At 57.1% G+C, this 60,948-nt stretch overlaps 3 protein-coding genes across 4 annotated transcripts; 1 reads left to right on the top strand and 2 right to left on the bottom strand.

The window, feature by feature from the left end:
- Positions 1–21,750: 21,750 nt before the first annotated feature.
- On the bottom strand, positions 21,751–30,870 carry TSPAN17 (tetraspanin 17). 2 transcript variants are annotated; one of them, XM_045830197.1, is made up of 9 exons: positions 30,514–30,870; positions 27,159–27,209; positions 26,921–27,067; positions 25,927–26,028; positions 23,907–24,032; positions 23,089–23,136; positions 22,396–22,512; positions 22,213–22,274; positions 21,751–21,805 (listed from the first exon to the last, which is right to left on the bottom strand). In XM_045830197.1, exons 1-9 carry the CDS (start codon positions 30,598–30,600, stop codon positions 21,769–21,771), a joined length of 777 nt encoding a protein of 258 aa, XP_045686153.1. In that variant the 5' UTR covers positions 30,601–30,870; the 3' UTR covers positions 21,751–21,768. The 2 variants fall into 2 exon arrangements, with proteins under 2 accessions (XP_045686153.1, XP_045686152.1); XM_045830196.1 differs by having other exon boundaries at positions 25,927–26,097; positions 30,514–30,868.
- Positions 30,871–32,216: 1,346 nt separating this feature from the next.
- Positions 32,217–35,588, bottom strand: EIF4E1B (eukaryotic translation initiation factor 4E family member 1B). The gene is made up of 7 exons (XM_045830052.1): positions 35,571–35,588; positions 35,288–35,490; positions 34,863–34,958; positions 34,094–34,157; positions 33,290–33,403; positions 32,999–33,138; positions 32,217–32,644 (listed from the first exon to the last, which is right to left on the bottom strand). The coding sequence occupies exons 1-7, from the start codon at positions 35,586–35,588 to the stop codon at positions 32,431–32,433; spliced, it is 849 nt and encodes a 282-aa protein (XP_045686008.1). The 3' UTR covers positions 32,217–32,430.
- A 14,715-nt stretch (positions 35,589–50,303) lies between these two features.
- Positions 50,304–60,523, top strand: SNCB (synuclein beta). The gene is made up of 6 exons (XM_045830262.1): positions 50,304–50,646; positions 51,255–51,384; positions 53,838–53,879; positions 54,101–54,219; positions 58,067–58,156; positions 58,505–60,523. Exons 2-6 carry the CDS (start codon positions 51,264–51,266, stop codon positions 58,535–58,537), a joined length of 405 nt encoding a protein of 134 aa, XP_045686218.1. The 5' UTR covers positions 50,304–50,646; positions 51,255–51,263; the 3' UTR covers positions 58,538–60,523.
- The last annotated feature ends 425 nt before the right edge of the window (positions 60,524–60,948 follow it).

Here is a 60,948-nt window from a genome sequence, read left to right on the forward strand (position 1 = left end):
CACCGAGACAGAACGTTTGTCTTGCAGTGAGACAGTCACCAGCGTGGCCCTGGAACCTCCCAGGGGACCCACCCCATGGATGGGAAGGGGTCTGTGGCAGGGGCGGAGCCTGGACCAGGCAGGACAGGGAACCTCAGCAGGAGCGAGTGTGGCGGCCTGGGAGCACACGCAGCCCTGACACAGGCACAGAGCTGGCCCCGACCAGGGCCTGGGCCCTCCATGGGCCCCTCTCCAGCTCAAGGGCAACCCTAGTGACAAGGGGCAGACTTGAAGCGACTTCGGAGACCCAAAACTGACCAAGAACAGTCCAAACTGACCACATTTATACTGAATTCACTATAATGGGGCTCAGACAGAATTGAGTTTTCGAAAACTTGAGAACCACGTTTGCACACCCGGGTTTGTAGCCAGGGAGACCCTGCCCAGTGCATGGCACTGAGGTTTCAAGAGGCATTTGGTGTCCCATCAGGGACCCTACTGAGGGTCTGCTCTGTGCTGGGCTCTGTCCCGGGACAGGGATGCAGCAGTGAGCCAGGCAGCCGATGTACCCGCCCGTGGGCCCAGAAAGCTATCCATGAGCTCATTTCAGACGGTAGTGAGCACTGACAAGAACGTGGCGCAGGACCTGGGGACCACACCGCAGGGCTGCTCTGGAGGGGACCCAGGAGGGCCTCACTGAGGCCGGACGCTGGACTGGGGAGAAAGCGCTGAAGGTGAAGGTCGGTGGAGGGGACAGCGGCAGGTGCACGGGGCTGCAGCCTGGACGAGGCTTACAGGAGAACAGTAAGACAGGCCCGGGCGGGGGCAGTGGGTGGAGCCAGCCTGGCGCACAGGGCCAGTCAGCTGGAAAGGCACAGGCGGGCTGCTCTTCACTTTTAGCGTGATGGGACAGCAGGGGCAGGAGGACGGGGAGCAGCGAAGAGACCTGATCTGATTTACTTCTTTTAAAGGATGGCTCCTGTGAGAGGGGACCACCTCCAGTGACGCACAGAGCAAGCTGACAGCGTGTGAGCTGGACTCGTGGCTGCGCCGGCCCGGGCGCCACCGGTGCCCACGCTGGGCTTCACTCCGCACTCTTCCTCCTCCACTCCGCACAGCAGACAGACAGAGGCTCGGTGCAGCGGGGATCCACAGTCCCCACAAGTCATGGCCTCGTCCCTCTCTCCTCACCCTCTCCCTCCAGACCCACCTCCTCCGCGTCGCACTCCCTGTTGTCTCCTTCCGTTAGAGCCCTTCCTTCCCCCTCCTGACATGCCTGTCTTTGTCTTCTCGCGTTCTCTCCCGCGCCATGCTCCCTGGCACCCGAATCACACACCTGTGCTTTCTCTCGAAGAATGGACACTTCCCCACACGCTGTGTCCTAAGCATGTAATATCCATTTATATACATACATGCATGCGTAATGTCTATGGCAGTTGTCACAGGACTCTGTCATTGCAGAAACACAAGCCACATCGGCCTGGAGTGATACATAAAGTTGACTGACAAGTCAGTGGGTAGATCTGGGCTTCAGGCAGAGCTGGACCCAGGGTGCAAACTGGGTGTCCAAGACTCTGTTAGGGACTGAACATGTCCCCCCAAATTCACATGTTCAAGCCTCAGCCCTCACCGTATTTGAAGGCAGGGCCTTTAAGGAGGTAATGAAGGTCAGCAAGGTGGGTCCTGACCTGATAAGGTTGATGGGGACACACTCTCTCTCTCCCACCCGCCCCCCAATGTGAGGACACACTGAGGAGGCAGCCATCTACAAGGCAAGAAAACAGGCCTCAGAATGAACCCGACCTCACCAGCAGCTAGATCTTGACCTTCCCAGCCCCCAGAACTGTGAGACAGAAGTGCCTACGGTTTCTCTCTGGGTTCCGACCCCATCTGCGGCGACATGGGTAAACACACCGAGAAGGTCAGAACTGTTGGGAACCATGGGACCTGGTCCAGCGCCCCCCTCAGGAATATGGTGAAGAACATTGACACCAACCAGCGGGCCGAGTACACTTGCCCCTTCCGTGGCAAAACTGAGGTGAAGAGCCCAGCCGGGGGGACGTGGCCCTGAGGTTGCTGCGCGGAAGCTGTGGCCAGCCGTGCCAGACCGGCAGCCCCACCTCGGCCACCACAGGGAGGCCCGCCACCAGGACACTGGGACTGAAAGCCCGTAGAAGCTCCATGATCTGAAACATTGACAGCCTGTAACAAATGGGTTAATTTATGTAACCCAAAAGTTAATTAAATAAATGTCTGTGGTTTAAGCCACCCAGTGGTGGCTACAGTATTTGGGTGTTATTTATTTTTAGAGGGGGAAGGGAGGGAGAAGAGAGGGAGAGAGACATCAATGTGGACGAGACCCATCAATTGGCTGCCTCTTGCTTGTGCCCTGACAGGGACTGAACCCATAACCCAGGCAAGTGCCCTGACTGGGAACTGAATCTACGACTTTTCGCTCTGTGGGCCGATGCCCAACCCACTGAGCCATCCCAGCCAGGGAGTCTGCAGCATTTTGTTACAGCAGCCGGAGCTGAGGGAGACAGACTGCACTTCTTTTACCCCTCAGTGCTTCCTTCCTCTGAGGTGGAGTCATTCTCAGACAAACCCACTTCTTCTCAGAGGCCCAGCGGCTCCATACTGCACGCTCACCACTCAGCCCCTGAGGAGAGCCGGCTCCCCCTGGCCAACCGTTCCAGCAAAGGTGCCAGAATATAGTCTTGTGATCCAGGCCTGGACCACCTACCCAGGCCTGAAGCCAGAGGCGGGACAGCACAAAGGGTTGGGGGCGGAAGCAGCAGGGCCCTCCCCATGCAGGCGAGGCCCAAAGCTCAGGAGCTGAGCATTCCGGGGCTGCCCGGTCTGCACGGCTGTGCCCTGTGTCTACAGGAGGACGCCTCCCTCAGTCCCCGCAGCCTCCTCCAGGCCCCTCCCATGACTGTCAGGTCACCCAGCTACCCGCTGCCTCCTGCCTCCTTCCTTGTGGTTGGCCACTGACCAAACAGGGACTCCCAGGGACCAGGGAGACAACGGCTCGGCTCACCTCTCACTCTGCCGCTTTGCTCCCCCAGCAGAACCCGAGTGCAGTGAATGGGTGGGTCCTGACGAGGGAGGGTGGGGACACCTGTCCGGGTCCAGCTGGCGTCCCTACCATGCTGTCTGCGAGACCCTATGGGAGCCCCTGGTCACTGTCCTGAATTAAGCCGTGGGCTGTGGGCATGCATATTCAGACACCACCCGAGGGCGCCCAGACCGCCACGCCAGGAGTCTCCCTGCCGTCAGTGCCCTCTCTGCTTCCAGTCCCACCTTCGGCCGCAGCAGGAAAGCAGCCTGGGGTAGTCCAGCAGCCAGGATTAAACTCCGTTGATTCAGGGTCCCATTTCCCCCGCCTCCTTGTCCCCCATCCCAGCGAACATTGGTGGTGCCAGAAAACAGTGGGGGGCAGTGGCAAATGGGTCATAGGTCTGTGTCGATGCTGCTGGCACCCCCAAGACCTACATGAGGACAGCTGGCTCTTGGCTGCCGTTGCCCCTCAGCATTGGCAGTCAACGAGGTGTCTGTGTCCCCATCTGGTCCCTGCTTGGAAGGGCCAAGACAGCTTTGATGGTGGTCTCCCCTCCGGGCCACCACCCTGCCCCAGGAATCTTGGCGGCTCCCCCAGTGCTCTAGCAATTGGAAGCTCACCGGCTGTCCTTGCCTCGAACCACCCCTTACCTCCTGTCTGCAGCCACACGCCTGGTCAGGGCACAGGGTACCTGGGACCTCGCCCAGCCAGGAAACAAGGCTCAGGCACCCCTCATTCAGAGCCCCACTCCCTCAGGGGATAACCCTCCCCAGCCCCCCACCCCCCAACACACAGGAGAGCCCAGTAGGGCCCAACGCACTCCTTTCCCTCCCATGCTCCTCTCTTTCCCAGCCAGCCAGGACCTGTGGCCTCATCTCCCTGTGGTGAGGGCAACACACCATGCGAGGCAGGCTGTGCTCCAGGTTTACTGCTTCCCATGGGCCTCTGGAAGCTCGAAAGCAAAGAGTTAACACCTTTCCCCTCTGTGCTTCTCCTCCAGGACGGCAGGCCAGGTCTGGGGGCAGTGGGTGGTGGGGATGAGATAGGGTAGCCAGGGCCTTGCGGGCAGTACCAGCCAACACGGGGGCAGACTGCAGTGTCACTTCCCCAGGCTGGCTGGGGTGAAGCCACAGTGCTGTGGAGACAAAACCACTTCTGGGGACCTTGTGCTGAGAGCCACACATGGGAGTGGTGACTGCAAAGGCCTGGTGGGGAGCCCCTCACAGCGGGCAGGTGGGCGGCTCGGACTGTCACACAGAGGCCGGGAGGACTTGGAAATGGAGAGCATGGCCAGCCCTTGGGGAGCAAGGCTCAGGAGCTGACACAGGTGGGAGGGCGGGCTGCAGTGGGGGGAGCCAGCCTGCCAGGCCTGCGCTGCCCCAGGTCCTCTCTGTCTATACCTCTGTGAAGTCCCAGCGGTAACAAAGCTGTGCCCAGGGGACCCGAGGAAAGGCCGTTCACACGGGAGCCAGGACAGCATGGGTAGCAGGAACAAGAGGGAAAGGCCACCAGGGAGAGTGTGGAACTTGGGGTGCAGTGGTCCAGAGTTCATTCATGGAAGCAGGAGCTCCTTGTCGGGGCTTCGCACTCAGAGGAAAGACTGCAGACGACAGGCAGGGCTCCTCTGCCTGCTCACACCAGGGTGTGCCTTGCGGCCTCGGGTGGGCTCCTGGACCCCGAGCCCCTCCAAAGCACTGATGGCACCAGTCAAGTATTTTTTGGTTCCAAGTAACCAAAGTGCCACTGTGAGTACCTTAACCACAAGAGGATGTACGCTGACTCACAACCGAGAGTCCAGTGGTGGCGGAGCTGGCCACTGTGGGGGAGCTTTGTCCAGCAGAGCCCCTATCCCCGCCCGCCCTGGCCATCACGAGTGAGAATAAGTCTACCAAGATGTGATCTGCATGGGGAGGAAAGGTGGCTGATCTCTCAATGGAGAGAGGCCTTGAGCCTTTACCTCAATGGGCTTTTATTGGGTTCAATTTGTATAGGAACACAGGGTGTGTATGTAAAGCTCATCAATCATTGTCAGGCAGTAATGATCAAACAATAGATAACATTCAAAGAACTCTGAGGGCTTATTCTGAGTTGGAGTCAGATAGCCAAAGGACCATGAAACTTTGGGAAACAAACTCATTTTATGCTGGGACCCTTATCATTTAAATTGAGGGCATTCTTAGCAAAGCAGGTTTCACAACATATTATGCATTTTTTCTTAGGTCTGATCACCCCAGGGAACCATCCATTCCTGCCCAGGGCTGCAGCACCCTCCAGCCTTTTTTCAGGCTTAAATCAGGCAGGGGAAGTAAGGCAGACAAGAGATTAGGAGACTTCTTACAGACAGAATGAGGACTCAGGCTATGTCAAAGCCAAGGGGTGAGGATCCATCACCCCCTTTTTCTACAGCCCCCCAAGGCCTTCCCTGAGGGCCCCTTCATGAACATGACTGTCTTAGGTCGTCCCTCCTTGAGGAATCTTACCCATTATTGGCTAACCAGTCATCCTCCCGGGTCCAAGCAGAGTGAAGAAAAGGGGGCAGAGGTGGTGCCCCTGACAAGAGGATAAGCTTTGTCTCCTTAGTGGTTTATGGTCTCAAGGTCTTTAAGTCAGCCTTAGCCATGGGGGGTTACAGATTCTGAAACCAGTCAGGGCGGTTCCCAACAGGCCACTAGGAGCCTCTAAGAAGTTTCACTGTATATGTCAACTTGCCTGGGCGGGGGTGCCCAGATATCTGGTCACACATTGTTCCCAGGGCGGGTCTGCTAAGGTGTCTGTGGATGATGTTCACATTTGAATCAGCCAGATGAGCAGAGCGGATTGCCCTCCCTGGTGTGGGCAGACCTCATCCAATCAAGTGGACAGAACCTGAATAGAAGAGAAAGGCTGACCCTCCAGAATGAGAGAGGATCCTTCCTGCCTGGCTGCCTTTGAATGGGGACACTGGCTTTTTCCTGCCTTGAAACTCAAACTGAGACATCAGCTCCTCCCAGGTCTTCAGCCAGCCAGCTTTCAGCTCTCCTGGGTCTGCAGCTTGCCAACACCCTGCAGAACCAGGCTCCTCTCAGCCTCCATAATCGCATGGGCCAAGTCATTATCGTCAGTCAATCCATCTTTCTCCCTCTCTCTCATCCCCTCTCCCCCATCCCTTCTGTTGGTTCTGTTTCTCCAGAGAATCCTGATTAATACAACCCCCTGGATACTCTGAGGGAAGGAGACCCCAAGTGCATATCAAGAAGTGCCTGACACACCCAGGGCCTGACCAAGATGCAGCCCATGCAGCAGAGAGCAGAGCTGGGGGTGCAAGAAAGCCCCCCTCCCTCCTGGATAAGCTCACAAGGGGCCTAGAGCCCACAAGCGCTCCAAGCGTGTGCCACCAGCTCCCAAAGTTGCCTCAAAAAGCAATTCCTCCTGCTAGGGTAGCTAAAGTCAAAAGTCAGACAACAACAAGTGCTGACAAGAAATACGGAGAATTCGGAATCCTCACACACTGTTGGTGGGAACGTAAAGGGTGGCACCGCTCGGAAGAGTCTGGAGGCTCCTAGTACACGGAGTTATCATGTCATCCAGTGGGTTCCTCTCTAGGTATGCACCCAAGAGAAATGAAAACATATGTCCATGCTGAAACGTATACACACGTGTTTACAGCGTTATTCAGAATAGTCAAAAGCATGGAGACAACCCAAGTGTCCATCAGCTGATGAGTGGGCGAGCGAAGTGTGGTCCATCAGTGGCGTGTTTGTGAGTCAGCCGTAGGAGGGATGAGACAGGGACAGGCTGCAGCAGGGGAGCCTTGAAACAGTGGTGCTGAGCGAGCGAAGCCAGACACAAAGGGCACACCCACTCACGCGAGTGACCCGCTCACGTGCAACGTCTGGAGCAGGAGGTGTGCCAGGACAGAAGATCAGTGGTTGCCTGGGGCTGGGGGGACATGGGGATGACAGACAAAGGGTGTCCTTTGGATATGCTGAAAACATTCTGAATTGACTGTGACAATGGGTGTATCTGTGAAGACGAGAAAACCACTAACTTGTACACTTTAAGTGGGTGAAGTATGTGATGCATAAATTATATCTCAATAAAGCTGGGTTGTTGTTGTTGTTGTAGTTTTAAGCAATTCTCCCTTATAATCTGTGCAGTTTGGCTTCCCAGAGAGTTCCGGAACCTGAGTCTTTCTGCCAGGATAGACAGCCTGGTCCCCATCGAGCCAGGGCTCCTGTTTTCCTAACTGCCCCTCTCACAACCCCAAGGGTCGGGGCCCAAATGCTGCCCCACAGACAGGGCCTGAGCTAAGTCTCCTATGCTCAGCCAGGTCCTTGGAAGACCCCTCCATGGCTGGGCTCTCCCCCTGCTCTGGTTTGCCGCTGTCCAGTCCACCGATTCAGCTTTGCCTCACCCTTCCTGGGTGCTGCTGGCCAGCCACCCTGGCAGCCACCAGTGCCCCTGACCCCGACCCTAACCCTGCAGCTCTTGCCTGTGGCCTCCCCATCATACTGAGGGTCATGCCCATTGACCCTTTGCCTGCCTCACCGAATCTTACGTCCACTTTGCGGGGCCATGCCTGGAGCTCTGGGGTCCTTCTAGTGTGTCGGGTCTCCCTTCCACTCTGGTGCCCTGTCCACCCAGCTCTTTGTCGCTCCCCTCTCCAGCACCCACTTGGGCAGGAACCCAAGAGTAAACCTCCATGTTCTTTCCTCTGCGGTCACCCAGGAGGCAGGCAGCAGCGGGGGCTCTAGGGGCCATGGGCAGGAGCCCCACAGCAGCAACCCCTTGGGCAGCGATCAGGCAGGGTCTCCTCTAGCTGAAAATTCGAACCACTCCCCACCAGCAAGTTCCCTGCTCATCTGCCCTCAAGAAAGCAGCCCAGGTGCCGAGGAAGAGGTCAAGGATCCCTGTGGCCTGGCCTGTAATTGTGAAAAGCTGGAAGCCGCCCAGGTGTTCATCGGGGCACTGGGCAGCCAAACCACGGCCTGTCCTGGAAGGGAGGCTGCACAGCAGCTCCCAAAGGGGAGGAGACCCACAAGGGTCTGTGCTGGTGGAGCTGGAAAACACTGAGGGTGGCAGGCAAGGAGCTGGATGACACCACTTACGAGAGAAAAAAATCCACTGATGAGTGCCTCTTTTAAGGTGCCTTTATATACTTGTAAAATCCAGGAGAAAACTGTTTCAGTAACAATCACCTCGGGGGCCGGGGGAAGAGGAGGTGCGGCTGGGGCTGGTGGTCGCAGCAGGCAGCAGCGTCTGGGACGCCCTAATTTTTTCAAAGGCCAGCAGGTCCTTGTGTGACACGTGCAATTTGTCACAACCGAAGAAAGACAAAGAAGTCCAACAGCTGGGCCACCTGCCCTCACGCCCCCCTCCCCCGTGCCCGCCCTGCTCCCCGCTCCCGGCCTGCCCCTCCCCCACCTCGCCCCACCCCCACCCCTGGGGCCTTCATTCAGTCCCATCCTCGGGTGGCCCCAGAGCTGGAGCTGTTAGATCTCCCATTTAAAACTCTTCATCTGCGCCTCGCTGGGGAGTTCCTATTCCCTTTCAGATGTAACTGTCTGTCGCCAATAATAGTCTTTTTCGATTTCATTTCCTTCAGCTCCTGCCAGCCGCTCTGAGCTCCTCCTTCCCAGCCCTGCTGCACCCCAGCCCCAAGTCAGGGGGAAAAAAATACATTTTTGCCTTTACTATGATGTATGTGATCCCATAAAATAGTGAAACAGATATGAAAGGTTGAGAGAAGGTAGATAAATGGCTCCTATTATTCTACCAATCAAATGAAATACCTCTCCACGTCCTCATTTGAATGATAATAAAACTCAGAGAGGCTGCTGGTTCGCCGACTCCGCAGTTGTAATCGCTGGCAACAGCAGCAGCCCCGAGCCACAGGCCAAGGTAACCTTGGGGTGTCCTCCGCAGCAGGCAGGGGCCTGCAGCCCTCATCTCCCCGCCTGCCCCCACCCACCCAGGGCTCTCCCTGCTCCCACCCCCGTCCTCCGTTCCCTGCATGGCCAGCCTATGGGCCCCTCTACCCAGCCCCCAGCTCCCATAAGACCCCCGAGGGAGGGGCAGCACCCCCCCCATGCCCTCCATCTCACCCTTCCAGACCCAGACCTCCTCTGAGAGCCCCGACCCCCTGTCTGGGCTGACCACCCTTCCTGGGCATGCCCATGGCACGGCCACAGGCCTCAGTAACAGGGCTGTAGCCTGTGTCTTGTTCTCTCTCTAGTGCAGGGCATGCCTGTCTCCAGTACTTGACCCTGAACTCTGGAAGGCAGGAGCCACATGGGGCGCACTTGGCAGCAGCCTCAGAGCCTGAGCCATGTGCCAAGTCTCATTCACTCTGCCAGCATCCCTGCATCGACCAAATATACTCGGCACCAAGTCAGCAGAGCAGGTGAGAGCCCTTTCCAAGGGCAACCGTGCCCAAGTGTGGGGCGCAGGTGAGGCCACCCCTTCGGAGTCCCACAATACCAACACCTTCTGTGTTCACAATTCAGTTTCCTGTGGCTTCGCTGGGGCCTCCTGTAAGTCCTTGCCTGGCAACAAGGGGGCACCTGTGGCTTTTCCCTTCCCTGTGTTTCCCCTACCTGTCAGGGCCCAGTGGCTGAGGACTCACCCCTCCCCCACCACAGGCAGTCCTGGCAGGCTGTCAGTCACAAGACTTCCTACTGGTAGGCACTGACCAGGCCCCTGAGGCCAGGCAGACCCTTCTCTGCTGTCTGGGCTCTGGCAGAGTTATCTGTCCCAACAACCACCCCCAAAGAGGCCGCCCTTTAACTTCTCTCCATGCACAGCGCAGCGCCACCCCAGTTCCTGCCCCTTCCTTGGTCTGGCCCAGGGGCTGACCAAGGTCTGCAAGATGCTCCTAGCTGGCCTCCAGGGTAGTGGGACTTGCACTGTCATATTGCTCAACTGAGACATCTCCTTGTCTGTCCCTCCCCAAAGGGCAGGGCCCACCCGCAGTAGCTTCTGTGTCCCTGTCCCCCAGCACCGGGGAGAGCACCTGCCCAGAGGAGCTGTCAGCGACAGAGAATGCGATGGGACTGGGCACCTGTCAGAGACCAGGAAGATGAGTCCCAGAGACCAGCAGCAAGTCAGTGTCCTTGCTCCCGGAGCCCGGGGCCATCGCTTGGCACTGGCTGCTCTGAAGTGCCAGGCTCTCCCGCCCCTGGCGTCCTCGAGCCGAGGAAAGTCTGCAGGATGCTCTCTGAGAGACAGGCCTGGGCTGAGGCCTCCAGTGGGTGAGCGAGGGGAATAGTGAGCACGGTATGCAGGGGGACTGCCAGAGACAGACTGCTCCTGGAGTGCACTGGAAGGCCATGGGGCAGCTCCCTGAACTACTGGCAGGAGGAACATGCAGGCCAGGAAAGGCGGGAGCACTTCCCATCCCTGGGTGGGGCCTCCTTCTGCTCTGCTCCAAGCTCTGAGACCCAAGAGGGGCATGGGAAGGCCCTACCTGCAGTCCCCTTGGGGCTGCACGGGGTGGGGAGGAGGAACCCTAAGAGGGAAAAAAAGGCACAGTTACCTCCAGCAAGGGGAGTGGCCTGTGGCAGTGGAGGCCCCGCAAGCCCGCAGGCCAGGCCCCCAGACTCTGTCACTCCTGGTGCCAGCCCGGCTGAGCCTCCAAGGGCTGCTTTGGGTCTGGCCCCACAGCCCAGACCTCCAGCAGAGTTAGCATCACAGGCTCGGAGAGCCAGGGGCTCCTTGGAGGGGCTGGTAGCTGCACATCATGCAGCTGGGGAACCCAAGGCAGGTGGAGAGACCGTGACAGCGCCAAGGGCCTTCCGGGACCTCCCACCCCGGCCCCCGGCAGGCCTGCCTTGGGACCCTCAGGGCTCCTCCAAGGAAGCGGGGCACACTGGGCAGAAGTGGGGAACCACAAGACCCTCCGCTGGCCCCGGCTACCAGGAGCTCTGTCTCCTCACATAAAATAATGCTGCTTCGCATGGCAATGGTAAGGATTAAACAAATATGAAATGTATTTGCTCGTGTGAAAATACTTGGAATGGAAATGAAAACATATGTCCACATAAAGACGTGTACATGAAAGTTCATGGCAGCTTTATTCACATCGCCAAACACTGGACACTGTCCAAATGCGCCGTCCCCGGGTGAATGAGTGAAGGCTCCAGCAGGCCTGAGCAATGGGCACAGCTCCGTGGGGGAGAGACACACGCAGTACACCCATTGGTGTGGGGAATCTCAACAGCGTTGCGCTGGGTGGCGCAGCCAGACACACGGTCGCCTCTCGCTTTCTGGCGGTCGTGGTACCAAGTCGCTGCCGGCGCTGGACGTGTGAATGCCGGACCCGGCTCCGCGGGGAGTGCAGGGCTGGCTTCCGGTGAGCCTCTGACCACCGCATTTTCACCGACTGATCGGTACCTAACTTTGTCGTGTGCATGTTCTTGTTTAAACACGCGATATTGAGTACCTGTTCTGATTCATTAACACTGAACTCACGGCCAACAGCGCTAGAGTCATGTCTGAAAGAAGCTCATCTGACACACGTAAGAGAAGGCACAGCACGGCCTTCACACCACACTCGGGGGCCAGCTGGAACAGCAAAGAACACAAAAACCAGAAAAACGGGGCACACGTGGACTGCCAACTAGACACTGTCGGGTGTGAGCGCTGACCCGGGAGGGCGAGCGCCGCCTTGTGGTCCCAGCTGGGAGCACATGCGTCTTGGGCACGTTGAGGTCCCACCCAGGCGCACTAGCACGTGGACCACTGCAAAAGCGCCACAGCGTTGACGTGTGGGTCACCAGACGATTTGGTGAGTAAGCGGGTTGACAAATGTGGACTCTGAATACTGGAGAAGGACTGTGTGTGAAACTCTAGAGAAGGGAATCTAACCCGCGGCGAGGGGCAGCACCGCAGTGGTTGTGGGGGGAGCAGAGCAGAGGCTGACCATTAAAGATTTTACGTATTTATTTTTAGAGAGAGGGGAAGGAAAGGAGAAAGAGTGGGAGAGAAACAGCGACATGCAGGAGAAATGCCCATCGTCGCCTCTCAGAGGTGCCCCGACTGGGACTTTCGTTCTGTGGCCTTTCACTCTGCGGAGCGACCCCAGAGCCACTGAGCCACACTGGCCAGGGCGGAATGTTCTCGATCCTGATTGTGGTGGGGTTATATGGGGGAATAAGTCTGTAAAACATATTGAAATATACGCTTAAAATGGGTACATTTTATTGTTTGTAAGTTGTACCTCAATGAACTTGGCTTTACAAACATGACTTAGCAGGCCCTCTGGCCCTCCTGGTGTTCCTCTTGGAATCTGGGGGCAGCCCCCTGGGGAGGGTCATCACAGGATGAGGGAAGAGACAAGAGTGCGGACTTGGGCTGCTTCTGGCAGCCATTTGCCCCCCGCCCCAATGAGACATCAGCTCCCCGCGGCGTCCATCGGGACTCTCCTGGTTGTGGATAGTGGACACCCAGTTTCGTCTAACCCAAGATTGGACGAAAAGTGGGGAAATATTTTTGCTCCCGGCACTGGGAAGAGCAGGGGAGCTCCGCAGCAGACAGGCTAGATCCTGGGCTCAAGGGCCGGCCACACTCTCCTGACCCTGTTTCTCCATGTCACCTTCACTCTGGGGCCCTGGGCAGGCACGTGGCCACCAGCAGCCCCAGGCCTCCACAGAGAGGGTGCTCCTCTGTCTCAGAAAAGGCTCAGAAGCAGCGGTCCTTCGCCCCGTCTCCACTGCCACGCGGGGGAGAATGTGCTGATGGGTCGGTCTGGGCCCTGTTCCCACTCCCCTCGACCAAGGGCTGGTGAGGTTTCTCCCCAAAGGGAGCCCAAGTGCCGTTTCCGGACGCTGGGGAAGAGACGGGGACCAGGCGGAGACGGCTGGCAACTGATGCGGTTTCCCTGGAGCCGAACTGCTTCTCCTGAGGTGCTGTAGACATGTGGGAACCGGAGGCAACAGAGACAGCAGGGAACGGAAGGGCAAAGGAGATTAAACCGGAGCCCTGGAACCCGATGAAAGACAGCAGGATATTCTGACTTCTGGTGTCCCAAGACAGAGAACAGAAAGATTTCCCCGGGCCCTTGTCTCCTCCAGCAGCTCCCGCTGGTTAGAAAACACTGGCTGACCGGATGGGGGGGGCTCCCGCTGCAGAGCCCCGGGGCAGGGCGTCTCCTCTTCTTGCTGCCCAGACGCCCCTGACCTAAACGTCTTGTCCCTGTGTTTAGAACAACACCGACTATTTTGAAAACTAAGACCTTTCCCTGGCATCCCAGCTGTTCTGGCCTTAGGGAAATACTGTGCTTCTCTGCTTTGGCAGGGTGGTGGTCATGGGACCTCTGAGCACAGGTGAACATTCTCAGACTTTTGCTGTGAGAGCGCCAGCCCTGTCCCTGTCCCCTCCAAGAACTTGCGGACACACTGAGTTTTGTTCTTCAGTTGAATAAACATTTATCAAGTATCTGCTTCATTGGAAACCAGGTGAAAGAAATGGTCCCTGCTCCTGTCTCCTCCTCCCTAACTGTGCCTCTCACTCATTGCCTCATGTCACTGCGGTGGCTGGGGCAGGGGTGTAACGCTGAGCGGCAGCGCAGATCGCGCCCTGGTCCCCTCCTGTTTCAACATTAAGTATAGCGTGCGTTCTGTGTCTTGACCAGGTTAAAGAAATTCCCTTTTGTTTCTCGTTGCTAAGAAATTGTGGGGTTTTTTAAATCCATAAATTGATGTTGAAGTTTATCATGCTCTTTCTAGGTCATATTTTACTGGGGTTTGTGATCCAACAGCTCCTATCTACACTGAGCCATAGCACTGGGGTGGGGGGAGGGGGGCAGGAGCCGAGAGGAGGGGCCGCCGAGGACCAGGGAAGCCCTGAGTGAACGGACACTCAGGCACCAGGTTCTTCAAGGACGTAAAAAGCTGACCAGTGCATGTCAATGAGGGGAATGGTATTGTGCATTGGTGCCTAAACCAAGCCAGGGTGTGGGGGTGTGAACACACCCTCAGAGGATGGGGATGAGTCTGATGTGGTCCTTTCACGTGAGACCCCCTCTCCTGGTTCACAGACACCTGCCCGCTGCAGGTCCAGGGCATACCTCGGCCCGGTAGGAGTGGTCACTTGAGCATTTGACAGTAAAGTCAGCACATGGGGCAAAAATCAAGAACAGTTGAGATAAACCCTTGGCAGTTGCTTCAGCTGCCCACGAATACATATGTGGGTTTTATGTTCAAAGCCCCGTAAGCATCACGAGAGCTCCTTGCTCACCAGGCGGGCTCCAACTGCTTCCGCGCTGAGCTTTCTCCTACCACGCTCACCGGCAGATTGTTAGTTGCTGGGAAGATCACCAGAGTTTTATCTCAAGGCAGCCACAAGCAGGCAGCCCAGGGTGCCACTGTGTCGCCCACGTAGCAGGGACCAGACACCTTCTCCCAGCTCTGTGTCTCCTCTAAGTAAGCTGAACCAGACCCCGGGAGACAACCCCTCCCAAGTCTGTGGCCATGGTGACCAGGGAGTGACAGGGGTCTTCCCAGCCTGGCTTTTCCAGGGTCCCCTGGCCCAGCTGGTCCAGGCAGGATCCTCGTCCCTGTTTTTGTACATGGCCACCACCACCTCAGGAAAGGTGTCCCGTTCACCAGGACCCCCTGACCTGGCAAAGTGGGCTTCTGGCCTAGGCCATGGCCCTCCGGCTTTATTGCCACTGAATTGTCAGCTCCACTCCTCCTCGGGGGCCACCATGCAGCCGCCCAGGCCCCTTTTTCTTCAGACGCCCCCAAGCTCATTCCCACCTCAAGCCTGTTCCCTCTGCCTGAAAGTCTTTCCCTTCTCACTGTTCAGGTCTCAGCCCACGTGGGGCCTCCACAGAGAGGCCCCCCAGGGCCCTTCCTAAAGCACCGCCCCATTCCGTCACCCCAGCACAAAACCCTGGGTATTTTGTTCTGAGCAGTTCTCCATCTATTACTATCTTAAGTGTTTATTTTCCCAGTTATGGTTTGTGTCCCTACACCCATGGATGAAGAGCTTCGCTGTCTTGGTCACCTTGCAGCTACCCAGTGCCTGGCACAGGGTGAGCGCTCGACTGTGCGTTGACTGGCTATACAGTAGAATCCTTGCTCTGACCAGCCCCATGACTGCATGATCCAGCTTTGGAGTGTCTCCCTCCCTCCCCGACTAGGATGAACCCAGGACACTGCCTGCCTCACCTACTTTGGGGCCCCAACGCTCATAGCCTTCTGAGCGTTGCCATCCCTGAGAACCCCCTAGACCGGCCCTGCTGCTGTCTCAGTGGGCAGCTGAGGTCCAGAGCCCCTCTGCCCACATGCCTGCCTGTCCTGCCCCAGGGCCCAGGTCAGGGACCGGTGGCAGCCTGGGGGTGTGGAATGAAGTGGGCACCTGCTAGGTGCATCACCATCTCCTGCCCACCTCTCTGCTCGGTGTGGGCCTCTGGGTGCGTGTCCCTTGGTGGCGGCACCTCCTGCCACATTCATCCCCATTAGCTGCTGTCCACACTGGGCCGGAGGGAGATCAATTACCAGTGCTGGCCACTGAACCGTGCTAATGAGGATGTACGCTCACCTGGCTGGTGGCAGGCAGGGGTGGGAGGGGCAGGGGAGGCAGGGGGTGGAGAGGGGCGAGGAGGGTTACCTCTCTAAGGGCTTGCAGGGCAGGCCCTCTCTGAGAACCCTGAGAGGTGCCCCCTGGGTGGGGGAGGAATCCCCAAGAACCCAGGTTTAGCTCAAGCTGTGCTTGGAGAAAACAGCCGGGCTGGGGATCAGGGACCCAGGGAGCAAGGCTGACCCTGGAGAAGAGGAGCATCCCCAGGCCTGGACTCCCGCCCCTCTGAGCCTTTGTGCAGCCCACCCCCACCGGGATGCCCTCCCTGGGTCACCCCCATGCCCCCGGGTTCTACTGTCTTCATCTGCCACCTCCTAGACCACCTCACTCTCACCCAGACAGAAAGCCACCCAGCGCCATGGCACCCTGCCCCCACAAACCTCACGCTCTATGACTCTCGTCACACCAAGCGGTGCCAATCTGCATGAAAAGATACCTGGCCTCCCTCGTAAGAGCGCTGCAAAGGAAACCACGAGGAGAGGCATCTTCTTCTACCAGGTTGGCAAACACAGAAAGGTGGGCAGGGCCATGCCCGCTCTGCCTGCTGGGAGTGGGATGGGCAGGTGCACCGCAGGAAGTGGACCCGACCTCTTCAAGGGGCAACGTGGTCATGGCTACGCATGGTGACAATGCGTGTGCCCTTGAACCCAGCCATGCACTTCCAAGTCTTTATCCTCCGAAGCTAGAAGTACAGGTTATTCGCTGCCTGCAAACATGCAGCATGTCCCCAGGAGCAGCCATGAAGGTGGACCAGGCTGCATCACACAGGGAGGGTGTCCCCAGCCCTCTCACCTGGCAAGAGAGGTAAGCAGAGCACCCCACCAGCTGTCTGAGGGAGTCAATCAGTTAATATAAATCATGTGCCTAGAGGAGCGCCCTGCTCATAGTAAGTACAAGTTCTTGCTATTATTATCGGTTTGCTGTTGTTGAAAAGAATTGGTTGGATCTGTACATACTGATACGTAGTGATCGCCCAGAAATGCTTGTCAGTGAAAAACGCAGACACAAAGGCATGAGGCGGCTGGGCAGTGTGTGGATAGGACTTTGGCTGCTTTGTTTCCTGGGGAGAGCTGCTTCTGAAGGCGCAGAAGGAGCAGGGCAGGAGGGCAGGGCTGGACCGCCTGGGGGAGGGGAGGCGAGAATGGGTTTGGGCAGAGCTGCCGTGCAGTTTGAGTTTGTAAGCACGTGCCTGCACCACCTATTCAAACAAATAAATCACTTGTAGGGCCTGACAACTCACCTGTCAGCATCTCCCAACCGACCGTGAGCCCCTGAGGACAGGAGCCCTGTGGGAGCAGCTGCTGAACTCCCGGTGTCCAGCACGGCCTGGCACGCAGGCATGCGGAGTGCATGATGGCCCCTCTGTTGGGACCTCCTCTCTCCAGGCACCATTCCCAGGAGACTCCCACAGATTGGGGCTGGAGCGTGCTAGGGTGGCCTGGGGAGGGTCAGGCCTTGGTGGGAGGCAGGTCTGGAGAGCTAGTTCCCAGACATGACTGTCCTGGCAAGCGGGACTCAGGTGTCCAGGTATATGCAAGCCTCCAGGCGCCTCAGGCAGACTCCTTCAGTCAAGGACTAGATGCTCAGGCCCCGGTGGAGGCCCCACTGCATGCAGGGTGCTGATGTCCCCATCTGCCTCCGGGGCTGCACAAGGGACCAGGAGGCATCACCATGACAACAGCCTTGGCAGTGCCAAGGAGCTAATCATGAGGATTTCACACCTCTGACGGGCTGAGCTCCAGGCCTCTGGTGGGCACGGGCACCAGGCTGAAGGCTGGGCTGAGGGACAAAATGAGGCCCATGGGCCCAGGAAGAGACCTGCTGGGGCCACGTCTGCCATCAGCCCCAACTTGAGGCCACCCTCCCCTGTAGCCTCATCCTCCTGCCCAGCAAAGCAAGGCTGCTCCAGCCTGAACCCCAGGAGAGAGGGCTGGGTGTGACCTCTAACCAGAGCCTTGAGCGGAAAGAGCCCCAAAGCAGGAGCAACTTGACTGCCCACCACCCATCAGGTGAGGGATGAAGAAGCAGACAGGCCTTGTTCCCACAGGGAGACACCCCCACGGTCACCTGGAATGAGCGGCTTTAATGAGCAGGCATGATTAAGGGAGTGGGAAAGAGCCTCTGTGAGGTGGGACAGCCACCCGCTGCTTCGAGCGCGCACAGATGACGCTCTATGTTTTCTGTGGATGCAGAAGTGGGAGAACACAGAATCCAGAAGCTGGGAGAGAGCGGGGGCGGGTGGGGACAGAATGGGGCCGGAAAGGGACCAGCATTTCTTCCATTTTTAACGTAGGTTGAATTCCTATTTTACTTGTGTTATCAGCATAATTTTCAGTAAAAATAAAAAGTCCTTGCTCTAGTTTGCTTTCTGAGCCCCCATTTGACACTGAGGCCCGCCCCGCCCCCACACCGCCGCCAACACTCCCTCCGCACTCATCCCTGCTCACAGGAGAGCGTTTGGGACAGGATTCACCGGTGTCCCCTCCCTTCCTGGGCAGCTGCCGGCCAAGCTGGACCCAGCAAGGGCTGAGAATGGTTTTGTGTTTTTAATGGTTGAAAATCAAAGGGGGGATAATATTCTGCGACACATGAAAATCATGTGGAATTCCAATTTCAGTGTCCCGAGAGTTTATGGGAACGCTGCCATGCCCACCTGTCCTGGGGAGAACGGCTTCCCGCCATAAAGGCAGAGCTGAGTGGCCTGAAAGCTGGAAATACATACTTTTTTTGTGGACACAGGCTGTTGACCCCAGTCTGGACTGCAAGCACTAGGAGGTGGGTCTTCCTTTATTCTATTATGTACCCCAAATGCCTACAACAGTGTCTGGAGCATAGTAGGTGCTCAGTAAGTCTGGCCGAAGGAGGGAATGGAAGTGTGTGTGGCGGAGCATGTTGGCTTCCAGGTCGGAGAGGCAGGGACCCGCCTGCAGCTCCGTCTGACAGACAGGGCCGCCTGTGGAGGCTATGGGCTTGGGTCACCCTGAGCACTGGGAAAGTGGGGTGGGGTGGGGTGGGGTGGGGTGGGGTGGGGTGGGATGGGGGATGGTGGGGTTGGAGGCAGCGTTGTCTGTCCCCAGAGTGGCCCCAGCAGAGGGCGGCAGGCCTCTGAATGAGTGACATGGCCTTAACTCAGCCTCAGGGGCTCCCCTCGATGACCCCACACTCACAGCCCCCCTGCCCTGCTTCCCGCCGCACTCGTCAGCTGCACTTTGGTGCCCTCTGGTGGTCACTAGTAGTGGCTCCTCCAAAGCATGTGACCCAGTGGCCTGGCTGGCTACCGGTCTGGGAGGTGACCCTGTCCTGACCTCCCTAGGCTGCCAGACCAGATCTGAAGGTTTGCCTGTCCCGGGGCTCTTTCTGTCCCTTCTGGTTCCCCTCCAGCCCTCTCTCTGAGGCAGCACACTGTCACAGGGCACCTTCCCATGAGCTGGAAGCACCTTCTGTGGTCCAACGAGGCAGGCCCAGGGTCCCTAGGGCACTGTCCCACTGCCAGACAATGACCGCCTCTGCCACTCCAGTGGGCACCCTCCCCAACATAGGGTGGGACAGTCACCCTGGTCCCCATGGCCCAGGGACCTGCCTCAAAGGATAGGCAGGGGGCCTCACACACTTCCATGTGATTTCAACATATCTGGAAACATCCCCATCTGAGCAAGGGCCCCTCGGTCCAAGGAAAATAACTTTTGAGTTCTGCCTTGGGGACAGGAAGTTTGTCTCTGACCAGTGTGAGACACCACCTAGCAGTGCATCTTGCCCATGTCACCACACACACATCGCACCACCAGCAGCTGCTCCTCCGGCCTCTGCCGAGAGACTCTGGGCTCCAGCAGGCGAGGGCGAGGGCAAGTGCGGGCCACCTCTGTGAACTCAGCCTCCAGCAGAGCCTACCTGAGTGGGTGCATGGCTGGGTAGGTGGGTGGGTGGCTATCCTGTGGCAGAGTTGAGCTTCGGAGAACTCTGGGTCCCCGGCCAGGGTCACAGCCACTGCTGCCATTTCACCAACCCCGTTTCCAACACCACCCGGCCCCGCCACTTCCCTCTGTGCCTGCCCTCTGCCCCTCACCACTCCCACCTCTTCAGCTTCAGGGCCTCTAGGGCAGATGGTACCAAAACCTGGAACACTGTCCCCCTGGAGCTTCCCAGAGATGGACCCCCTCCTCTAGCCGTCCCCATCAAAGGGGGCCCCTCTCCCAGGCACCCCAGTGTTCACTGTCCAGCCTGCCACTCTTACTTTTCCATGCATACATGATTAACACAAATGCTTGCTCACCCACTTGGTCCTGTGTCTCCCCCACAAGAATGCAGCCGAGAGACCCCGCCCTCGTCTCCCTGCATCCCCAGCACTGAAGTAGATGCCCAGCTCGTGCTCACAGGTAACACCTTACTGTCCGTGGCTGGTGGCCACTGCGAGGGTGCATGTTTCACCCAGATGCGTCAGAAGGGCAGGGCAGGCCTGGGGCAAAGCTCCAGCCAGAGGGGTCAGAGCTGGGGGCCTCTTGCAGCTGTGTGCTGGGCAATCCCCTCCCAGCTGAGCTGAAGTTTCATCAGGAAAAGAATCTCCACCTCTCACGGATGGGGGTGGTGAGGTTTGTTGGGGGCGGGGCGGGGCAGGGGGGGGGGCAGTAAAAGCAAAAGCGTCAGAAATCAGAAAATGCAGGACAAACGCACCAGACTGTGACTTGAATCTACTGTGGCATCTATAAACCGCCTGCACCTGGCAGCCACCATGGACCCCAGGACACGACACTGGGTGCACGCCCTTCACCTGTGCACCCAGCAGCAGCTCCAGCACCCTGAACAGCAGAGCAGCCAGGGCCCCGGGGTCCCTGTCCCAGAAGGGTCCACAGTAGCACCAGGGCCCAAGCTGGCCCCACACCTTTTGTTTGGCTTATAGGGTTTTAATTGTTTTTCATCAGTTGCCAAGAATTTAAAAATCAAAATATTCTACCTAAATATCTGGATTTCTGGCTGCCCCAGATTACTAACATTAGGCCTCCGTTCTTACTTTAGAGCAGTGAGCTGCAGCTTAGTGACAGCCACCAACTGCGGGTGGGGATGGGCGTTTTGCTGTGACCCCCACCACACCCGAGTGTCTCAGGCCAGTTGCTGCTACCAACTTGTTCGTGCAAATACTTCTCGTCACAAAGCAACGTCAGTGTGTGTGTCTTTGGTAACAACAGGAAAGTCCAAGTAGCACCGAAAAATCCTCACTGCTCTAAGGCCCACTTCGTTCATCTGGAATGTGCCCTGCCAGGCCCTCAGGACAGCGGAGTCTGACATCTGGGGACCGGCCACACAGGGCAGGCCCCGGAGGGGTGTGGCCATCTCTCCACACCCCCCCCCCCCCCCGCTTCATGCAGCTGAAAAAGGCACTGCTGAGAAGAGCAGCCAGAGCCTCCCAAGTCTGAGCCACTTTGCTCCTTTTGAAGCTTTCAAATTCGCCAAACCCCAAGCACTAGTAAGCAGGGTGGACACACCAGGCACTTGACTGTACCTGGTGAGGTTGCCAGAGAAAGCCAGATGCAAGGAATGCTGTACTGGTGCGGCCTCTGGTGGCCACAGGGCAATTCTGCAAGTCACTGGGAAGGTTTTGAACTTGATTCCAAAGAATGAGCCCAGAAGCCAATCATGGATGAGCCCCCAACTGCTCTGCACCCCCACGGGTGCCCAGCTCTGGGCTTCCAGCTACTGCCTTTCCCAAACCTTCTTGATTTCTGCCCCACCTCTTAGCCACCTTCTTGGGCCCACTGGCACCCGTTTCAGTCCCCAGCAGGGCCAGCCCCCTCCATGGCCTCTTCAGAGTAGGGTCCAGCCTCCAGTCTTCACATCCAGAGGTTCCCTTCAGGCCTGGTCACAGCAGCCTCCTGCTGTTGGCAGGGCATAGCCCCCAGAGCTGGGCAAGGCCGACATCCAGCCCACAGGGTCGGCAGGGCAAAAGGGAGCAGGCGGGCCCCAGCGGATGAGAGTGTGCTCCGGGAGAGGTTGCCGCTGGAGAGCTGCTGCGGCCAGATCGGGACTTTTATGTGAACTAGACCGAGTTTTAAAGTTTGGCTCAAATGAGCACACAACCCAGGCTGCAGAAAAGAGGTCAGGGTGGGTCCCGGCCAGGAGCCCCACGGCTGACAGAACCAGGGGTGGGTGGACGCCAGTGGTTTTCAAGGTTTTGTTTATTTGAGTAGTTTGTATCCATCATCGTGTTTGATCCTGAGAGGCAAGCAAGGGAGAGAAAACTCTTAGACACACTTGGAGGCTGAAGCGGGCCCCCGGGAAGGCCAAGGTCCCAGCTAACAGAGGAACTCAGAGGCTGCATGAGGCAACAGCAGGCCCCACACCTCCCCTGCACCCCCATGCAGAGAGGCGTGTTCCCACCCGTGCCCCTTCTACTCCACTGGAGAGCCCACCACACAACCAGAGCAGACGGCAACTCCCTGTGCACCCCCCCACACGCAGCTCCAGGACCGGCAGCCCAGGCGCAGCAGCGCAGCTTTCTGCGGGGCCCGTGCAGGGCTCTGGTCCAAGCAGAAACGCCTCCCGCAGCCTCGCCCACCGCGGCACAGTGTGGGTCCCTGGGTAGGCCGGGCGGGCAGCCCTGGCCGGTGCGGCAGCCTCACCAGTTGGCCTTCACTGCCTTGATGTCGCTCACGAGGTTCTGGGCCAGGCAGATGCCAAAGACCTGTAAGTGGGAGAGGAGGTGGGGGAGAGGAGGTAGGGGAGAGGCCACTGGCAGGGGAGAGGCCACTGGTGGGGTGGCCTGGGGTGAGGGAGTGGGGCGGCACTTGGAGAGCCCAGGGTACCTGGAGCAGGGCGATGCCCACGAAGACCCCGGCCACGACGATCAGGTTGTCCTGCAGCCACTTCTCGAACTGCCCCACACAGCCTTTTGTGTAGATGGAGCCCTGCTGCTCCAGCTCCTGGGGACACCCAGGGATAGGGACAGGGCTCAGCCCAGCCACCAGTGTGGGCCTGGGCTCACCTCGCCCCGATGCAGGCCTCCGAGCGACTGGCTGCTTCCCCTCGGTGGCTCTGGGCACAGAGGCCCGCTCCTCTGAGAGGCCCTCTCCCACAACCCAGCCCCAATCCCATCATCCCCCGTCCTTTGTTTTCTCCCCAGGTCTCAGCTGAAATCATCACGTTGCTGCTCATACTTCTTTACCGATGAGCTCCCTGTCCCTCCCTCCGCTGGAGTGGGGGCTCCTTGAGAGACGGGGCCCTGTCTGCACTGGGGGCGTGTGTCCAATGTCGGACACGGCTAGCTGCCTGGCGGGTGCCTGGTGGGTGCTTGGCAGGTGCTCCATGAAGAGTCGGAATGAGCACACACAGCTGTGCCCATGCCCGCTGCCCCTGCGTCTGGTGGCACCAAGGCCTGAGTGCAGGGATGGTTCTCAGGACCCAGCACCCCCTCCCCACAGATCACTAAGGCCTTCCAGAGGAGCTTCTGGGAGCCCTTTCCACCTCAGAGCCCCCCACCCCATCCCCACTCCTCTCACCAGTTTGAGCCGGACATCGTAGCCGCACTGGGTGTTGAGAACGTCTTCCTAAGGAAACACAGGCAAACGGGCCACGTGTGAGGAGCACCCGGGGCCCACAGCGCCCAGCTCTGCGACGGCTGCTGCTTCTCGGGGGAAGCAGATGGGACGAGATTCCTGCATCCACGGCTCCCAAGCGAGGCTCGCTGGGGCCGTCCGTGGGCCTCTCTGCCTGACGCCAGGGCGCACAGCAGCATATCAGCTCGAGCTCTGCCCTGTTTCGGAATCCTGCCTGCTCTTGTTCTCCAAGAACAGGAAGAACCCTGGCCCTCGGTGTCCCTCCCGGGTGAGCTGCGACTGCCAAGAGGCCACTCCGAGAAGTCTCTGCTCTGAAGGCAGCCGCCCCAGCACAGTGGCCCAGGGGTAGGGTGGCTGGCTGCAGCCTGGGGGCCCTGCCACACACACCCATGACTGAGGTAGGGCCCAACTCCGGCCCCCAGAAAGCCTTCAGGCTGGCCAGGAACAGCCGCTGCCTGGGCTGTATTTGGCTGGAAACACAGGGTGCCCAGAGCTTGGTGGGCCAGGCCCTGAGCCCAGGGGCTGGCAACTGCCATCTTGCTATAATCAGAGACAGGCTTTGCTGAAGAGGTACAGCTCCTGCACCCCCCGCAGGTCTCAGACACAAGCCCCCCCCAGGCTGGTGGGAGGGGGGCCCACATAAAGTGACTTCCTTCCAACATCCACAGCCCCCAGAGGGGCCGGGCAGCCCTGTGGTGGGTTTTCCCCAGACGGGGCCTGCAATCTGCAATGCCCTCTGCCCCTCCGCAGGCCCCACTCACCGCAGGGTCTCGGACGCAGCAGGAGAAGGGCACCCCGCAGCGCTCCCGGCTCGGGTTCAAGTCAGTGCAGTTGAAATAGATATTGAGGTTCCAGTCGTTGGGCCCTCGGGCTCCGCAGCAAGACCACTAGAGGGGTGGGGGAGGCGAGACACCCAGGTAAGCCAGACCCACTGTTTGGGGACAGGCTGGGGCTTTAGAGAGACAGGACCAGGCTGGGAAGGGACATAGAGGTGGCCAAGAGGGTGGGCACTTCTCCACTATCCCCCAGTAGAGAGGCCAGGCCAGGACCCAGGGCCCTCAGAGCAGCTGTAGGCTCTGGCCCAGGTTGATGGAAGCAGGGGATAGTGGGAAGGGTGTCCTGAGCTTGTCCCTCTAACCCAAGAGGGACTGGAAAAAGAAGGGGTGGTGCAAGGAAATTGGCCCAAGAACTGTGACTTCCTGCAGGATATCCTGAGGGGTGGGTGCCGGGCCAGGCCTGCACTGTGGGGAGAGGCTCCACTAACTACATCTCCCCACACTTGCCCAGAGATTTTAAGAAGATCCCCCTTCCTTCCTACAGTGGCAGGAGGGCAATCCTGCCAGCCTCATAACCCTCCCACTGCCCTTCATGAACGCAGTTGTCAGCACCCGTCCCCACCTCCGCCACCCAGAACATCACGGGCTGCCCACCTGGGTGGGTCAATGGCAAGTGTGGGGCTGTCATGAAGCAAGGAGCTCACGACCTGGCAGGGGAGGCAGGAGCCTTAACTCACTGAAGCAGCACCAGCCACAGGAGAGCCAGCCCTTGAGGGACCCAGCTCAGCAATAGATGCAGGAGGCCCTGTGGGCCAAGGCCGGGGAGGGAGGTACAACCGTGTGGCTCTGTGTGCACAGCCTGGCCTCTGCCTGCCTGCTCTCCTCTGCCTGGCACCTGCTGCTCCCACTGGGGAGCACCTGCCCCTCTCTTGTCCCAGGCTGCCACCCCCAGGAAAACAGACTCCCAGTTTTTTTCACCACAGACTCCCTAGGGCCCAGCCCAGGGCCCGTCACACACTAAGCCTATAGTAATTCCGTGTTGAATGAACAAACCACATCTTAACTACCCGGCTATGTGTCCGCCTAGCCCCGGGCTGCGAGCCACTTGAGCCAGTTCTGGCTGGCTCACCTTTGGATCCCTGAGCAGACTATGTGGGCGGCACCAAAGGAGAATGACCGTGTAAGCGGGTGTGCACGGGCAGCACTGTTCAAGTGGGGGAGAACTTGCAAGTGTGAGGTGTCAGGGGTTTTGTAAGGTGTTCACTGATGCTTCTCCATAGAGGTGGGTATTTAAGCTTGGGGGCGGAGCTTCTGTCGGGAGTCTCAAACTCTGATATGTTCAGAGTCCAAATGACTAATATAAATGAGAGAAGAGGGCCCACGGGTATAATAAAATACAGAGCGGAGGGGGCAGTGGCAAATAGAGAGCTCCCGAACTAGTGAAGAGGGTGTCCACAAAGCAGCCCGGCCAATACTGTGGGCCCAGCATCTTGTAGAAGGGGAATATATATATATATATGATTTTATTTATTTGTTTTTAGAAAGGAGAAGGGAGGGAGAAAAAGAGGGAGAGAAACATCAATGCGTGGGTACCCCTGACACACCCCGTACTGGGAACCCGGCCCACAACCCAGACATGCGCCCTAGACTGGGAATCAAACCAGCAACTCTCTGGTTCACAAGCTGGCATTCAATCCACTGAGCCACACCAGCCAGGGCAGGAATCTATATTTATTCCTACTCTAAGTGTGGTACAAGCCCTGGCCTAGGAATTGCCAGTCTGGAGTCTCTGGCCTCTATTCCCAGCCCTGTTTCCCTGCAGGACTAGGCCCATGGGGACCCACAGGGCGGGCTTCCCTCAGAAAGGACAAGGCTCTCTTCCTGGGGCCTGTCTGGCCGGGATGGGTGAAGGAATGGTCCCAGCACACAGCAAACTTGCTCCCTCACTCATCTGCCCAGCAGGTGCCTCCTGCAGGTGGTGGCTAGTGCTGCACGCTGGACTCACGTATTCCTGAGCAAAGTCAATGAGGTTCTGGAGGTCAATGTCGTCCCGATAGGCCTTGACGTTGTTGTTGATGAAGAGGTTGAGCTGGTCTCGTATCCAGTCCTTGAAGACAAAGGCCAGGATCCCTGTTGCCAGCTCCAGGAAAAAGATGAGGCCGAGGAACACTGAGAACTGGGGTGGGGGCATACAGACGGTGGGGGTCGGAGACGCAGAGCCTGGGGGTGCCACCAGGCGGAGCACAGTCCCCACCTTCTAACAATTTAGTGTTGTTTTATGTCGGTAAAACAGTGCTGTCCTTACCTACCCACCCATTCTGCTTTCTCTGGTAATTACTCGTTTTGTTTGTTCGTTTGTTTGCTTGTTTTGTTTTGAGAAACAATACTTCGCATACAAATTTAGTTCCTGTGGCTCAGCGGGAGCCATCACCTTTCCCTATTTCCAGATAGAGAACTGGGCATGCGCCAGGAGCTCACCAATCAGAACGCTACCTCCCCCAGGGCCATGGGGATTGGTCCAGACATGGCCAATCAGAATCAAGGGGGTGCAATTAAAGGACTTGGACAGAATGATTGAGAAGAGCCTCAGCCTCCAGTAGGACTTCCTAGGAGGACAGCGTGAAGCCAGTACCCACCATTCCTGGGCATCCTTTGACCCTACAGGGGATGGAACTGACCAAGAGGGACAGAACTGAGAAACAGAGAGACCAGACCAATTGACATTGTGGTGGTCCCTGGACCGGAATGTGCTGGCCGGTCCATACCCGCACACCCGTGGGCTTTTTTTAGTGAGTCAATAAATACCCTTTTATGCTTAGGTCACTGGTTTTCAGTCATTTACAAAAGAAAGAATCCTATAAATATAGATGGTACAAATCTGATATTTATTATTATAACAAAATAAAAGTATGTTATTAGGCATAAATTATATGCAAGAAGTGGGTAGGAGGAGGTTGGGGTCCCTAGTGGATCTAAAGCGGGGGGGGGGCGGTACTCACAAACTTGAGCAGGAAGGTGTTCTCCCGGAGGGCCCCGATGCAGCCAGCAAAACCCAGCACCGACATGACCCCTCCAACCACTACAAACAGCCACACGGGGTCAAGGCCTCCCAGATCTGTCAGTGCTGAGATATTGGAGAGAACGCCCTGTCCCGGGAGAACAGAGGCAAGTGGGGGTGCTGATCCTCCCACCACTTTGACCCGTGGGGCAGCCCCACACCCCAACCCTACATCTTACCTTCTCACCCCAGGCCCAGAGGCCAATGGCCAGGAACAGGGCTCCCAGCACCTGCAAGAGCAGAAGCGAAGGGTTGAGAGCTGGGGCACCAGCATCCTGCTTCACCACCAGGAAAGCCTCGCTCCCCCAGTACTCAGGGTCTCCAGGGGGAGAGAAAGGAAGAGGGTGAAGGGCTGTAAACAGATTTCAGGATCCTTTCCACCTTCCCAAGAACACATCTCAGTGCTCCCTCCCCACAGCATTCAGCCTGGAAGACTAAACACTGCCGAGCCCTGGGGTGGACATCAGGGCCTCTTCCTGGAACCCAGAACTGGAACAGAGGGCCAGTTCTCCTGACAAGTGTCAGGACACTCCTGACAAGTGTCCTGAGCCTCTCCTCCCGCCCCAGACCATGCTGGGCTCAAGGATCCTGGCCCCTACCCCTCCCAGTTCCAGCCCTCCAGCTACCCTGCAACACTCTATTTCACCATTGCTACCTCTGTCTGCCAGAGGCTGCTTTCTGTCCAGTTCCATCCTCAGAGCTCAAAACCAAAGTCCCTGCATGGAAAGGAATCCTGATGGGAGCAGGACCAATCTGCGGGGCCTCAGCCTAGGCCAGGGGCTGTATCCTAGAAACCTTGTGGCTGCAGCTCTGCCTGGGCCCTCTGATCGGCACCCACCACCCTGCTACCAGTCCTTACTGGGAAAAGGCCTGGATGTCAAGGCCACTGCCTGACCCTGAGCAGATCCCTGACCATCCTTCTGCCCAAGGCCAAGGCTGTGAGCCCACTTCTTCAGACCTCCCCCTGCCCCCCAACCCTTTCTCTACAGGCTCCTTCCACTTGGTGCTTAGCCTCGGCCAACTCCACCCACCTTTAACCCCGGGCTCCTCCCACTGCTGTGCTCTTTAGAAATGTCTTTCTTTCTTTCCCCTACACAGGGTCTGGGATGTGAAACCAAACATCACTTCTCCTGTCTCATCCCCCTTGACCCGCCCATGGCCTTTAGACAGGCTACCACCTCCTCTTTCTCCTTCCTGAACCCCTCAGTGATTAACTCAATGCCATCTTTGACCTGGCCCTTCTCAGCCTCCCTCCCACCTCCTCTGCTTTACCCACCCCATGAACACGCCCACGCCCAAGGCCCACTGGTTCCCACCTCAGCCTTCAGCCCTTTCTCCCCTACATACTCCTTTTCCGCTCCTTGATGTCACTGACATCCCAGATAACCACCCAAGCCTCTCCCTGGCTCCAGACACTGAACTGCAGACATGTCCATGTCCCAGGTTCTGTTCCAGATGCTGGGACACACCAGCAAATAGGACAGCTAGCTCTCAGCCCTCGTGGAGTTTACACACCAGTGGGGGAAATCCACAGTGAGCAAAAAAGGTAACGTCAGTGGCCAACAGATCCTTTAGAGAAAATCGAACAAGGCGACACAGTGGGGAGTGCAGAGGGGTGACTGGGGTGGGCTTTAGTTAGGGAAAATGGTGACATTTTAGCTGTGCCTGAAATGATAGAAAGGTACAGGGAGGAGAAAAGAATTCCAGGGGGAGAAAGTGGCAAAGGCCCTGAGGTTAGGTCAGTTTCGGTTGTGCAAGGGCTCAACTGAAGAAGGCAGGGCAAGACCCCAAAGGGTGCTGGAGGCCATGGGAAGGGGTCTGGACTGTATTCTAGTGAGAAACCACTGGAAGATTATGAACAGGGCAATACTGGAATCTGCTTCCCATGAAAACAAAACAACTCTGGACTGCTTCACAGGCACCTCCCTTAGGCCACCTTGACCCAAACCTGAAACCCTCCCTCTACCCCCTACCCCAAGTGGCCTGGTCCTATCAATCCAACCTTAGAACTTCCCCTGGAGCTTCCCCCCCCCACCCCACCACCACCACCCCAACTTTGCCCCAGGCCTCCTCCCTGGTCTCCCTACCTCCAACCCCTGCCCCTCACCTGCCCCCCCACCCCACCCAGTTCAGCCTCTAACACAAAAGCCAGAACAGACCCATCACTAGCATTGAAGCCCCCACTGCTCCACACTGCCCCCAACATAAAACTCAAACTCTGCCTCAGCCCCGGGGCCCTGGAACAAGCCTGGGTCTCTCCTGTCTGTCTCCCCTTGGCATCTGAGGGCTTCCTCTGCCCAGTGCTCTGCCTCGCCTCCACTCGCTGCCCACTGGGCTGTCCCCTTGACTTCGCACTTAGTGGCTGTGTGTCTCTAGGTGAAATGACTTGAACTTCTCTGGGCCTGCTCCCTTATGTGTAAAATGTAGATAATAATAATGTAGCTTCAAGAATACAGTAAATTATAGCTCATTTGATATGCCTAATCCTGGGGGCAGGCTTCATTATCACCCTCTCCCAGGGTGGGAGGCCCAGAGAGAAGTGACTTGCCCCCCGTCTCACGGATAGGCCTGTATCCACAGGCCTTCAGACCTCCCCACCAGGAAAGTCTGCACAGACCCCACACCCCCCGAGAGCTGAGCGCAGCTGGAGCCACAGGACACCCAGCGAGGGAGACTGCACGGGCAGCATGCGGGGAGAGGGCAGCGCCACGGAGGCCTGCCGAACAAAACTGAGTGGGCCTGGTGTTTTGACCAAGGCAGCCGGAGCAGAGACTGCAGAGGCAGGAGGCAGCCTTGGAGAGATGAGATGGGGGAGGGAGGGAGAGATGACTTGGCAGGGCCCAGGGGCATAGATGCCACCCTGGGAGGAGCACCAGCAGATCCATCCCCAGGACAGGGGCAGCCCCGCCCTGGAGCGCCGGGTTGGTCGGTTGTGGAATGTAGAATCCTGTTCCCCAGGGCCAGCTCCCAGCCTCCAGATGGGGAGGTCCTCCCCCAGGACTCTGACTACTGACCCTGTTGGTGTGGAAGCCTCCCAGTATGGGGCCGGACATGGAAGGGCTTTGACCCAGTCCCCTTTGCCAGAGCTAAAGGGAAGGTGCAGGCTCAGGTGCTGGAGGGGCAAGGGGACGGGGCCCTTCCCTTCTCAGCAGACTCTCCTCCCTAAACCAGGGTTGGGGCTCAGCATGCACCCCACACCTCTGGGTATCAAAGTGAGTTGGGCAGGAGGGAGGGCCAATCGCACCACACGTGCCCCTGGGGCCTTCAAGAAAACACTCCGCCTTCCCTGCCGAGCCTTAAGAAGACACAGGAAGACCCCCTTCCCTACACCGTGTCCCGCACCTCTGCAATCTGTGCTTCCCAATAGTTCCCTCCGGTGGTCTTGGGCGTTGGGCAGGCAGGTAGGAGTGTCAGGAAAGAGTAGGGAGACTGTCCTAAACCCTGGTGGCAGGGAGTGGTCTCCCTTCAGCGGGAGACTGAACCTCCTCCTCCCGGCACCCCCAGCACAGCGCCCGGAACCCACCCCTCGCTCACCCAGAAGACAATGTTGAAGCCAAACAGGAAGTATTTCCCGCAGCAGCCGACCTCGGGTTCCTGGAAGTGCTGGTGCTTGCCGGGCATGGTGAGCAGCCACCCACCGGCTGGGTACCCAGAGCTGAGGCTGGGCCCAGCCCTCCGCGGGCAGCCCTGGGCTAGAGCCGCCCTGGGCTAGAGCCGCCCGGGGCCTAGCCCGGCGGCTGCGGCTTCATGGCCAAGGCCACACAAGACCCGTCGGGCCCCGCCCGCCCCGCAGGCACCGCCCCGACTCAAGGACTGCCCCAACTCCAGGGCTGCCCCACTCTGAGCCCGCTGGGTACCCTTGGAGCACCTCCGCCCCTAGGCCTGGCTCTGCCTCTGCCCCCGCCCCGGGCTCCGCCCCCCAGCCCGACTCTCAGGCCTCTGAACCCCTGAGCCGAGCCCCACCCCTGAGCATGGCCCCGCCCCCAGCCTCGCCACACTTGTAGGCCGGCCTCCGCAGAGAGTGCGGCGGCGTCCTACCGTCCGAGCTGCGGCACTCTCTAACAGCAGCGCAAGCCGCGGGCATGAAGGACTCCCCAGTTCCCCCTACCCTGCGAGGCTCAGTACCTGCGCCCTGGCACCCCCAAGCCCCGCCCTTGCTGTGGGAGCTGATCTCTGGAGAGTAGTTACTGCACCGGCGAGCAGATGGGAATGGTGATTCACTAGCGTTCTTAACACACATGCAGACGTTTTATTACAGCGGCTCACTCACCAGAAATTCAGCCCTTCCTGTACTGGCGCAGACTCGGGCTGGGCGACTCCTGGGTCTTGTGAATGCCGCGCCAGTTGCTCCCTACCCCTTCAGTTTTTCTAAGGGCATACACCCCGCCCCTTGGCTCAAACCCTTTTGGCGCTGGGAGCCCCCCAGTCTTATCACTCTTCCCCATCCCAGCTTGGGCCTGATTGGGCTCCTGGGTACCTGGGACTCACGCACGAGCCCCTCCCAGGGAGGACTGGGCCAGATCCAGTTTCTGAAGGAAATGAATCATACTCAATGTTAGAGCCCTCCTTAAAAATCATTCCAGTTTTGTTCAAAAGAGTATTTATTTAGAACAGAAAGAGTAAGTGTCTTGTTCGAGTTTCATCAAGTTAATCTGCGTCTAGCAGGACCGAGTTGAGGCCCCACTGCTTTCTACCCTCCTGGGTAGGGCCTCATCCACTGACCTCCACTTAAGCCCTTAAGCCCCGCCCTGAGGCCAGGAAGCCCCGACAGTCCCGGCCACAGCTGAGAGGAGAGACCACAGGTGCTGTCTCCCTCCTCAGCTGCCCTCATATCCCTGCTCTGTGAGATGATGTTGTTCTGCCTCTAAGCCTCCAGCCTCTGGATTTGGGGGTGGGGAGAGGGGCACAGCTCTACTCTAGGAAGGTAGGGTCCAAGAGGCAATCCACAAAGGTTTTTCAGCAGAGTGATCACCAAGAGGAGAGGCCCCTGCTCCTGTCCCTGAACTCCAGCTCTCAGAGTGGCAGTGGCCTTGAGCCCCCTTCCCCTAGAATAGAGGGTTTAACCCTCAGGCTCCTGAGCTAGCCCCCTTCCCACGTCCCAGGTAGGCACAGAGTAAGTACGGGATCATAGGCTTTGCCCCTGTCATCTTTCTACCTGTTTGTCATTGAACCCTCCTTCACCCAGTGACCCACCCCACCCACCCCTGGGTGAACAAGGAAACCCAGGGGTTCCCTCCACCTTTCCGCTGCCCTGAGTCCTCAGCCTGCATCCCCCCCACACACATACACACACACACACATGTGTGAGCACACCCCAGCCCCAACAGAATGGTGCCTAGGCCTGGGCCCCAACTCATGTTAAAGAACATTCGTGTTCACTCCAGACTGGGCTCAGAGCAGGCTCTTGGCCCTCACCCCCAGGCCCGCCTGGGACACCTACGCACGCAGTGGTCAGGGGCTCAGGGGTGCCGAATGGGGAGCGGAGCCCAGGCCCTCTTGCACCACAAACTTGTCCTCGGCCAGGGTGTTGCTCTCAGCCGGGGTCTTGTTCTTGGCCAGGGGCTTGTTCTTGGCCACAGTGTTGCTCTTGGTAGCTGTGTCTGCATGGGTCTGGTACCCAATGATGGTCTTTGTCGAGAGTCCCAGACGCTCTTTGTAGACACGCCTGAGGGGTGAGCAGGTGAGGAAATGAGACAGGCAGGCAGCAGTGGGTCCTGGAGATAACCTCAGACCTTGGGTCCTCTGCCCAGAGCCCCTACCCTGGTTCCAGCCCCAGGTGCTCCCACGAGGTGCTTGAGCCATGTGGAAACCCAAAATAGGACTAATGCAAAAAGAAAAAAAAAGTTCTGCTAGAAATATTTTGAAATCTAGACCCCAAAGCCTTTATACACATGGGTAAGGCAAAAGGGAGAGGCTGCAAGAAGAGTTCCAGAGGTCTCCCTTGCAGACCAAACCACCCCCATTTCACCTTCTCCCCCAGAAGATCCCCGGCCCCACCCCCTGCCGGGGCTGCCCTCACCCAATGTGGAGCACAGCCTTCTGGTTCTCTGCCTCTTGAGTCCACACCGAAATCTTGTCTTTCTTGGACCGGATGTTGACGACAGCCCCACACACCTCCTGGCCGAACTCCTCAAAGCTCTCCCCAATGAGACACAACAGCTGGGGCCAAAAGGGGAGTCGATGAGACTTCCAGCTGCAGCCCAAGGACTGCACCCACCACCCGCCACCCTCAAGACCACTGCCACCATTAGTCCCATACCAGCCCTGCCCCTTCCTTCATAGGACCCTCCTGCTCAGCCCCTCCACTCACGGTCTCCAGCCACAGGCGGTCCAGATCGATGTGGCGCCGCTCCTTGGCGAGGCTGATCAGCCAGCGGCCCCCCCGCTTATTCCTGGCGTCTTCCCACGTGGGCTCAATACCGTCCTGGAAGGCCAGATGGCAAACCAACTGCTTTTGTTCAGAGGGAAGTGGGGGCCCGGCCACCTTCTCCCAGGTCTTGCTCTTGCCCCTCAGGAGGCCCCATGGACCAGGCTCTCTCTCGCCTCCATCCCCTCAGTACAGCCAGGTGCCACCATCAGCCATTCAGCCTCAACATTTGTCACCTGTTACAGCCTTTCATACGTGACAGAGCAGAATTCCTTAAGACCAGGGTTCAAATAGGGGTAATTAGCGAAGCCCCTGGGCAATCCCAGTGTGGGCCATCCCAGTGTGGGCCATGCCAGACATCCCAAGCTGGGCTGGCACAAGTTCACCTGGGAAATCTCTAGGACACTGATGTTGGGGTCCCCCATACACATCTGCTGGGCCAGCACCCCCTGGAGCTGGTCTGGGCCTTAATGAGCAGTGTCCATGAGCAATTCTGATGCCTGTTCCTAGTTAAGGACCCAGGCCAGAAACCTGGGCTCCTTCTTTGTCCCCCCAGTTGTCAGGTTCTCCGGTGGTCCTAGGTGCAACTCGTGCCTGACGCTTTGTCCAAGCTTCTCTGCAGCATCTCCTTCTCTTGTCCTGAGCCCCCCACCCCGAGCCTGCCATGAGGAAGTAACACAGCAGACACCAGAGAGAATCAGACCCCCACCTGCCCCCGAGCCCGGGGTGGCAGGGAGCAGAGCTTACCTTGAATAGGGCGTAGTCACAGCCTGCAGAGAGCTTACTGGCCAGCTTGATGTGACTGTACAGCCTGGAGAGAGTCCCCAACCCCAAGCTCAAGTCCAGGCTTTTTAGGGCCTGGTTCCAACTGGCCTCAGTCCCCTCAACTTCCTACCAGCCCCCACTGCTTTCCCCCCACCTTCTGGCCTTCAGCCTTTGGTCACACTGGTAAGTCCAGGCAGAATCCCATCATTACTTACCCAAAACCGCAAATTCCAGGAACCTTCCCTGACCATCCAAGCCTAGGGGGCAGGTTTTTAGACAACCCCTCTCCAGGATGAGTTTTTTTTCTGATGCCCCCTCCAGCTGGAACCTCAGGCCTTCTTGCCCCTCCTAGGGTTTGCATAGCACCTTTTGGGACCCCCCCCCCAGGGACCCCATGGACACTCTGAGGCAGCCTGATCCTCACTTTGTGGTTGAGACAAACTCAGACAGGGAAAGGAATTTGCCCAGGATCACAAAGCGTGAAGTAGCAGAGTCAGGGTCAACTCCTTGCGTCTCCCACTTCGCAGGCTTTCTCCCTAAGTCCCAGGAAGGCTCCATGGGGCCTGTGTCCCCGCCCCACAATGCACACTGCAGAACCCCCCAAGCCCCAGCCCTCACTAAGGCTGCCAGGCCCCAGAGAGCACTGGGAAAGCTGTGTAGGAAGCAGTCCTCCAGAGGAATGGGGTCTGAGAATGGTCTGGAGCTCATAGCCCCCTGGGCCCAGCCTCTGCCACAAGGGGTAGACACTCACACCCAGAAGTCCTCCACTGTGTCAAACTTGGTGATCTGCTGCAGGTTGTCACGCCAGGCCCGGCCGCGGTCATTCTTGAAGAACCACAGAGCCCACCTGGGGGGAGGGGTGGCCGAGAAGAAGTAGCCCCTGTGCCCACCCCAGCAGCAGCTGGGCTGGCAGGGCAGTCTCACCCCTGTAAGGACAAACTGGGGGCAGGACTCGGGGTACCATCCCCCCTAAGGCAACTGCAGTCAGTTAACCTGAAGGGCCAGGGTACTGGAGGAGCAGCGGAGGCATTCAACCTAGAACCCCAGTTAGGGTGAGGCTGGGAGGGGCAACACCTCAAGACCCAAGTCTGAGGCCAGCTCTGGCCTTCCCCAGTGAGGAACTGGGGCCCAGAGATGAAGGGGCTGTCCCAGGCCACAGAGCAGGGGCTGCCCTACCTGTTCTGCAGACGGTGCAACTCCTCCTTGACTTCCATGGGGCCCCTGATCCGGGCCCTCCGCCTAAGGGACTGCAGACTGGTGGGAGAGTTCAGAGCCTTCTTTCTCATCGACGCTTTTGCTGGTGCTGGTGCTGCCTCCTCTTCCTCTTCCTCTTTCTCCTCCTTCTCCCACTTCAGGACTTCACCCCTGGCCTCTCCAGTCTGACCAAAGAAAGGAGTTGGGGCAGGTGGGGGCCAGGGAGTCCCCTCCCTGCTGCAGGAGACATGGGCGGTGGACTTACAGGACTGGCGGTAGCCATGCTGCAGCAGCCTAGGCTTCGAAAGGGACAGAACAATTGAGAGCCCCCAGCTGCTGGCTTTTAACCCACCAGTGCCCCGCCCACACCCCACCCCACCTGCCCAGGTCTGGGCAAAGGGAGTAGCCAGCATGGAGGTGCTCAGAGGGAGAGGGGTCAGCAAGCCTTTGGTGAGCACCTTCTACATGCAGGCTCAGGGTTGGGGACAGGTGTGCCCAGGCAGACTCAACCCCGCCCACATCATGCTGGCCAGGGGTGGGAGGGGGGCTCTGAGACAGGAGGGTAAGGGTCAACACTAGGGGTCTGCCCTTATGACACTGCACACCCACACCCCCCGGGTTTGTAGGGGCTGAATTTAAAGCAGACTGTCCCAGAGCTGGCAGAAGCAGTGGCTGGCGCGGCCAGGGCAGGGCAGGTGCATCCTTGTTTGTCTCTGCTGCCACTCGCCTCCTCAATTTGACCACCAATGTCATCTCACACAAGCACTTATCTGGTCTCTGGAAGCGTCTGCATTTCCAGACACTAGTAGAAATAATCCTCCAGAAACAGGGAGATTGGATTAAAAATTCACGGTTTTGGTTTCTCTTGAAAGTTTGGGAAGGTCTGGCAACACTGGGCTCCACAGGCCCTCCACCCACTGCCGCTGCGGCTGCCCTCTGGGAGAGCACTCAGGCTTCCGTGAGGCCCGCTGGCCCACTGCACTCCTGGCCTCTCCGAGTATCCCCCACCCCCCCGGGCTTGGCTGGCAAGGGGCAGTGCCACATAATCGGTGTTCGAGTACTTTCTGCCCTGACTTTAGCCAAGTTACTGAACCTCACAGAGTCTATTTCCCCATCTGTAAAATGGGAAGGTTAATGAGACACAACTCAGAACCTTGCTGTATTAAATGATATAAAACACAAAAAGCCACCCTGGCTGATGTGGCTCTGTGGATTGAGTGCCAACCTGCAAAGCAAGGGGTTGCCGATTTGAATCCCAGTCAGAGCACATGCCTGTGCTGCGGGCTGGGTCCCAGTAGAGTATGCATGAGAGGCAACCACACATTGCTGTTTCTCTCCCTCCCTTCCCCTCTAAAAATAAACAAAATCTTTAAAAAACAAAATAAAACACAAAAAACCCGTAGAAGGCCTGACTCAGAAATCAATAGAAATTGCCTGAGGATGGTCCTCATTAGGTAGTTCAGCTGCTTAGAGCGCAGGCGGCCAACACAGGCACGTGGACCGAATCCGGCCCTCCGCCCTCTACCCAGCGTCAGAGCTGAGATCTCCCTTAACTGTTAGGGAATAGTTACATTTACACAGCCCTAAAATTACATTCGGCCCTTTGAAGGCAACCTTGAGGCTGATGTGGCCCCCAGTGAAAATGAGTCTGACACCCCGGGGTTAGAGCATCGTCCTGATACATCAAGGTTGTGAGTTTGAGTCGCTGTAAGGGCACATACAAGAATCAACCAGTGAGTGCACCAGCAAGAGGGAAAACAAATCAATGTTTCTCTCTCTCTCTCTCTCTCTCTCTCTCCACCTTCCTCTCTAAAAATGAAAAATGAAAATTTTTAAAGAAAGAAAGAAATCACCTGGGTTACCTCCAGGATGAGGGAAGAACTGGGAAGGGAAGGGAAGAGAAGGGAAGGGAAGGGAAAGGAAGGGAAGGGAAGGTGGGGGGAGGGAGCTGTGGTTCTGTGTGAACCCGTTTCCCAGCCTCCTGAACAGCAGCACCATTTTCCACAGGGGGCTGGTGCCTCCCCCAGTTTCCTAAGGTTTCTCTCCCTCCCCCCTCCACTTTTAGGGACCCAGATCTCAAAGGGGAGCAGTCCCTCCCCTACCCCACACCCAGGGAAGCTCAAGACCACCTGGAGGCAGGCAGTCAATACGTATTTAATGCTCCTCCTCGAAGTGCTAGGTATGTGCCAGGAACGGGACTGTGTGCCAGGAGGCGATGAGGAGCCAACTCCAGGCGACCCCTGTGCCCTGGTCTGCCAGGGAGCCAGGGAGCCAGACGCCAGATCGTCTCGTGAGATCGCAGACCCCCGAAGGAAAGGGATTCACAGGTGGAGAGCATCAAGCCCACCATCTGAACTGGAGCTTCTGCGTAGTTCTCAAGTGCTTGGGTCAGAGCCACCTGCCAGGCTCCTTAAACAGACCACAGGGCCCTGGCTAGAACGCCTGGCTCCTCAGGCTTGGGCCTGAGAATTAGCATTTCCGGCAAGTTCCCTGGGGGTGCTGGTCGGGGACCCCATTCTGAGAACCAGTAGCGCAGAGGCAGCTCACCGAAGCGGTGACGTTTGAGCGGACAGCTGAAGCATGAGCAGGAGTAAACTAGGCAGCGAGGGAGGGCATCTCAGGGGCACAGCGGCAAAGCAGCATGGGTGCTGGAAGAAGGGGACCAATGTGGGGAAGCCCAAAGCGGGAAAGACAGGAGGGCAAGTCTCGCTCCTAGGACAGTGGGGAGCACCAAGTGCTGAAGCAGGCACAGGCGGGCTGGACAGGTAATCCCATGGGCTGTCCAGCAGGCTCTCCGGGTTGCCGTGTAGAGAACAGCCTCCATGGCAGCAGGAGCGTGCTGGTGGAGATTGATCAGGACGCTGACGTGGTTGCCCAGGTGGTGGGAAGAGGGAGAGAAGGTGGCAGATTTCCGAGGCATTTCAAAGGAAGCCTCTGCTGCGTTTGGTGCTGGACAGACTCTGGATCGGTGCAGCAAGGTGTCCCGGCTACCTACGGCTGCACAACAAACCACCGAAACTTAGTGGCTTAAAGCAACACTAACCATTTCTTTCGCTCACAAGTCTGGGATTTGAAGAGGGCTCAGCAGAGACAGCTCGGCTCTGCTCCAGAGCACTATGGGGCTGGGGCTGCAAGTCGGCTCACTCCCCGTGGGGCAGTTGATGTGGGCTCTTGGCTGGAACCTCCACTGGGGGTGTCGGTGGGGACAGCTCTGTGCGGCCTCTCTGTGAGGCCGACTCACTTCCTCACAGTGGGCGGGTTCCCAGAACAAGAGTCCAAACAGACAGGAAGCAGAAGCTGCTAGTTTCTTTCTCTTTTTAAGATTTTATTTTTAGGGAGAGGGGAAGGGAGGGAGAAAGAGAGGGAGAGAAACACCCATTGATTGCCTTTTGTGCACCCCCAACCAGAGACCCAGGCTGCAACTCAGGCATGTGCCCCAACAGGGTATTGAACCGGCTATCTTTAGGTTTATGGGATGATACCCAAGCCACTGAGCCACACCAGTCAGGGTAGAAGCTGCTAGTTTCTTAAGGCGTGGGCCCCAGGCCGGCACAGCACCTTGTCCACTGTTGAGTCCCAGGGCTGATATTCAACGATGGGAGCATCATCGCACCCCCAAGGGGGGGAGTGCCAAGGAATTTTGGACAGAGGAGGCACCGGAAGAAGGCCAGACTTGGGGAGAGACTGTGAATCTAGATTGGATGAAAGAAAAGGGAGAAAGTGAGGGAGTATAGTTAGGAGAATGTTCGATGAATGGGAAAGGGAACCTGAGGCAGGTGGTTAGACAAACGGGGCCAAACAATCAGAGGCGTTCCCAGCCAGCTGGTGAACCCCAGGATCTCATCTCCCCTGACCCACTGGAGAGCAAAGGTTCCTACCTCTCTTCCCTAACCAGAGGGCAAATCACTTAAATCACCTGGTCGGGGAGATAGAGAACAGAGGCCCTATTAGTGCCATCCATGGGTGAAGTCGGGGGAACAAATGACAAAAACCCAGTAAGAACCAAACAAATCCAAGACAGAAGTGAAGCGGAGCAGAAAGTGACTCTGGTCCCTCTACGTGCTCATTTAGATACATCAGCATATCCAAGAACACACCAGGAAAGACGATGAATGTTCTGCTGAGACCTCGTCTAGATTCCATCAGCTGAAGAGAGAGAAAATCCCTCAAAACAAAGGATGCCAGTGCAGGCTCTCTCTCTGGTGCACACCCATGCCTTCTCTTTCTTGGGTGTGAACTTTCTCCTGAACTCTAAGGGTCCTTGCAAGACTTGCACCCAGGGGAGCAGTGGGCGGCAGCAGCTCCTCTCTGACTGAGCCCCTGAACCTGTCTCCAAGGCCCCCCTTCCTCTGACTTCTCAGTGAGTCCCCACAAACTCGCATGGCTCACTTCTTTCATATGACCTTCCTAAGGAGCCAAAGCAGCCCTGCCTAGGCAATCTCCTGATGATTTAATAAGCATGCTCTCAAAATCGCCTGGGCCCTGGCCGGTGTGGCTCAGTGGGTTGAGTGCTGGCCTGTGAACCGAAAGGTTTCCAGTTCAATTCCCAACCCAGGGCACATTCCTAGGTTATGGGCCAGGTCTCCCCCGGTTGGGGGCTGGCAAGAGGCAACCAATCAATGGTCTCTCCCTCTTTCTCCCTCCCTTCCTCTCTCTCTGAAAATAAATAAAACTTTTAAAAAAATCACCCCAGGCTTGTGTTGTGAAATCTTTCATGCACAAAGGAACCCACACACTACAGAGGGGCCCAAGGCAGACCTGCTCCAGGCCCTGTCCCTTTCCGGTGACAAAAGGACCCCCCCAAAGTGCCAGGCATGGTCTTGGCTGCCCTAGAGTCCTGCCCAGAGCCTGGTGTGGAACGACCCTGCCAGTCACAGCACACCTGCCCACCATCGTCCACATCTTCCAGCTGGTGACCGAGGAGACACTCTGGCCCTACCAGAGTCCTGGCCCCGACCCAAGACCCTTTTGGGTCAGCCTCTGGGGACATCACCGTAGAGGTGAAAAAGCAGGAGCTCCCAGCCCTGCTTTTCTGTCCCTAAAATATCTGGACTCTTCCACTCCCCTCCCTCCTGGGCACTGCCTCCACGCCAGGTGAGCCCTGCCTTCCCTCCCCAGCCTGGGTCACCACCCAGGTCTCTCCCAGCACTTTCCGAGCGTCCACTCCCGCCTCCCTACAGGATGTTGTCCACGTGCCTCAGAGAAATCATCTAAAATAATACTCCTGATCACTTAACTCCTCTGTTCAAAGTGCTCCAGGATCTCCAGGATGTGATCCAAAGTCCAGGCCCGCACGTCCCTGGGGAACTCAGCCTCCTGGCAGCGCCCCTGCTGCACTAGTCTCCCGCAGGCCAGACTATTCCACCTCGGGGCCTCGGCACCTCCCTGTGTCCTCTCGTCCTCCGGGGCTCAGCTCAAAGGTCACCTTCTTTAAAAGGTCCTCCCCGGCCGCCCTGCCTGAAGCTGACTGCACTCTTGCACTCTCCAACTCACTGCCCTGTTTTATTTTCTTCTTTAAAAAAAAGACTTTTATTTACTTATTTTTAGAGAAAGGGGAAGGGAGGGGGAAAGAGAGAGAGAAACTTTGTGGTTGGCTCTCACGAGCCCCCCATCAGGGATCTGGCCTGCAACCCAGGCAAGTGCCCTGACTGGGAATTGAACTGGTGACCCAGTGGTTCACAAGCCAGTGCTCAATCCACTGAGCCACAACAGCCAGGGCTTATTTTCTTCTAAGCACTTAATGCCATCCATTCACTTATTCATTCAGCTATTCATCAACGAAGACCGACCTAGCAGTCACTTTGTACAGGCGCTCTTGCAGGCACTGGGGAACACGGAGGTGAACAAAATGAATGGTTCCTCCTCTTTGCTCTGGAAAGCCCCTGGACTAAGCCCTCGGTTCTCTTCTCCTCTATGCTAACCTTTGCTGTTCCGTGACCTCATCCAGTCCTGCAGATTAAGTGTCACATTCACAGTAAACCCTAGGCTCCAACCTGAAGTCCAGAAAAACACATCCAGCTGTCCCCTCAGCTCTACACAGGCATAGGGCGGAGCCTGACCTCAGGCTTATTGCACCATCACCGAAGTCCGGACCTTCCTGGCCCCGCCCCCGCCCCGCCCCCGCCCTGCCCCTCCCACAATCTCCATTCTTCCAACAGCTCAGCCAAAAGTTCTGGCATCGTCCTGGACTCCTGAGCACATCTAACCCATCGGCACATCCTGTCTTCAGCTCTACCTTCGTTAACAGATCCAGGCCCGACCACTTCTCTCCGTTTCCTTCCCAGCACCCCAGCCGCGGCGACGGTCGTCCTGCCAGGGTTACTGCGCTGCCGCCCCGGATCCCCTCCCCCAGCTCCCACCCTCGGCAGTCTGCGAACCAAGTGCTCCCCGCGCAGCAGTTGTTAACTGTGCGAGTTGGAGCCCAGGCTGCTCTGCTCCAAGCGCGGGTCTGCAGGGCCCATCAGCTCCCTGCCCTCCTCTACCGCTCGCTCTGCTCCCGCAGCGCTAGCAGCGCTAGCCACCTCCCCACGAGCCTGGCCCGCTCCTGCCGTAGCAACGCTCACAGGCGGCTTCCTCCATTCCCTGCTCACGTGGGACCTTCCCTGCCCCTGCAGCGAGCTGTCCAGCCCCTCAGCCCCATTCCAGCACCATAGGTTTTACTTATTCGCTTTACTTATCATCTTCCTTCTTTTCTTCACTCACGGCCGTGTTCTCCAACGCCCAGAACAGGACCCGGCTCATAGCAAGTACTCGGAGGTCGAGGTCAGAGTGAGGAGGGAGAGTGGACAATCAGATTTAGCAAGACAAACATCGCTGATCTCAACAGAAACAACGCCATCTAAACTTTAGATTCGAAAGCATCTTCTCTGGTGACTAGTTCATTGATTGATTGCCTGATGTTTCCTACTGGCACGTTGGTTCTAAAGAGCAAGCACTTCATGGGTCCTGTTTCCTGCTGAATCTCTGGTACATGGAACAGAGCCTGGCACTCGAGAGAAACTGGTTGAGAATGGACGTCAGTGATCCATTACCGGGGACTTCTCCTCTCTGGGTGTCCGTTCTATCATCTGCAAAGTGAGAATGAAAATGCCTGCTTTAAAGAATTGGGTTTTTTCCCCCTGGCTGGTGTGGCTCAGTGAATTGAGAGCCAGCCTGCGAACCAAGGGGTCACTGGTTGGATTCCCAGTCAGGGCACATGCCTGGGTTGTGGGCCAAGTCTCCAGTGGCCGGAGCACAAGAGGCAACCACACACTGATGTCTCTCTCCCTCTCTTTCTCCCTCCCTTCCCCTCTCTCTAAAAATCTGTAAATAAAATCTTTTTAAGAAATAAAATAAAGAATTGTTTTTAGGGCTTGATGATATCATGGATGTAGTGCCTGGCACACAGTAGGCGGTCACTAAATGTCACCCATTCCTCTCTCTGCTCCCAGACCCTCACCTCGCCTGCCTGTCTTCCTCCCAGAGCGGCAGGAATGTCGGGAAATGTTCTGTCGCACCGTCAGGCACCACACAGAGCTCCAAAAGGCACATCTGGGATTTCGCAGGGCCAGGAGGGCCGGGGTCCCAGGATCCTCCTGAGACAATGCCCTCTGCTCCAGCTGCTTCCACTGGGCTCCTCTCCCACCCACTCCCCCAAATGCTCCCACGTCTCCCCCGCCCAGAAGCATCAGTAGCCATTCTCCTTAGTACAGTCTTAAGGAGGAGAGAGAGAAGGGAGGAATGGAGAGGTCCATTTTCCAGGGACAGAGAGGTCAGAAACAAGAAGAGCCCCCACCCTTGCCCCCCGGAACTCACAGGTTTGCGGCCTAGACAGAAAGAGACGGGCCTGAGCAGTGCTGTCCTGTGCCCCAAGGGGGACTGGCAGTGCGGTGCGGGGTGGAGGATCCGCTGTGCAGGTGGCAGCCCAGGGACCTGCCCTCTTCTCTGAGGAAAGCACATGGAGAGAGAGCAAGAGAAGTGCAGCAAATGCCTGTGGCAGCAAATGCCTAATGCCTGGTGGACCCAGGGGAAGGACATTTGGGTAGTTAGTCAAGGTGCTCATAGAACAGCTTATCTGGAGGCTTTGTCCATTGTACTATGCCTGCAACTTTTCTCTAGGTTTGACATTTTTCAAAATAAAAAAACAGTTGGTGGCAACCTTCTTGTTCTCTGGTTCTGGGAAGCCATGTGCCCCGTTGGATGCCCCATTTCTGAGCCTTGCTGGGCCCGGGAATAGCCAGAGAGCAAGCAGCTGATGAGAGAGAAGCAGAAGTTGTTGGGCTGGCTTCTGGGGTAACTCCTGCTGAAAGAGATAGAAAACTGGAAGGTGCTCTTTTTGCTCTACTTCCCCTCTTCCTGTTTTCTGTGTAGACTTGATGGCTGGAGCCGTGGCAGCCATTTTGGACCATGAAGTAGCCTTGAAAGTGAAAGCCACATACTAAGAATGATGGAACAGGAAGATAGGCATCATCACACAAACGATGGACTGCCTCCTTTTTTTAGGTGATTTTTTTCTTCTTTATTGATTTTTTTTAAAGAGAGAGAGAGAAACATCAATTTGTAGCTCCACTTATTTACGTATTCATTGGGTGATTCTTGTAAGTGCTCTGACTGGGGATCAAACCCACAACCTTGGTGTACCGGGATAGTGCTCTCACCAACTGAGCTACTTAGCCAGGGCCCGCTAGGTTTCTTGAAGTGAAAGAATAAAAACACCTGCTTTGCCTAAGCTTCTGTATGAACTTCTCACCCGATTGAGAATGTAAGATTTTTTCTGTGCCCTCTCTGCTCTGGACTTTCCCACCTGCCGGATCCTCTGCCAGGAATGCTTATCACCACTTGTAAGAAACTTCTCCTCTTTCAACACCCAGCTCAAATGTCACTTTCTCCTGGCTAATTTTCCCCGATGTTTCTTCCCTCCTGGGCTCTCAGGCCCTATCCCCTACCATGCGACTCCCTAGCAGCCCGCTTGCTGCCAGCCCCAGGGCCTCAGGACTCCTGGCTTCAGCCTCTCCATAGCGTTCATCCAGTTGTCCTCAATGCCCTTGGTTTCCCGGCCGCCACTCTCCAGCGCCCCTCCTCTCTAGATGGCTCCCTCTCAGGCTCTTCGCCAGGCTCCTCTGCCCCTGGAGGTGGAAGCGCCCCAGGATTCTGAACTTGAGATTTAAGTTCCGAACTCTCTCTTCCTTTCACTCTCCACGTGCCCCTGGCCAGTGGCCTCCCTCGGCTCTAGCCCCCACCTCCCCACTCATGACCGCAAATCCAATGGTATACTGGGCAGGTTTGGACCAGCTCATGAGAACAGTGGTTAAAGTTTCAGAAATTTTATGAGCCATTTATAAAAGCCATTGAAACAATTAAGTAATATAAAATTATGATATAAATTGTGTTAAAAACAAGTATAATAAACACGAAACATAACTTTCTAACTACTTGACCATTCTCTATACTCTTACAAGTACTTTTTACTCATCTTATGTGTATGGCGACAATACAGCATATCTCTTCCCAATTCTCTGGTCAGTGACATCAACACTGACAGCTCAAAATGAACCATAGTGGGAGAATTTACACCATGGGTATCGGCAAACTGCAAATCAAGGTGCCCCACCCCAATCCTGCTGCCCGTTGTAGAGCCTGGTGTCTCCCGCTTGTGCGCCAGGGCCCGCACGTCCGGCAGGCCCCGCGCAAGCTGACCATGCCCCGACCCCGCACCATTGTTTCATTTTGCGGCAGTATTATTCGCCCTGATGTCTAAGCCGGGAATCTGGGAATCTTCATACACTGCCCTCTCCCTCTTCCCCAGCACCTGAGGACAAACCGAATCCCACTGTGCCCCCTCCCCCGCCCCCAACCCCATGGCTCTGTCTTCCCTCCTGTAGATTCTGCCAAAGCCGCCTCACTGATATTGCTGCCTCCAGCTACGCCCCCTCCAAACCACTCCCCTTCGCCCCATAAAATGCAGATCTCATGTAGGTCTCTCTGGGGCCACAAAGCTTGGCAGGGGCTTCTCAGTTCCTATAACAGGAAGCACCTGACACCCTTCATCTGGTCTTCTTCCTCTCTTCCTCTTCTCCTCCCTCCTGCTGGTCCTTCCTCGTGGCCCACTCCGACTTTCGGGGGTTTTAGTCATGAGTCACAGAAGTCACTTCTAGCCAATTTAAGCAGATTAGTTTAGTAACCAGTACTGCACAGCTCAGAAACTCTCTGGGAAGCCAGAGTGCTCTCCCCAGAGGCCACATGGCCTGTAGGATGCCCCAAGTCACATGGCCAAACAGGGCTGGGAGGACTCTCCTGTGCTTAGCTGGGCACAGACAGTGCAGCTTGTCCTGTCCTGCTGGATGCTCCCAGGAGCAGTGTCACTGCTGTATCTGGTCCCTGGCAGGAGCTGACATTGCTTTGACACTGGCTTCAGGTTCTGAGCCTGGGGCTGGGCTGTCTGGGGCTAAGGCCACAGTCCTGACTCCAAAGAGGGCTGGGAACGCCCTGGGAGCTCCTAGAGGAGGGGGTAGGCTCTGCCTCCTGGGGTGAGGCATGCCCCAAACATAGGAAGGAGGCAATTCCAGTGCTAAGAGGCCAACAATAATGGTAGGTATTCCCTGTGCTAGCTTATTTATTTATTTATTTATTTTTAATATATTTTATTAATTATACCATTATATTTGTCCCATTTTTCTCTCCCCTTTGTTCCCCTCCACCCTTCATCCCCCTCCCACCAGCATTCCCCCCACACTCCTTTAGTTCACGTTCATGAGTCCTACATATGAGTTCTTTAGCTTCTCCATTTCCCATACTATTCTTAACCTCCCCCTGTCTATTTTGAACCTACCATTTATACTTATTCCCTGTATCTTTTTCCCCATTCTCCCCCTCCCCTTCCTCACTGATAACCCTCCATGTGATCTCCCTTTTTGTGATTCTGTCCGTTCTAGTTCTTTGCTTAGATTGTTTTGTTTCTGTTTTGTTTTCAGGTTCAGTTGTTGATAGTTGTGAGTTTGTTGTCATTTTAATGTCCATATTTTTTATCATCTTCTTTTGCTTAGATAAGTCCCTTTAACATTTCATATAATGAGGGCTTGGTGATGATGAATTTCTGTAACTTGACCTTATCTGGGATGCACTTGATCTGCCCTCCCATTCTAAATGAAAGATTTGCTGGGTAGAGTAATCTCGGGTGTAGGTCCTTGCCTTTCATGACTTGGAATACTTCCTTCCAGCCCCTTCTTGCCTATAAGATTTCTTTTGAGAAATCAGCTGACAATCTTATGGGAACTCCTCTGTAGGTAACTGTCTCCTTTTCTCTTGCTGCTTTTAAGATTCTTTCCTTCTCTTTAATCTTGGCTAATGTAATTATGATGTGCCTTGGTATGTTCCTCCTTGGATCCAGCTTCTTTGGAACTCTGAGCTTCCCAGACTTCCTGGAAGACTATTTCCTTTGCCAGATTGGGGAAGTTCTCCTTCATTATGTTTTCAAATAAGTTTTCAGTTTCTCACTCTTCCTCTTCTCCTTCTGGCATCCCTATAATTTGGATGTTGGAACATTTAAAGTTGTCCTGGAGGTTCCTAACCCTCTCCTCATTTTTTTTTTTAATTCTTGTTTTGTCATTCTGTTCTGGTTGAATGTTTATTTCTTCCTTCTGCTTCAAACCATTGATCTGAGTCCCAGTTTCTTTCCTGGGACTCAGTTGGTTCCCTGTACATTTTCCTTCATTTCACATTGCATAGCCTTTACTTCTTCCTCTTATTTTTTGACCATACTCATCCATTCCTGTGAGCATCCTGATCAGTGTTTTGAACTCTGCATCTGATACATTGGGCATCTCTTCATCATTTACTTCTATTTTTGGAGTTTTGGTCTGTTCTTTTATTGAGCCAATTTTTTTGTCTCCATGTGCCTTTTACATAGTAAGGGACACAGCCTTAGGTGTTCTCCAGGGCAGGGCAACCCACCTTGCTGTGTTGTGGCACTATATGTGGGGGAGGGTCTGAGAGGGAACAAGGCCACTTGCTCAGCTCTCCACTGGCTTTCAGTCACTTCCCCCCTACCCACAAGCAAATTGGGCCCTTCTGGTGCTGATTCTCAGTGGGTGGGTTTGTGTATGTTCTAGGACCCTGTGGGTCTCTCCAATGAGCTCTCCTGCGAGGCTGGGAGTTTCTCCCATCACTGCAACCCCCACAGATTTTTACTGCCAGAGGTATTGAGGCTTTATTTCCCTGCACTAGAACCCTGCTTTGTGCAGTCTGTCTCACTCCCCAGTTGTTCCTCCCAGTTTATCTTCACACAAATGCGGGGCCACCTGGTCCACCAGCTGCCTTGCCCGCCCCAGTTCTCCAGCTGCCAGGAGTCTTCTCCACCCCAACTGCTGGTCTCTGCCCCTCCTACCGGTCTGGATGAAGGTTTCTTCTTTAACTCCTTGGTTGTCAGACAAGGACTTAATAGTTCGATTTCCTGCCAGTTCTGGTTATTTTTTGTTTTTAAATTTGTTGTGGTCCTTCTTTTGGTTGTGTGAGGAGGCAAAGTGTACCTTCTACCTATGCTGCCATCTTCTCCCTGTGGTACCTTTCAAAATTGTACAAGTAAAATACGAATCAGGGTAAAATAATCAAAGATGATGTAATATAAAAGCTTCTCTCTCTGAGTCCTCTCAGTCAGGGAGAGAAGGAGCAACTGTTGTCCATGGTTTTATTGGAAGTCCTTGCAGATGTGTCCTCTACATATCCAGGTACAAGTGAGTCTGAGCATATTTGCATGTAAGGTGTCTATGTAATAGGCATGTGATCAGTATATACAGGGGTGGGAAAAACTAGGTTTGTGGTTGTAATACAAATAAATACAGTAATCAACAAATAATAGAATAAGAATAAACTGTGCTTCATGTACTCACAACTGCAAACCTACTTTTCTCATGCCTGTATATACTGATTTCTATATACATATTTATGTGTATATGTGTATATGTGTATATGTGTATTGTACACACACATACACAATGTCTGGAAAAAGTCCATCCATTGTTAATATAATGAGAATCGTTTGCAGGATATCAGTGTAACCTAGCAGCCAAGGAGAGTGGACTGGAATGCACATGTGTGAGCAATGATGACTTCACTGTAGTAGGCAGTGGAGGCAATAGATGCGGTTGAGTGAGCATGTGTACTGTGTGGCTGTGGCATTCAAAATGACTGAGCAAGTAAAGCAATGAATCTGCATCAGATTTTGCACTAAGCTTGAACATTCCTCTGCAGAATATTCAGAAGGCTGCAGCTATGGGCAATTGGTGATTGGCAGCTTCAACACCACAAGGTGCCCACTCACGCATCACGTCTCGTGCAGAGTTTTTTAGCAAAACATCAAATCACCCAGGTGACTCAGCTCCCCCACAGCCCAGATTTGGCACCCTGAGACCTCTGGATTTTCCCAAAAGTAAAATTACCTTTGAAAGGGAAGAGATTTCAGACTGTTGGGAAGATTCCGGAAAATACAATGGGGCAGCTGATGGTGACTGGGAGAACTGTGTGAGGTTCCAAGGTTCCTACTTTGAAGGGGACTGAGGTGTCACTGTCCTATGTACAATGTTTCTTGTGTCTCGTATCTCTTCAATAAACGTGTCTATTTTTCACAGGACTTGGCTGGACACTTTCTGGGCCGACCTCTCGTGTATAATGTTCTGTGACTCAAAACTGGCTTGTCCCATGCCTTCCAGCTTGGCACCCATGTCAGTACATGCAGGTCTGGCTAATCCTTTCTGGCAGCACAGCATTTCACCAAGTGGATGTACCACAATTAATTAGCCGATCCTTTACAGAGGGATGTTTAGGTTCTTTCCAGTTATTTTGCTACCAGAAAGCATGCTTCAGTGAACACCCTTGCACAGATGTCTTCATGCACTTGTGCAAGCAGAGATCCGAGGGATAAGTTGCTGGAAGCAGGAACTGCTGGCTCGAAAGCAGCAGGATTTCTGTCTTCGGTAAACATTGCCAAATTGCCTTCCAAAAATCATGTGCCAATTTGCAGCTCCACCAGCAGCCTGTGAACATTTTTTCCTAGGCCCTGCACACTCTGGCTGCTGGCTGCTCCCCTTATCACCTGTCACTCACACACCCTGCGTTTCCAGCCATAGTGCCCCTGCCCAGGCTGTACCCACATACTAACACTCTCTTCCTCGCTGGTCTGTCAGATGAAATCTTACCTTCCCCACGAGGCCCAGATGAGTTGTCCCCTCCTTTGTAGAGCCGTCACTGACTGCTGTCAGTGGTCAGAGACCCCTTCTGGGACCCCAGCTTCTCGGGCATAACTCCATCAGAGTACTCAGGGCCTATGTGTGCCTGGGATTTCATGACTGTCTTGACCACCCCACCATAACCATACAAAAAACTGGTCTCGCCCAACTCCTCCTCCTCCCTCCCTACTGGCTCTCCAGCTGCACAGCCCTTTATCTGCTCTGAAGTACCGTCCTGCCTCAGGGCCTTTGCACCTGCCCTTCCCTCTCTGTGGATTCTGCCTTCACCCATCTTACCTTGGTGCCTTCTCTGACCTCTCTGTCTCAAGCACCCCTCCTCTCGTCACTCCGGTACATCCCCATTTCATCATCTTCATAACACTTCTCACAAGTTGAAATAACTTGTCTGGTTTAAATGTTCCATCTTGTGTCCCATCTCTACACACACACACACACACACACACACTCACACACACCATTATAAGCTCCTCCAGAGCAGGAACCTTGTTTTTCTCTTTCCATTGTCTCGGCCTGGCACCCGTCCACTCAACAAACGTTCATTCAGCGAACCATCTGTATTTTACAGAAGAGGAAACCTTCAGAAAGGAGAACTGAGTAGCCCAAGGTCCCGCAGATTTCAACATATCTGAACTCCGAATGAGTTCATTTCTTCCCTACCCTTAGCTCACTGCATTGTCTACCCCTCAATATGTGCTCTTAGGGGCAGGTTGTGAGTCTGACACCCCAGTGTCCCCAGCGGCGTGTCCCAGGCCCTGGAGGCTGGCAGGCTCTGCGGAGATGTCACCCTCCCCGCCTCCTTGTCAGTCAGGCCGAGGGGGCGGCGCGGCCGCCGGGGGCAGCGCTGAGCTCAGAGCTGCCGCAGCGCCGAAGCGGGAGCCGGAGCCCCAGCGCACAAGGGAGCAGGGCTCTAGGCGCGAGCGGTAAAAGGCGACGCACCCGAGGCCGGAGCACTGCTGCGCCGGGCTCAGGGTCCGCGCCCTGCCTGCTGCAGACCGGCCTAAGCGCCTGACCACGACCCGATCACCCCACCAGCCCGGAGCCCACCCCAGCCCGGCCTAGCGGAGCTCCTGCGTCTTCCCACCGCAGCCTGCGCTCCGTCCCCAGCTCGGGCCCTGCATCCAGGTGAGGCGGCCGCGCTTCGGGAGCCGAGACCCGGAAAGGACTGGGGATGGAGAGGGGACTGGGTGAGATGGAGAAGGAGCTGGAGAACTGAGAGAGGGCGCCGGTGGATGCGTGTCATTGTGCGCCCCGGGGTACGTGTGTCTGCTGCTCTGTGTCCGCAGCTGCCTGGGTAGCCGTGTGGATGTGCGTCCGCGCGCGCGTGCCCATGTGTGTCGGAGTGTCAGTGCGCACTTGAACCTCTGCGTGTCCTGTGTGTGCACGTGAGCGAGTCCACGGAGTATGTTTGTGTGCATGGCCGTGTGGCACTGCCGTGTGTGTACAGTTAGGCTCTGGGCTTCGCGCTGAGTCCAGCACTCGAGTTCCGTGGGGCTGCAGGTTGCGGGGTCCCTCGGGGGTGGCCCCTCCCGTGTCCCCTGGTTTCAAGGACGCCGGGACTCGCCGCGGCCCTGTGGCCTCCCCTGGGGACCAGGAAAGGTGGGAGGGGGCTCCGGGCCAGAAGGGCGCCACGGTCTCAGGAGGGAGGGGAGCCCCCACGCCGCGTCCCTCGGGAAGCACTGGGGTGAGGGTGCAGGGCCAGCGCACCGTGCCCGTGTGTTCGCCCTCCCTAGGCCGCCAGGATGGACGTGTTCATGAAGGGCCTGTCCATGGCCAAGGAGGGCGTCGTGGCCGCCGCGGAGAAAACCAAGCAGGGGGTCACGGAGGCGGCGGAGAAGACCAAGGAGGGCGTCCTCTACGTCGGTGGGCGAGGGGCGGGGCTTCCAGGCAGATGGGTTCCGGTGTCAACTGCTGGGGAGTGGGGCCGGGGTACTCAGGGGTCTGGGCAGGAGAGTGAGTCAGCAGGTGGGGAGGACGCGCAGGGGTCACCGGGGACACAGCCGACAGGAGGGGGAATGGGGGGCAGGGCTGGCGAGGGTAGTAATCAGCTGAAAGGCCAGGGACTGAGGAAACGATCAAAGTGGGCAGTCTACCTTTTCTCCCCCGCAGTAATAGTTAACCGGTGTTGAGCCCTTGCTCTCTGCCAAGTGCTGTGTGAAATGCCATCACACCCATTACCTCACTCGGCGCTCCCTGCCCATTCCACAGACCAGGGCTGGCGATCTCAGAGGCTTGCCTGTCTTGCTCAAGGTCACACAGCTGAGGCACCTGAAGCTGGAGTTTAGGCCAAGCTTCTGGAGTCCAAAGCCCCACCCCTCCCCTGGCTGCCCTCTCTCCTGCATTTGGGGGGCTCTCTGTCTCCCAGTGCCTCCCAGTGCCTGTGTTCCACCACTGCCACCCCCCCTCTGGGTCTCCCTCCTTGCAGCTGCCAGCTGGCATCAGGATGAAGGACAGTGGTTAAGTCACCCTAAACATGAAAGGAGAGGGAACATGCAGGGTCATTTGCATAAAGAGAGGCCAGGCCCAGAGATGGCATTTTATGAAGTCTGTTCTGTGGTCTTTGCCATTGTCCCCTATGCCGACCAAGGAGGGCTGCATTTGGCTTTGGGGTCATTTGAAAAGTATTTATTGACCACCTACTATGTGTCAGGCACTATATGGCTCCTGGGGAGGTAATAGTGGGTGGTGACACAGACCATTCCAATAGTGGGGTTTGACATCCAGAGGCTGGGACAGGGGCCACTTTGGTGGGGTGGTTGATGAGGGAGACATCACGTTGAGCTCAGAGAATAAGTAGGCAGAAGGAGTGGGGGAGGCTGAAGAGCAAAGAAAGGGTGGATAGGTGGGCAGAGCGGGTTCCGATGGGCCCTGGTAGGCCAGAGCAAAGCAGTGTAATGGTCAGGAGAGACTGGAAAGTCTGGAGAGGTCCCTCAGACCTCTGGGGACAGAACAAAGTTCAGGGAGGCCCCCTGGGAGGCAGTGTGGCCACCAGACAAGGGTGGCTCGAGCTAGGACAAAGGTGACAGAGTCAGGGAGAAGGCTGGACCCCACTCTGGCCTCCCTTCTGCCTCCTCCTCCTGCCCAGGAGCCCCAATAGCCCCCATTTCCCACCCTGTTAAGCCTCAGCTCCCTGTCCCCTGGTGTGGTCCTGCCTCCGCCTGTGTTCCCAGCCTCAATGTGCTTTGTGGAGGCCCCTCTGTGTGACCCTCTGCGTGCCCCTCTGCGCCCTGCCTGAGGCTCCGGGTGCCCAGAGTACCCTCTCCAGTCTCCTTTCTGCATACCCACCTGTTCCCCATCTGCCACAGCCCAGGCAACGCCCCCGCCCCTATCAATACCCCCAGAGGCTGGAGGTCCCCTCCCCACTACTTAAGGCCCTAAGTGCTGAATCTGCTCTTCTCTTACCCGCATCCGACAGTGAGTGATTGGCCTAGAGCCTAGCACAGAGCAGGTGCCCACAAACGTTTGTGGGAGGAAGGGATGGATACACAGACAGACGTCCCCCAACCCTGGGTTTCACTGGCCTCAGATGTGAGAATCATGTCTCCCCACACCAGGCCTCTCCTCCGCCTCCTCCCAGGAGAGTCGCCCGCCCACACACCCATTTCTGGGTCTATCAGCTGTTGTCTGACTTGCCAAATCCTCAGGAAGGAGATTCTCCTCTCCCTTGAGGGCTCCCCACCTTTCCCCTCAGATCAGCCCCCTGGTCTTTCCCAGCAGCCCCACACTGTGCTGTGAGCAAGTCGATCCCGTCCCGGGCCAGCCCAGCCAATGCTGTGGGTATCGGCTCCCCTCTGCACACCCTCCACAGGCCCTCCAGGCCCCTAACACACTCTCCACTCCGGCAGAAGGAGGACTTGGCACCCTCGTTAGGAGAAGAAGCTGGAGCGAGGGCTTGGTGGTCAGATGGCGGTGCCACAGGTGGGATGTGGGCAGTCATGCACCAGGGGCGCCTTTCCAAATACATGGCCTGTTTGCCCCCCAGCCCCACCCCCACCTGCTCCCACTTGGGCAGAGAACTAAGTGAACTGGTGGTGCACAGTGCGGGCGTTCCAGCGACAGCCCCTCGGGGTGCAGGCGTCACAGCAGATGGGTGGTGAGGGACAGGCAGCGGCCGAGCTGGGAGTCCTGAGGAAGTAAGTGTGGGAGGCTCAGTGCGGGTGGAGCACTTGTGGGATTTTGAGGCCTGAGGAGGCAGTGATGGGGCCAGGATGCCCGCTGCCCACTGGGGCCCTTTGCACATTTTATAACCCCTGTGCTTGCCAGACCTGTGGTCCCTCCGTTCCAAACCCTTACATGTGTTCCTCGTCTCCCCACAGGAAGCAAGACCCGAGAGGGGGTGGTGCAAGGAGTGGCCTCAGGTACCAGCCCTGCCCTGGCACAGCCCCTTTCCGTCCCCCAGGCTGAGACCTGGCTGGTTTTGGAGGGTGGGTGTGAGGTGGTGAAAGACTTGGGGAAGACCCCCAAGGCTTAGGGGGTGCTCCACTGGAGAGGCAGGCCCTGGGTCACTGCAGGGGTGGGGGCACCTATGCCTCCTTCACACTGGCTCCCGATGCCTTCCCTGACCCTCTCCCTGCTCCAGTGGCTGAGAAAACCAAGGAGCAGGCGTCACACCTGGGAGGAGCCGTGTTCTCTGGGGCCGGGAACATCGCAGCGGCCACGGGCCTGGTGAAGAGGGAAGAGTTCCCCACCGACCTGAAGGTGAGAGGTCGTCCCACCACACACGGGCGTGAATGCAGATGCACGCACGTGCCAGGCACACCCACAAACCTGCCGCCAGGGTCCCTGCTCCCCCAGCCTATCTGAGGCACGAGCCACCTTGCCTCCCCTTCCATAGGACCCTGTAGACTTGGCTCAGCAGGAGTCTGTGTGGTGGTGTGTGTAGACCTGCTGCTGCCTGTGACCATGACCCAGGTCTGCTGTGTACACGCATCCTGCTTGCACGAGTGACCTGGCCCACTTCTGGCCACGTCTGCCTGTTCATTCAGTTCTTTTCATTCAGCCAGTACTCACACTAGAAAGGAATTCCTCTGGGGGTCAGTGCAATGAGTAGTTACCTGCACTCAGGGAGCTGACACTTCAGTGAGAGAAGGTGAAAAGTCAGCCGATCAGCAAGGTCACTTCAGACAGGGCCAAGTGCTGTGAGGAAAAGACGACAGGGTGGTGCGGTAGATAGTCTAGGATGAGGGGGTCAGTTTAGCTGAGAAGGCTCTTCTGAGGGGGTGACTTTTGAGCTGACACCCAAGGGATGAGGCAAGCCAAGTAGGGGAGTGTGTTTCAGGCCGCAGGGGCAGCTCGTGCAAAGGCCCTGAGACAGGTGCGAACAGGCGTGGGCCCCGGGGCAGGGTGGGTTTTGTGCCACCCGCCTGGGCAGGCCTGCTCCCCCAGGGGAGGCGGCAGCTATCCCCGTGTGCACTGAGACAGATGACCCCACGAGGACAGGCTGCAGAGCCAGGGCTGTGAGCTCGCACACCTCCTAGAGCCGGGTCTGAACCCCGACTCCTCCACTCCCAGCCTGTGTGGCCCTGGGCCAGTCCCATCCCGTCTCTGAGCCTGAGTCTTGGCCTGTAAGATGGAAGATGAGCACGATGGGGCTCTTAGGCAAATGAAAGGCAATACAGGTCAGAGGTTCTCAAAAACTAAAATCAGAACCAGCAGGAGGCCAAGGTAAAGTGCTGCTGACTGTGGGCCCCCCCGCCCCTGGATTTATGGATTCAGTCGCTCTGAGGCAGGGCCTGAAATCCCCACTTCTCCCAAGTACCCGGGCGGCTGCAGGTGTAGGGACCCTGCCGGGAGAGTAACCACGACAAAGAGCCGGGCTTGCATGCTGCGAGTACTCGGGAAGGGACAGTGGCCCCGTGACCACGTGAGTGGCCTGTGTCTGTGCTTGTGACCACAGGTGTGACCACAGGTGTGCCAGCATGACAGTGCACTCTGGGGGCCTGCCTGTCCACTCAGACATCCATCCACCTGTGGCTGCTGCATGTCTGTGCACATACAAGTGCAGACTCTGCCTCGGCGCTGGCAGGCGCTCCTCCTTCCACAGCTGGTTTGGGGAACCAGTGTGCATCCATCAGGCTGCGGGAGGGGGCACTGGCCCACCCTCCGCTCCAGACACTTTGCACAGTCCGTTCCTTCCCATCAGAAGTCTGGGGGTTGGCTCAGAAGCTCTGGTTCAAGTCCTGCCTATGTGTTGTACCAGCTGTGTGACTTCCCAGTTCTCATCGTGATGTTTCTGGCGATTGCTCCCATTCTTTGACCTCTTATGTAGGCAGGCTCTAGACATGTGACCTGGAGTAACTCACTGAGTTGTCACAATGTCCCCATGTCGAAGGCACCACAATTAGCCCCTGTCACAGATGCAGGAACTGAGGCTCAGAGAGAAGTGCCTTGCCCAAGATCCCATCCCTGCCTGCCTGCCTGCCTGAGAAGGTGGCTGGGGAGATAAGCCCGGGTCCATAGCATTCGAGTGCCGACAGGGAGCCAGGCCGGGGGCTGGGGGGCTGGGTGCAGAGAGAAGTGGGTCTGAGCTGTTGGAGAGGGACATTTGCACAGAACCACCTTTTCCCAGCCACTTGCCTCCTACCAGCACTTCTTGACACCTCCAGCCTCCTTTCTCAAGGAAGTACAAGGCCACAGGCTTACAACCCAAACCCCGGCCCTTTGGGGCCGCCTGTCCTGGGGAAACTGTGCTAGCCCAGCTCTCGTGTTCCTGAGTGTCTCTCCCTCCCAGCCTCCTCACACATGTCATCAGGAAGCCTCCCTCGCTCCTACGAAGCAGAGATGCCCTCTCATTTCCCTCCCAAGGCCACTGAGATCAGCAGGAAAGTCGCTTTCCTGATGCCAAACAGCTAGAGAATGGCCAGGCTGGGAAACACCCTCCTGTCACGGGCACCCGGGTCAAGACACGGAACATCAGCCCGTCAGAGGCTCCCCCTTCCACCCACTTCCCGTCCTTACACCCAGAGCCAAGACTAGGGTGAGACAAGGGAGGTGTCTGGGGCACAGAACTCAGGGGCGCACGCATTCTGGGCCTCATTCACATGGCCCCGAGAGTGGGCGCCTTCGCCACACTTGCAGCCTCAGCCCTACCCCCCGCCACTCCGGCCTGGCCCTGCCTCCCCTCCGTGGATAACTGCTTCCGGGCTTCTATCACCGCACGCTCATCGGGTGTTTTTTAACATCACATAAATGTTATCCTAAAGTACGTGCTCATCTGCACCTGGCCTCTCCCACTAAGCAGGAAGCCCTAATGTGCACTGCTGATCTCCAAAGTGCAGCACCCACAGGTGATGAAACTGCAGGGCGCACGCCCTCCTGCTCTCCCTGGGCTTCTGCGTGGTCTCCCAATGACATGCCCCGGCTGGGATTTTCACACTGCATTTCTTTCCCGGGCTCTGGTCATGGCGGGGTGACTTTGAGCAAACGAACACTTCCTCACCTCCTGGGCCTTGGTATGCCCATCTGGACCTTGAGGAGACTGGGCCAGGTCAGATGAGCACATACAGGTCAGGAGCTGTAGATTCCTGTGCCCAGGGGGCCCACCTACACAGGTAATTCAAAGGAGCTGAAGCTGATTTGATGGAGCTGGGGAAACTAGAGCACACAGTGGTCTGGGCAGGCCGCCCCAGTGCCAGCCCTCCAGGGTCCCAAGAGTCTCATCCCCACCCAGCAGGGAGGGACCGTTGTACTTGTGGAAGTGGGGGAGGTGATATGCCCCCCTGCCTGCAGTTTCCCCCAGGGGTCGGGGCACGTGCCAGCCCACCTGGCCTTGCACCACCGTGCATTGGAGCCAGGTTCTTGTGTATGTCTGTGTGTGCAGCCACCCTATCCCCTGTTTGTACACATACATGTGCTCACCTGCAGTTGGCTGGCCATAGGTCTGGCAGCCCTCTACTTGTGTGCCTGCTGGTCAGCACCAGGCTGCTGGGCAGCAGCTGCGGGGTGGTGGGGGGTGAGGGGGAGGGGGGAGAGTCTTAGCTCACACATCCAAGCAACACCACTGAGCTGTTGCTTCCAGCTTATCTTAAAATAGCAACAGCTGAAGAAACCAGGCCACACAGGACCCTGGGGGAGGGATGGGTGGCAAGCAGCAGGCGAGTAGCTCGGAGCCCCTGCCCAGCCCAGCTCTGAGCCTGTCTCCCTCCGGCCCAGAGGAGCCTCAAGAGTTATCTCTGGGGTCCCATGGCCCCACACACAGAGCCTGACGCAAGGGGGCGGGGATAAACAGTGACTGAGTATGCTGTCTATTTCCCCATCCCAGTCCCTGTGACCCGGACTACAGGAGGCAGCCAGGTGCTGGGAAGCTGGGTATGGAGAGCCCTGCTCCGCTTCCCACTCCCAGCTTCAAGCAGGATTTGGAGGTATTTCATGCCTCATGCATTCATCCCACTTCCAAAGTACTCCACATCAACACTTTAATTAGAAATTCTGGCTGCACTGCCAACAAAGCCCAGCCTTCCCCTAATCAGCCAGGAGCTTCCCAGGGTAGGAATCTGGGGTATGTCCCCTGCTGCCTTCACAGGCCCTGCCCCCTCTCTGTCCACAGCCCGAGGAAGTGGCCCAGGAAGCTGCTGAGGAGCCACTGATCGAGCCCCTGATGGAGCCAGAAGGAGAGAGCTATGAGGAACTGCCTCAGGTGAGAGATGGCAGGGCTGGGCGGGGCTCCGGGCATCCCAGAGGAATGCTGCCACCCCCAGCTAGGGTGGGGGTCCCTGGCAGTGTAGGGTTGGGCCAGGGAGCTTCAGGGCCCCATTTTCTAGAACCCAGGCCCCAGGAGGTGTCAGCATGGAGGGAGGACAGTTGGGGTGAAGCACTGGGCCCCAGGCACTCCTGCCCAGGACTGGCCAGGCTATCCCCAATTTCCAGATTCCTTGCCTGCCCAGGGGGAGGGGTCTCAGGCTCAGAGCCTGGCCACTTGGTTTCCAACCCCTTCCTCTTTTGCTCTTTTGCTCTTCTTCACTCCACCCCAATCCCTCTGATGCAGGAGGAGTATCAGGAGTATGAGCCAGAGGCGTAAGGGCCCAAGAGGGCCCTCCACCAGCAGCACAATCCCTTCCTGGTCCCCCCCCTCCCCCCCCCCCCAGAGCCAGGGCTGTCCTTCTAACCCTTCCCCCAAACACGAGATCTTCCTTCACTCCGAGGCACCCCCTCGGAGCCCGTGTTAGTGTCTGACCACCCATCTGTTCTACCCACTGGCGTCAAACCCTGGGGCGTGGACGAGGCCACTAGGAGCCTCGCTCCACCTGTGTTGTGTTGCCCCCGCCCCACCCCCTCCCGTCCAGTGTCTGCGCAGATGTAGCATGTTCTATGTGTTTTTAAATGAAGAACTGAAAGCTACGGCTCCCTACCCCACCCTGACAGCAACCCCGGCCGCCCCAGAGCCCCCCACCCCACTCCCACAATGACCCCAAGAACCCTTTTTTAACCAGAACCAGGAGCCAGACTGTGCTCCCTCCCCCAGCCGGCCCGGTCCAAGCGCGGGCGTTGTGTGTCCTGACTGTGGCATGGAGAGTCCCCCAGCCCCGTGTGCGAGTGTTCCGGGCAGGCGGCACAGCCGCCCCCGCGTGTCCGTGAATAAAGTCAATCTGTCTGGAGCCGGCGCTGCTAGGGCAGGGCTGGACGCCGGATGAGGGTGGCCGACGACCGGGTTCCGAGTCCCACACTGCCCCCCTCCCCTCTTTGGGGCCCAGCACACTCGGCCCAGGTGCGAAACTGACAACCCTCTGGGTGGGATGACCTGGGGGTCAGGGGTTCCCCCAGGCTGGGACAGGCAGTTGGTTGGGAGGTGGGCCTGCGGTCTCCGGAGCCTCCTGCTGGGCGGTAAAGCCCCTGCCGCAGGTTCTCGGAGAAGGGGAGCCCGGCGCGCCGCCGCTTGGCGCTGGGGGTGGACAGGCTCACCCTTCACCGCGCACGCAGCGCAGGCGCGTGGACGGCCATGCACGCGCGGACAGACGCGGGCGTATTGGGGTCCCTGCGCACCAGTCGGAGTGTGCGCCCCCTGGCAGGCGCTTACGTGCTCACACGCGTGCAAGCACGCAAGCCGATTCGTGCAGACACGTGCACACTCACAGTGCTGGGAAACCAGCAGCGCGGGCACTGTAAGGCACAGTTACGCGCAGACCTCTCTCCTCCCCAGAACGTTTACACGCATACACACCTTCTCACACCTGCCCAACACAGACAAGCCCATCCAAGGGGAGGGAAGATGGGCAGCTGCCTCAGAAGGAGCCACACACAGCTCGGGCGACCGGGGCTTTACCCCTCCTGGAAAGGCGTCCAAAGGTTCGTAGCCTGAGCTGAGGGGGGTGAGGGTCTGCAGAAACCCGGATGCCCGGGCCAGACGCCTAGAGCGGACCGGAATCGACAGTGGAGGGACCCCAGCACCGCCTAGGTGTGGAAAGGAAGGCTCGGAAACGCCGAGGTGCTGCTCAGAGGCCCACCTCCGACTAGGCGAAGGCGCTGCTCCCATTGGCCTCGCCCGCTGCCTTTCGACGCGACGCTCACGCCCTCTTTGCTGCTGAGGCCCTCTAACCTCCCCGGCACAGAGGCCGGCCCGCCCCGGCGGAACCCCCGCCTTGCTTCGTCGCTGGGCGCCCCCAACCTCGCCAGCGTAAGACCGCACCCTCTTCTCTGCCTCCTCAGGGCGAGAAGAAAATTGCACTGCTGGGTCAACCCCAAGTGTTAGCGCTGCCTCTTCCCCTGAGGGGTCGGGGGAAGACCAGTCCACTCGGAGCACCCTGGCTGGCAGCACCCTGAGCCCTTACCTCTGGGAGTCGGAGGCAGCTGGCAGACGAGTGTGTAGGGAGAGCAAACCTGTGGGCTTGGAGTCTCTGACCCCAAGCGAGGGTGCCAGGATCTCCAGATTCCTTTCGACTGAATTAGGACACTATGCAGGGAATTGCAAATTCCTGGCCCTCAGATTCCATTGGACCTATAGAGATGTTTAACAAGGTTTAATTTTTTTCCCCTTTATTCCAGTTGTCAAGAGTCCCTTTCTCTCCCTATTCACCTTATTTATTTATTTAGTTAGTTAGTTAGTTAGTTATTTGAGCAGCTAAGGGTGGGAGACAGAGGGAAGGAAACATCAATGTGTGGTTGCCTCTTGCACGCCTCCCTTACTGGGAACCTGGCCTGCACCCAGGCATGCGCCCTGACTGGGAATTGAACTGTTGACCTTTTGGTTCACAGGCCAGTGCTCAGTCTACTGAGCCACACCAGCCAGGGCCCTATTAGCAGGGAGAACTGCCTGGCCTTCATGAACTGCCTGGCCACTAAAGAATTTGAGTCTGCCACCTCCTCCTCTCCCGCTACCAGCACCCAATTCCCAATTTTAGATGGGAAAGCAAGGTTCACCGTCTGGCTTGGGGTGGCGGGTATTCTTCTCTCCGGGTGCCAAGCCACACACCTGGTTTTCTGAGCCTGGTTTCT

The sequence above is a fragment of the Phyllostomus hastatus genome, unplaced genomic scaffold (genome assembly GCF_019186645.2).
Source record: "Phyllostomus hastatus isolate PE091 unplaced genomic scaffold, TTU_PhHast_1.1 phas_contig_150, whole genome shotgun sequence".
Taxonomy (NCBI): Eukaryota; Metazoa; Chordata; class Mammalia; order Chiroptera; family Phyllostomidae; genus Phyllostomus; species Phyllostomus hastatus.

Coding starts and splice junctions, on each gene's coding strand:
- TSPAN17 (XM_045830196.1), bottom strand. CDS start 30,600: ATGCCCGGCAAGCACCAGCACTTCCAGGAACCCGAGGTCGGCTGCTGC. Junction 27,210..30,513: donor GCTTCAACATTGTCTTCTGG/GTGAGCGAGGGG, acceptor CTGCTCTTGCAG/GTGCTGGGAGCCCTGTTCCT. Junction 24,033..25,926: donor TTGACTTTGCTCAGGAATAC/GTGAGTCCAGCG, acceptor CCACCCCTCTAG/TGGTCTTGCTGCGGAGCCCG.
- EIF4E1B (XM_045830052.1), bottom strand. Junction 34,158..34,862: donor ACAGTGGAGGACTTCTGGGT/GTGAGTGTCTAC, acceptor GACTCTCTCCAG/GCTGTACAGTCACATCAAGC. Junction 32,645..32,998: donor AAGGCTGTGCTCCACATTGG/GTGAGGGCAGCC, acceptor CTCACCCCTCAG/GCGTGTCTACAAAGAGCGTC.
- SNCB (XM_045830262.1), top strand. CDS start 51,264: ATGGACGTGTTCATGAAGGGCCTGTCCATGGCCAAGGAGGGCGTCGTG. Junction 53,880..54,100: donor GGTGCAAGGAGTGGCCTCAG/GTACCAGCCCTG, acceptor TCCCTGCTCCAG/TGGCTGAGAAAACCAAGGAG. Junction 54,220..58,066: donor AGTTCCCCACCGACCTGAAG/GTGAGAGGTCGT, acceptor CTCTGTCCACAG/CCCGAGGAAGTGGCCCAGGA.